Source organism: Sinohyriopsis cumingii, chromosome 6 (genome assembly GCF_028554795.1).
Source record: "Sinohyriopsis cumingii isolate HCF-2022 chromosome 6, ASM2855479v2, whole genome shotgun sequence".
Taxonomy (NCBI): domain Eukaryota; kingdom Metazoa; phylum Mollusca; class Bivalvia; order Unionida; family Unionidae; genus Sinohyriopsis; species Sinohyriopsis cumingii.
In genome coordinates this window covers 166,659,553-166,731,641 of record NC_142966.1, presented here as the reverse complement: position 1 = coordinate 166,731,641, position 72,089 = coordinate 166,659,553, and the positions used below count along the sequence as shown (strand labels likewise).

General features: G+C 38.8%; 1 protein-coding gene across 1 annotated transcript; it reads right to left on the bottom strand.

Annotated features, from left to right (window-relative positions):
- Nucleotides 1-39,010: 39,010 nt before the first annotated feature.
- Nucleotides 39,011-71,796, bottom strand: LOC149798482 (aldo-keto reductase family 1 member B1-like). The gene is made up of 10 exons (XM_089963679.1): nucleotides 71,648-71,796; nucleotides 67,918-68,085; nucleotides 52,230-52,346; nucleotides 49,083-49,160; nucleotides 48,573-48,695; nucleotides 46,231-46,337; nucleotides 45,419-45,500; nucleotides 42,710-42,793; nucleotides 41,121-41,203; nucleotides 39,011-40,006 (listed from the first exon to the last, which is right to left on the bottom strand). Exons 1-10 carry the CDS (start codon nucleotides 71,717-71,719, stop codon nucleotides 39,952-39,954), a joined length of 969 nt encoding a protein of 322 aa, XP_089819805.1. The 5' UTR covers nucleotides 71,720-71,796; the 3' UTR covers nucleotides 39,011-39,951.
- Between the last annotated feature and the right edge of the window lie 293 nt (nucleotides 71,797-72,089).

Genomic DNA, 72,089 nt, shown 5'->3' with positions numbered 1-72,089 from the left:
CAGTACAAGGTTACGTTGTTGCCGTACTTTGAATGTGAACATGTCTCCTTTCATGATTGATCAGTCGTTTTACCGAATTGATTTTTGTCGTATGGCATCATTGTTCATGCCAAATTGCAATCGAGCATTTCACTGGGTTTTGAAATATTGGCAAGATTTTGGATAAGTTAGCGTTCCTGAATGCCAAACCGAAGAAAAAATTTCACATCAAATCAACAATAATATTTGCTAAACATATTATTTTCGTTCTTGAAGAATAACAGGAAGTTCAAATAGAAATATACTTTGTTAAAAATTTTACTTTCGATCCGATTCCACTAAGCCTTTTCTCACGCATAATACTGAAACATTTTTGGTCACGAAGTCTCTGTCAAAACAAATTCGTTTCGTCAGACCGCCAAAACCTGTTCAACCGACTTATCATCAGTGTCAATCAGCTATGGTTTTTCAGTGATCACTTGAGCGGCTGACCGATCAGATTACTATCTGCTTGTGCCGCCAAGGGTAATTTTCTGTTTACTGATTGTTTTACCCATGAGAACTTTCAAAGAGAGTATTCTGACATCTTAATACATTTTACTATGCAATATGTGAAAATTCACATCTTTATAAACTTGTTACTTTTTCGTTCGATTTCGGGCGAAGTTTAACTATATACCAATATATGTAAATTATGTATTATGTATACATTTTGGAAAATAGAATTAAACATACAGGCTCCAAATATTTTCAGTTTGAATTTATAAAGGCATGTGGAGTATTAGTCGATAGGTAATTACTGATGACTTACTAGACATGCAGACGTCCGTTAGTTTGTGGGACAGAGTTGGGCTGGAAAAATAATGCCGTCCCATTGATCCCGCCGATTGCACTCTCTGTTGCTGATAATCGTCATCTCGGCTACCACCAGTTTAGTCGGCAAGGGCTGCTTGCTCTGGTCTACTGATGCTGAATAAGGAACATGTGTACGTTGAAATATGAAACAGAGATAATTTATTGACATCATGTCAAGAAACTGTCTCATACATGATAATGGATTGCTCCTGGCCAGTCCTATTTTACTCCTATGTGTGAATGATCAAGTAGTCATACAAGGACTGGAAGTGTTTCAACGGTGGTACATCTACAGGTTATTTTATACTAAGGAATACATACTATTGTTGAGATCTATTTGAGATTTCTTCTCTTATTTTATTATTGCATCTTCAGCATGTCGTTAAAGTTGCACGTTGTTCACCTGGCATATTTTCTTCCAAGAATAAAACGCCAGTTTTGCATTTTTAGCTACGCACAAGAAAGTTACTAAAAAATTTCATGAGGTCAGCTGAGGAGGAAAGTAAAACGCCCAGTGAACCAATATTTAGCATTCCTAGCATTCCATAGACTAATTTTTATTGCTGCAATTAAGTAGATGATGCAAAAATTTGTATTTTATATTACATAGAAACAAATTATACGAAATTATGTCTTTTGGCACATACAAATTTGACTACATTAACTTTACATTGTCGGATCCGTGCGATATGAAAAGGAAAAAACTTTTGTATTAAAAAGAAATGGAATTTTTCTGAGCAATACTGCACGACGGTAGAAGTAAACTATCGCTAGCACCATACTGGCTCATGTCTTCCCATTCGAATTCCCATACTCGTTTTAATATCTAGGATTACTTCAAAAATGAAACGATGTCTCTTTCCTATAGAACGTAGGTAGAAAAGATGGAATTTATCATTCCCAACAAATGCCTCTTTATTATGCCAGCGCGTATCACCAGCGATTCTCATTATGAATTAATATTCTGACATCATCACTGACGCGCAGAGGAATTATATAAAATTGCACCTTTGAAAACAATAATTATTTTATCATATATTTGATAATGAATATTTAAAAATATTAGTGGAAGAAAGATAATAACCACTGTCATTACGACATTAGTGATATCACTTTTGGAACTAATTTCGTTTTCATTTTGGAAGTTTATATGTTCTTATGGCTGTTCTTAAGACCAGTATATCAATATTTAGGCCTATTTCATTCGCCTTTGTTTGTTACCTGCCTCCCCCCACCCATCTCTCTCTCTCTCTCTCTCTCTCTCTCTCTCTCTCTCTCTCAGGATGACTAGATATTAAAATGAGTAAGAATGTTGATCCTTTAGTATTTATGTAATTAATGAAAATTCACTTTTAAGAATGCATAACAATGAATCCATGACAATAAAAAGAACGTTTCGAGTATTAATGCTTTATAATTACTTTTCCACGTGAATCATACAAATTGTCAGTGACTGAATTGCTAGTCAATCTTTTGTTTCACCTGCACAGTCTCGAATACTTGTTACACTCAATGACAAACGGTATACATTTTAATAAAAGCTGTCGCTTACATGTCGTAATAAATTATTTAAGTCCTGATTTAACTGTCCTTATAATCATGATTATATCTGAAAATGAGGCTTTGATTAGTGTTGATTTCAAACTGAAACTTAATTGACAATTGAAATCTGGGTACAGCGTCTGTCAACAAAATAGACCGAAAGCCTGTCAAAACAAACAACTGACGTCTGAATGCAACAAAAAGTATTTTTAAAAAAATAAAAAAATAAAAAATTTAAATAAACAAAATAAACAAAACGTAAACAAAACAAGCAGTAAAAATAACTGCCAATGCCCTTACAGGCGAAGTCACAATCATTAAAATATGTTGCTTAATGATGTTACGCCCTGAAGTCTGCTGGGGACCTTCATGTTGCTGAAGACCTCCACCCCAGTAACGTTAATTTTATCAGTCCGCGAAACGAAATGTATTGAAGAAAGCAATAACGCTTTCATTTTCGTGTGGAAATATGTATTAATTTGACAAAATACACAGTCTGAAGCATTGTATAAACAATCTGAATTTGAAAATGTCCCTGTTCTTAATTTAGTATAAAATATCGGAACATCTTTTTATCGATGTAGTAAAGCAGCCGTTAATCGGTATTCGCACAGAATAATGACACAAATCCATGCAAATCAAAGATTTTTTCCTTCACAATATCAAATAAGAAATCTACTTTTATTGAGTAAATATAAGGACATGTTTCAACAATGAAGTGAAAACACTGTATTGTAAGAAGTGACTTGGCCAAACACACAACTTAGATATCCTCTTTGTATGTGGAACAAATTTTCTTCTAAACAAATAAAAGACGACATTGTAGAAGACGCTGACGCTATTGATTTAGCATAGCTGTCTTTGTATCAACTAAATCTGAGTAAGATAGAGATGATACGTTTGATGACGTGTATGAGTTTATTGAGTCTCAAAAGCATCTTTCAGGCATGCATAACGATAACAGACTGAGACACACTGTGTTGGAAAGTTCATTGCTGATCATATAAACACTTATTTGGCAGAATGTTCATAACCTTTCGCAAATAGATTGTTCAGACTATGAACCGTGCTATCCGAGTCTTGAGAGAAGAGCCTAGCCTCATGCCGTAAAACTCCAAAAAGGGGAAAGCAACCTCTTTCATATGTTGCCATATAAATGAAGTAACATAAATATGGCCCGTTTTCCGCCAAAACCACGTGTCGGTTAGGACAGTTTTTATTTTGAATTTTCATCAGGGCAGGAAATATACAAATATTTAATAAAAAGCAATCATCGTTGTTGTCGCCCCGTTGGACCTCCGCCTGTGTTTTTCACTTGCTAGATGCTTTGCATGGAAATATATAATATGAAATAATAGTATGTCGTATAAAAATTACCGTGCAACTTATTTCACAGCTTTCTGCTTGTGCATATTGTGCCGCAGTATATACAAAGAAATATTGCTGACATAATCGTCAAGGTCAAAAAGTGATGCTTTAGTTTCACTATCAACAACATTAAATTACTCACCCACATCAGAAACACTCCATCCAGTCATAAAACAGCGGTGGGAAACTTTAGCATGGGCTACATCGTTTGTCACCCTGCGAATGGGTTTCACGTGCTCGGTTACCAGGACGCTTTCATTCAGGTGGGCGATTACGATGTCATTTCCATGTAAGAGTGGAGAGTTACCGACGTAAATCGAATGCTGAATAATAATAATAATAATAATAATAATAATGAAACATTTGTTGATTTATCTTTTAGTCTGGATTAGATTACACACACACACACACACACACACACACACACATATATATATATATATATATATATATATATATATATATATATATATATATATATATATATATATATATATATATATATATATATATATATATATATATATATGTATGTATATATATATATATATTCAAAGGATAGAAACAGTTCAGTTTGGCAGCTTAGACTTTTGTGTATATATGATAAGTATTTGTAAGATAATAAACTGTGTTGTTTTTCCACATAAATTATACTATTGATGCTGTTAGCAAGAAACTCGTTCTACAAATGAAGTCACCACCCTGTAGAAAAATGAATGGTGGACTCGAGGCTACTTTCATTCAATATTGCAAAAACAGTATTGTAGCATGAATTATGTTTGACCCTTTGTTTCAAATGAGAATAAAAAAGTACCCCTAAGCTGATAGAATTCTTATTATGAAAGGAAAAATGGAAGATGTGCATTTTATATTTGTAAATGCCTCTGGACATAGTATTGATGATCCTATCTTAATCGGCGAGGTGGAAGAATATATAAATGATAATAATCCAGAACTGCTTATAATAGACGGCTATTTTAATTCTGTACCTGTCTCACATTAGATAAATAAAACATGGAAATATTAACCCCAAAACCAAATACTAAAGGAAGTTTTTCCAAGTTGGCAGAGAAGTTCGGTCTCGTCTAATTGTAATTTTCATTCTGGGGTCTAAGATTATATACATGGCATTCTAACACTTCTCCGCCAATATTTTGCAGGCTAGATTATTATTTAGTCTCAGATATATTGATGAATATTATTTTAAAAGTGAAAGTATCTCCTGTAATTGGTCAGATCACTCTTTAAATATACGTGATCTAAAGCTTAACAGTGAGGAAAGGTTTCCAGAATGTTTCAAACAGTATTTTATTTAATAAGAATATCAACAGGTAAATAGGACAATTTTATGAGAGAAATAAATATGGCTGCTGTTTTAGGTGTGCAGTGGGAACAGATATAAAATGTCTTTAGAAAACATACTAACTTTTTGCATCTCGAAAGAAGAAAACTAACATGGAAAATTCAAAGCTTTGAAAAGAGACAATAGTTGTAAAGGCAGAGAACGAGAATGACTCAAACGATATAGAAATTAAGAAAACGTTAGTAAAGGTCATTGGAAATTTAGAAAACATATATAATAAAACAATTAAAGGTGCTAACCTAAGACCAAAGGCGAGATGGGTGCACTGGGTGGGGAAAGCAAATCGCTACAAATATTTTGCCAACCTTGTAAAATGAAAATTTGAGAGTGAAGCAATTACAAAAATAAATATAGGATTAAAATAAGCGCAAAATTTAGTTTAAGAAAAGAAAAAAGTTTCACCAAAGTTTATGCAAAACATGATTAACATCCATAGATAATCATGATTTCATCCTAGATTTTTACGACAATAAAATTGTCAGAGGAAGAAAAATACGCTTTTGAGGTTTTTTCTACTGATTGAAGAATGTGGAACAGTATTTTAAAATGTCACCAAAAAGTCATTCGCAAAATTCAAACTCTTTTTATACAGATAAAAAAAGCAAACACAGATATAGGTCAAAAGATTTTGGGCTTTTAGTGGATACTTTTGAACATGCAGAAAATTCAGATTCCATGGGTCTGCCTTTCTTTGTCTTTAAAGATTCTTCCGATATTCAAGATTGATCTTTTCCGTAGGAAACTCTAGATATTCTAAATTTTGGCCCGAATCTCGTAAACTGGATCCGTTTCCTCTACGCCAATGCCAAAATATGTATCAAACAATGGATATTTGTCAACAAATTCCACTTAAAACGCGGATTAAAACAAGGTTGCTCATCGTCTCCTTGTTAATATATACTTGCAATATAACTTTTATATTACGCTGTTAGAAACGATATTGTTATTAAATTATAGAACTTGATGAAAATGATACCAAGCTAACTTTCTTTTGCGGATGATGTTACTATAAATCTAGAAATTTCATGAAAGAAGTTTTATTTTCACTGATAGCCTTTTAGATGATTTTATTAAAACATTTTCATTCAATTATAAAATATAAAAATGGCAACATAAAATAAATGTCATTTTGGTATACTATCCTAGTAATCCCTTCAAATGAACTTTGAAAGTGATAAAGCATTAGGAATAACGTTCCACGCCGTCTTTGATATTCTAAATATATCGAACCTCATCAATAAATATAAATATTTTTATATATGCCTTCAAAACCGGAAGGTACAGAAACTTATTGACTGGTAAAATGGTAGCATTTAAAACTTTTACCCAGTACCAAGACTAATATTCCTAATGAGGGTCATTTCAAATCATTTGTATGCAATTATGCTAGAATAAAAAAATAGAGAATCATTGCAAATCATTATGAAGTTATATAATTATCTAAAATATTATTATCGTACAGGTTGAAGAAATTTTTAATTCGTACTCTACGGAGAATCGAAAAGATGTTCGCAGGTAAACGGCACCCATAACCTTGCCTGCACGCACCAGTCCATATTCCATCATGACTATACACACCAAACAACTATGCTTCTGGGTCGGTGCTATGTGCACTCAAGCGTAGGAGACAAATTATAGCAATTAATCCTCATCAATTTACACACACACACACACACACACACACACACACATCTATGCATGCATGCATACATACATACATACATACATACATACATACATACATACATACATATAGTTTAAAACATATCATGTATTATCATGTTGCCTGCATTAACATTTGTAGCTTTCATCGTCATGTAGCGATTAAGCTGTTTGCATATATGTAGCCTTTTCAAAGTAAATAAATAAAGAATAGTATTGAAATATGGCCACTTACAAAACAACAAAACTAACCACAACCTTACCAAAGTGATGTTAATAACGCACCATCTCTATTCAGTGACCTCTTCTATCGTACCGTCATACTCCCTTGCTACTAACAGCAATTGCTCGGGTCTGTAAAATTTAACTACAAATTCTTTATTACACATAGGTTGTAATACGCATTACATCAGGTCAAATATCAGTGTCTCACTTTGCATGCAGGAACATCAGCCATGAACGATACAATGTTTTTCACAGTAATTACAATTTAATTCACATTGGCAGCAATATCACAGTAAATACTCCAAAAAAGGAATACGAACGAGTTCAAACGTAAAACGTAAATACTTGGATGCTGACATAATTGGAAAGACAGTATTATACATTGTGTATAATAGAACACAAATCAATATGTAGTAAACTCATTACACTACAGTGATCAATCTATTGTACTTTTTTCCTTCCTGAAACAAATGGAAAGGATAATTTGGTAGAATGGTTTAAAATGAAATTAGATTAACACAGATTGAAATGTGCAATTTCCTTTGTTTTTAGTTAACTATAAGAACTTTATTAAATTCGTTCAGAATGAATTGATAACGAAACCATCTTTATCATACTAAGTAGATTTTGATCATGCCTTGCTGCCAGCATCAGAAATTCCGGACTATCATTGTTGCTATTATATATATATATATATATATACCTATATATATATATATATATATATATATATATATATATATATATATATATATATATATATATATATATAGATAGATAGATAGATAGATAGATAGATAGATAGATTTGTATAGTCATTAAAAAGGAAACGAGGCTTGCCGACTTTCCTTTTATTGAAAAATGTATACTACGAGTAGTATAACATTGTTATAGCGTACATAATATACATTGATTATAATTATATCTCATACAAATGCACATATTTGGACTTAGAATTGAACTACGATATGCTCCGGACAACTCTGTATTGACAGAGTGAATGAACCCCTCACATCCTTGCGAGTGTGTCCGCTACAAAATATAGTTCCAAGATTTTTCTTGTTATTCACAATCACATATGCAAATTGATACGTTGATTGTTTTCTTTCTGAGTTTCTATTTTTGTTCACATTTTTTAAATCAATATAAGACACACTCAGGATTTAAACATGAAATATGTTATTTTGTGTGAAGAAAGTAGTGCACTACAAACACGATTAGCTTCTTCTACACTGAACCTGAACTGTCAGGCATTAACGTACTGGCGTTTGAAATTAGCGTGGAGTAGGGACTAAGCGAAATGACCAACCAACAAGAAGTAATTAAAATATTTTAATATATTGAAAGTTCATCTTAGTCATTATTCTACTTTAATTAACATGTCTAAAGACTACAAAACACACACACTCTCTCTCTCTCTCTCTCTCTCTCTCTCTCTCTCTCTCGTTTGGACGGTTTGACTAAACTTTACATTCATTCATAGGTCCAGAGACATCGTCGTATAATACAAGCGAAAATCCCCAACAATCGTATTTTCATGGACTTTCGCCCGTATCTAGCTACGATAATCCAAAAGAGGGCGGGGGCGACCATGTTTTTAAGAAACAACAACAACAAGGCATTAAATACGCTATATTATATGCCTAGTAACCGACAAATTTAACAGATAAGCATAGTTTCGACTGGTTATTGCAGCTATGTAGTATTGTTATTATGAACACTGTAAATATATCCCAAGGAAAGCGTAAACATACCGTTACGACGAACCAGATTACTGTAGGTTGCTTAGCACAAGTTCGGTTATGATGTTTTCGTCCAGCGCAATATGTTTTTCTCTCTCACTCCAGATTTTTGTTTATTTTGTCCTTTACGCACGAGAGGGGAGAGGAGAATGCAAAAAAGAAAGGATTCCGATGATATTATATACTATTTTAATTTCATTTAGAAAACAGGGCCTATTAATACTTTTAATTGTTATTTTCACGTGTCATTTATGATTAATGAACGAGTATACATTCATAATTGATCTATTGGCCTGCAGTTGAAAGAATGTTTATATAGTCGTATTATTGCGCCATGGGCGGATCACAATTTGATATACCATAGTATTGGTACATCAAATTGCTTTATACCAACACTTTAAATCTTGAAATATATATATATATATATATATATATATATATATATATATATATATATATATATATATATATATATATATATATATATATATATATTATGCGCAAAGTTAATACTGGCTTTGATCAAAGAATGATATTTAACGAATTTGATATCATTTTCTGAAAAGCATATTTTGAAAATAATCGTCATTATTGCGAAGATGATTTGTATTTATATACATACTTCACACTTGACGACGCGAAGCAATGAGCCGCAGTCAGTATGACGTCAGTCTGGATAAGCGTTTCTCCACATAGAAAGACGGAGTTCATGAAATCACTCTGATGCACAAATATAGCCACCTGCCACGGCCAATCCGCTTTCGACGAAACGATGCCGCCGATTGTCTTAGGACTTCTTTCTGTTTCTCCATATGACTTCTGTATTATCAAACCTTAAAACAAAAATGTCTCAGAGTATAAAATAACATGATGGTACTAGGAGAGTACAAAATAATATTTATTCCAAACGGTGAAATGGAACATGTTGCCGCACCTGCTAACAGCGCAATCGTATATGCTACATGATATGAACTTAAAATACTTAGCACAAAACTTTTCATTGCTGACGTAGCCACAACTTGAATATAAGACCTACGTTACGTTATCTCCCGACAAATAGTACATCCATAGTCCTCGGTTTCTGTCGATTTTAAATGTGTCAATGTACTTAAAGTTCATTACCGCACGGTTTGGAATTCGATATCCTCCAATTAACTGCTCTCATTTTTTATCCGTATTTTAAACATTCTTTTTAACCGATACCAAATTGTAATACTAATATATAACTTTTGATCTGTGATAGGTTGAGCCCAGTCAGATGTAATGCGGTTTGGAAACGGCTGTATGCAAACAATTTTAAAACTTTGCTTTAAAAGACATTAAAATGGCGTTAAATTATCAAATTATCAGCTTATTAAAATGGCAAGCAAATTGTCACGGTACCTTAATTCTTGTAAGTTGGTATAATAGTTGATCTGTCTTGAAAGAGGCATAAATGTCTTTGTGTATATGTCATTTATAAACTTGCGCTTCTTAGATCATCTTTAGCAGATGGACTATTACTGTGTTTCTCTTTGAGTTTGGCTAAATATAACTTTGGTTCAAGGGAAGTAATAGTAATTGTTATTTGTTCACACTTCGTCTTTATTGTTGTTGTTGTTATAGGGTTTAACGCCATTTTTCAGCACAAGATAGGCTATACATGGCGGCCAGTATTAATGGTGGAGGAAGAACCGGGAAAACCCTGGAAAGAACCACCGACCCACGAGAAGCTACCGGCAAGCTTTCTCACATATCCACATTTGCCGAGCCTTGGACTCGAACCCACGCAGACAGAGGTGAGATGGCAGTGATCCGTGACGGATAGCGCTTTAGACCACTCGGCCACTCGGGGCCCCTCGTCTTTATTGGAATCAGCTTTGGCTGTGTAACAACCACATGTTTGCTAGGAATCGTTAGGTACGACCATCGACTCCCACAGGTAGTTTTGGTAACAATCGAAATTTAATATTTTTATGTCAAAGATTTAATAGTTCCAAATAAGTGAGAAACGGGAAACAACATGTAATTGTGCGCACTCTCTAGCTGTGGTCGGGGGGTGGAGGGGAGAATGTAGAGTTCTATCAGGGTTAGTTAGCTATAGTGGAAGCATTGCCTCTTTTTATTAGTTCCTCGATTCAGCTTATATGGTATTACACCATAATTATCGTTGACACTTTCATGGCTGGGACTTCTTTGCAATGAGCAATCACACAAGGATAAATGCTTTTTAAGTCTAACGTGACACATCGAATAAGTTACCGAATGAATATAGTCTCTCTTTTGAAAATGTAAATAATGCCTGTATGAATGTCACTGGTAAAGCAACCTCTATCGTAGTTATAATATCACTCGACATTTACGTGTACATATCTAAATGTTCAAACATGTTTGTAGATGGCTCTGTATTATAAAGCACTTGCCCATATGGTATAACGGTACCAATTGCGCAAAGCCAGGTGGGTGGAGCTTAAGGTGTATGGAACATCGTATTCAGAATTAAAGAACAACACTAGCTGTGATTGGTGCATTATGTAAGAGTTGTACTTTCTGTTTGGCCTAAAAAAAATGTTGAGCCTCTTGGCAACATGTGAGTTTGTGTTAATTTCTATCTAGATCATATTTTGTATTTTTTATGATTTTTTTAAGATATGGTACACATGGCTGAAAATGTGCTTGTTGTGACTAGATAACTCTTACCCTTGTCTAGTTCCAGTAGAGTTATCTCTCTTAAATGCAATGGACTATCTCGTTATGTCATTGTCAAATTGACAACCAAGCATTTTTCTATATGACAGTGTGTGACATGCATGCCCAAGTAGGACAGAAAGTATATTTATTTCACAAAACATTAGCATTGAGGTATATGGAAAAACAATTGGTACCGTGATACCATATTGTACGCATCAAAATTATAATTATAAACCTCAGTTTCAAATTTGAAACGTACCATATTATAGACGCACGTACGAAGCAAAGCTCTTGTTTTTATCCTTAAAAAGCAGCAATATCGAATATATTATTATTGTCAATACATTTTATACCAAATAGGAAAATCTTATCGGAAATATTACACAAAGGAAGGAATTTTAACAAAACATAAAATCATGTGAATAAATTTTCGAAATGTGTATTTGGAAGACTGTGTCTTTTGAAAAATTATATTTTCCCCTTTTACACCTCATGGAAGTTTCGAACTTAATTTAAAAAAACTACATTTCATGACCTTCAAACAAACTGGGCAAAATTATTAATGCATGGACAGTGAAACAAATTTGCATGATTGAACTGCATCCAGGAAACAGAGAATGAGAGAACCCACCATCAGCTATAGTAGTAAAATGAAAATGACGTGTGAAATGAGTGTAGTCTTATTTTGAGGATGAAATTAGAAGTGCTATGGCTTTAAATGTTTGGCATCATTGTCAACTTTACGTCAAGACTAAAGTAGACCATGCAAGGAATAGGAATGAATCCCTTTTGAAGTGGGATGAGGCTTGTTAACCTTTTTCCAGCAGTGCTACTCTGGTTATTTGTACAACTTTGCCACCAAATACTCGTTGATTGATGTTTCTAATTCCAGCGAGTGTAAATGTCAAAAACAGTACGTCATCACGTGGTATTATTTAGGAGATGAGTCACAATCGTATTGCTCCTTACTTAATTAGCCTCAGGCCGGATTATTTTCATCCCGTTAAAATAATTATTTGTGCATTCGGCTGAGAGTGAAACATAACCCGAATCATTCAATCTATGGGGTCAAGAGAATTTTTTTATATAAATTAGTTGGCCCCAATTTTGGTCCATTGATATTTGTCATAACTGTGTAGAAATTGGAGGTGTTGGTGGCATGGAATTTATCAACTGTATGTGTACACTTTCATCTCTTTATGATATCTTGACATTTATTCCTCCGTCCATATCTTTATTTATTAGATGATTTTGTGTATCTGACATAATATATATTGATCAATTTAAATATGTGTACAAAATATGACTACAATTTTTACATAAGACTGGACTCGAAATGGATGGATACTGATTAGTCATTGGCTTAGTTTAAAAGTAATTTAGTGATGCAAATCAGATTACAAACGCAATTACCTTTCCGTGGTAGCTTTAATCTCAGTCTTTATATCGAGCTAATACTTGTCTTTGTCTGAAATATGAAATATTAATTATATAATACCAAAATCGGTCAAACGAGCTACTATAATATAATTTAATGTGTTATTTTTAGCACATGTGATATTTTGAGAACGTACATATCGATCATCTGTCAAAAGAGAATGGGTCTTAAAGTTGGGAAGTATTTATCGATTATGTAAGAAGAAATAATACTGAAGGCATAGTAATGTTCAATGATTCAATAATAGCACACGAATGATGTCTACTAATAACTAATTGAACCACAACTAACATAATTACGGCTTTCAAGGCAACGGTGTCATGTCCGAGACATTGGAATGTAATTTAAAATCATTTAACTAAACTATATTACGGCTTTATTTAATAACGCATTATTTTTCTTCATGTTAACAAATGTGTTGGTATTAACAGGATATCAACACATGGAAAACTATATTGTGTCGAGAAAATGCAAGTAAAGCATTTTACTCAAAGAATGCCACGGCAGCCATCCTGGTCTGATCAAGACAGTTTTCGAAACCCTTCATTTATTTTGAGAGTTCGATACAGTTAAGTCTTGCATTATTGATCGTTTCAAATGAACTTTTTAAAACTCGTAGAATAATTTTAACCTTTCCCTCCACAAGGTTTCCAAAAGATAGTAAGCATGGGTTCTGGACACAGTAAAGTTATGTACATGAAGTAGCTTATACGTAATGAAGTGGGACGATATAGCGACAATGGGAATTAGCGTTACAAGACCACCCTGGTACGATATCGCAACAAGATTTATAGCGGCAGTGGGAATTAGCATTACAAGACGCCCTGGGACAATATAGAGACAAGCTGGATAGTTGGGTCTCTCAAAGTCCTCTTTTTTCTTTATGTTCTCTTTTTCCTTTCTCTCTTTAGTCCATTTTTCTTTTATTTTCTTTACTTCTACTTCCATCACCTTTCTCATCAGTTCTTCAGCCTTTTTTAGTTGGTCCAGACCACTTTTGACAAATTGCCACTCTGACCAATACACTATATCTTTCAAAAGACACCTGACTTTGAAAACGTTTTCAAGAGCCTGTTTCAACGTACCCACTCTTACATATTCATGATGGATAACACCTCTCAACTGCTTTAAATCTTCTTCTATCATCCCTTCGATTTTCTTCCTGGCTACTTTCAGGTTGTTAGCAAAGTCCAGGCTGTTTCGTAACCTCCATTCTCTTTGAATTCTTTCAACTACATATTCAGTATCTATCATCCTATAGCAACTCTCCTTCAAAGCATTAAACAAAGCTGACACTTCTACTATCTTCTTTTTATTTATTATTCTGTAGAATGGCGCGAACGACGAACGTTTGAGTATTTTATATGTCAAACACGGACGTAAAGGAAAACCGCCCTTACATTCACTTCTCAAATTATCTATTATCCACACAAGGGAAGTAGCAAAACAAAACACAATTATATCACAGAATTAGGCCACAAAAACCAACTTGCCTCAGAACTGTTTGACTATTACTAACATGTACCCCACCGAAAATTACTTGCCACGAGGGACATTAAAAGCGTGATATGCACGGATATTTTACCCTGACTATTACTCACACTCCAACGGATTTAACGAAGATCAATTTCTAACCGACACACTGTTCGTTTTGGATCTCGTCAAGGAGTGTACGCTCTCCATTGTTCTCCAGCCATAGGGGTAAGTGCTAAATGTATATTTCATTTGATATGCGAAACTTATTCAGTTTGGAATGTCATATCGTATAATGAGGCATTTTGTACAACGCATATTTGAAACGTTGTGAACTTTGAATTACAAGTTGCTATTAGAGTTGAATGTATTAGCATATATCTAGAGATTTTTCAGAACCCATTATTATAACCAGTCTGGTTTTATTATAGCTGACTAGACTGTCTGAAACTGTTTAGAGCTGTATGGAGTTTCCAGAGTATTTAGGGCTGCGTGCTGTCGATATGTATGTACGTATGTCTGTACACGTGGTGGAGCCACGGACGTAGACGTAGCTAATTCAAGGGTGATGTATGCTGTCTGCACGTGTGGATACGTATGACTGTACATGTGGTGGATCTGTGAAGGGTGTGAACGGCCGATAAAAGTGTGGGCCAACCCATGGACTAGGTGAAACTGTGGGTTCATCAGTTCATGAATCGTACGACTGACTGTACAAGGGTCAAGAAGCATATGTGTGTTCCAATTGTTGTTTCAATTGGGTACATTTTTATTTACAAAAGATTATTTGAATCTTATTAGCTGTATTCCTTGAGATTATATGAATCTCTCTCACAGTGCATAATATTATTTGAAACACATTTGAATACCTTGACATTATTTGAATCCTATTCGTAGTACCATACGTGAGATTATTTGAATCTCTCTCATAGTGCATATTATTTAAAACGTATCTGCAGTCCATGAGGTTTCTTGAATCTGCATTTAATACTGAATTCATATTTATTTTGTTTATTTTCAATGTGTGAATGTTTGTGTAGAGTGATTGGGTCAATCGTATGACGAGAGCGTGAGAGAATCATTGTATTTATACACCATATATTTTTCTTTATTAATTCATTTCATAAATTTCCATCTTTCACACATTGTGTTTGTATTATTCATTTGGTCCAAAACCCACTCGGTTTTCTATTCTGAGACAATGATGTCAGAAGTGGGATCTTTGGATTCAGTGAATCGTCATCATCTTGTTTGTGAAAGTCTACACTTATTGTTTATATTTGAGTGTGACCTTCTTGACAAGATAATTTTTAAGTAGGTGTTTATTTCGCTTAGTTGTTCTAGGTCTTTGGGTCTAGTATAAACACATTCAAAGCATTGTTCTGGTTGCCTTTATCAGGAATATAAAGTTAGTCTGTTCTGTAGAATTATATTTGCTATATTACTATTAGTCATGTCATCCCTTAAGGACTTGGTCGCCTTAGGCAAAGAACTTGGTTATGAGGGAGAAAGTTTAGGAAATTTATTCAGGAAGAACAAGTCCGGGAGAGGGACCAAAGGTTAAAGGAGAGGGATGAAAAAAGGGAATTAGAAAGGGAAGAAAGGGAAACGAAGGAAAGGCGGGTAGAGCTAGAAAAGCGGACAAGATTAGAAATCATATAATTAGAGAAGGAAAAGATAGAACTAGAAAAGCAGGCCAAAAAGGAAAGGATAGAATAGGAAAGGGGAGCTGAGAGGGAGAAGATAGAGTTAGAAAAACAAGCAAGGTTAGGCGCTTTGGAGACAGAAAGATTAAGGCAACGAGATCATGAACGTAAGGTAGAGTTAGCAACAGCTAGAAATGGAGAACACGATTCAAGTCCTAGTAAATTAAAGGGTCCCAAATTAACCCCTTTGATGATGAAAAAGATAACATGGATAGTTATCTTCATCGGTTTGAGCGGCATGCCGAGAACCACAAGTGGAGTCGAAATGACTTGGCACTAGATCTCAGTGCTTTATAAAAATTATAGCGCTGGATGTGTACTCGCGACTTCCTAGAGACGATGTGTTCAGATACGACGTTCTGAAGGAAGCACTTCTTAAAAGGTACGAGCTCACTGAACAGGGTTTCCATAAAATGTTCAGGTATAGCAAGCCCGAGAAGGGAGAAACCTTTGATCAGTTCATCGTTGGAATAGCGAACTATTTTCAGCGGTGGATTGAATGCGGCAAAGTGGTGAAAACGTTTGAAGGGTTGTCTGATTTCTCGCTCGGAGATCAATTGTTGAACACAGTTGGGCGGGAACTAAGTCAGTTTCTGGATTAGAAAGTCTTCTCAAACGTACAGGATATGGCTAAGCAGTCCGTTTTCTTTGCCGAGGCTCATGGGGGAACCAAGAACGTGGTTTCAAAAGATTTTAAGTCTGGAAACCAGTCAACGAGACCGATGCCTAGGGAGCATGTGAAATCAGCTGAGCGAAGTATGTCAGTTAGGGATACAGGTATACAATGTTACTTGTGTAAGAAATGGGGTCATGTTCAAGCAAAATGTCCTAAAAGAAAGGGACTTGTACATAAGGTAGCCGTGGCTATACAGAGTAAAGGTATATCTGATAATCTTGTTCAGGTAGAATCAGGTATTCATACACTTGGCACGTGTCTTTTCCCAGAAGCGCGAGTATCAACCGCGATTGGTTTCGTGAACAGTCAGAGAAGTCGTAGCATTACGTGACACTGGTTGCACGGGTGTAGTGATCAAACGTAGTCTCGTGCAGGATAACCAAATGCTCGGGTTTGGGTCCCCATGTCTGCTACTCGATCAAAAGATCGGTCGCATTCCGGTAGCAAGGATCACGGTACAAACACATTTCCTAACGGGAATTGTAGATACCTTTTGTATGGAAAACCCTATTTACGATCTGACGATCGGTAATGTTAACGGTTCCCGTCTTCCAACCATGGCAGATTTCAGAATACCTTTGGCTTGTGTAAGAAATGGGGTCATGTTCAAGCAAAATGTCCTAAAAGAAAGTGAAACGCAGTCGAAACGCGAGCGCAAACCCGACGAGAGAAAAACGCGTTTCAGAAATTAATAGTCCCTGAATCGATCTCAAGAATTTCGCGTGACGAATTCACACGAGAATAAGATCGTGACGAATCCATCAAAACTATTATTCAGAAAATCGCGTCTGGCGCAATTAAACACTGCTAAGGTGGGATCACCTAGAGATTCGTTTGGATGAACGGGCTAATTCATAGGGAGTTTATCACTCCGGAGGATAAGAGGTATTGGCAAGTGGCCCATGAGTCTACATGACAAGACACCTAGGTAAGGTGAAGACCACCTGCAGAGTAGTCGCTGAATTCTACTGGCCTGGTGTTAATGTCGATGTCACACTGTTATGTAGGTCTTGCCACATATGCCAGAAAGCCGTATGTAAGGGAAGCGTCACAAGGGTGCCCTTAGGACAGATGCCATTAATTGATACACCGTCTAAAAGAGTGGCGGTGGATATTGTAGGCCCAATACAACCAGTTATCGAAAGGAAGAACCAGTATATTCTTACTCTTGTGGATTACACACTCTTGTGGATTACGCAACCAAATATCCCGAAGCTGTAGCGTTACCAACTATTGAAACGGAACGGGTGGCCGAAGCTTTGGTTCACATCTTCATTAGGGTAGGGGTGCCAGAAGAAATCCTTACCGATTGTGGTCCCAATTCACCTCTGACCTCATGGGTGAAATAAGTAGGCTGTTGTCCATCAAACAGCTAAACACTACCCCATACGATCCGATGTGCAATGGACTGGTAGAAAAATATTATGCTACCCTAAAACATATGCTACGAAAAATGTGCACGGAACGTCCGTAAGACTGGGACCGCTATTTGAACGCGGTTGTGTTTGCGTACCGTGAAGTACCGCAAGAACGTTAAAGGTTTTCACCCTTCGAATTGCTGTACGGAAGAACAGTTGGAGGCCCGATGCGGATACTAGGCGAACTATGGACAGGTGACGTCTCGAACGAGAAAATAAAAACTACCTACCAGAACGTGTTAGATCTGAGAGTTAAACTAGAAAGTACATAGGAAATTTCTTGTAGGAGATCAGGTTATATTACTTCTTCCTACTAGCACAAATAAGTTACTAGTCCAGTGGAAAGGTCCCTACGAACTTAAAGAGGTCAAGGGTGACATGGACTATACAATTGACACAGACGGTAATTTAAAGACATTCCATGCTAACATGCTTAAGTTGTACATCAAGAGACAGAGTGACAAAGTAGGAAAAGGAATCTTAAATGTCGTTTGTACGGCAGTCATCGACGACGACGTAGTAGATTGGGGACCGCCACAAGATAGAGCTTTTTGCGCGCTGAAAAAGAGAAACTAGTCAGTGCACCTGTGTTAAAATTGCCAGATGTTAGAAAACCCTTTATTTTAAGAGAATAGTTGCATTTATACACCCTATATTTTTCTTTATTAATTCATTTCATAAATTTCCATCTTTCATACATTGTGTTTGTATTATTCATTTGGTCCAAAACCCACTCGGTTTCTATTCTGCGACAATTATACTATGCACACACGCGAAGAAGCAAAAATCAATCACAAATATACTATCCACACACGCAAAGACGCAAAAGCCAAACCACAAATTTACTATCCACTCAAGCGATGAATCAACCACAAATATATTATCCACACACGCGAAGAAGCAAAAAACTAACCACTAGTCTACTATCGACACAGAGGTGAGGAGACAAAAAACTAACCAAAATATAATATCCACATACGCGAAGAAGCAAACCAACCCAGTTTTACCATCCACACAGAAGGGAAGGTAAAAACCACACACTCTGCTATTCACAAAAACGTACTTGGGCACATACAAACCTCAAAAATCTACTATCCACATAAACATACGTGGGTTCATGCAAACAAGCAAACACACACACACAAACAAACAATCATAGTATTAAAAGAGTGAGTGTTTATATTCACACTACTATTCAAACAGACTTGCGTGATTGCTTACAAACCCCAATAATCTACTATCCACATAAACGTACGTGAGCTCATACAAACACCCACACACACACACACACACACACACACACATACACACACAATCATATTAGTAAAAGAGTGAGTGTTTATATTCACACTACTCCACAATCACACAAATTGGCAAATTGAATAATGTCTCTTTTCTATAGCTTTGGTTAGCCCTGAAAAGGGCCTTTTTTTAAAACTCCAAATGCATCTGGATAATGGTTGCATCTTCCCAGTCTTGCACCACAGACACATCTCCGACTCCAATCCCGTTCCCAACTGATTTGTGTTTTTGGGAGTGCTGGGGGAGGATGACTGGCTTCACTATCCCAGTCTTCACTTTGAGGGATATTGAATACGTCTCTCTCTCTTCTTCTATGCCACACGCGTGGATGCTGTGGCCTCCTTGTTTCTGTATCAGTCTGGCGAACCACTGGTCTTTATACTGGTGGAAGAGGTTGTGTCTATGGCTGGCTCTGCTGAGGTGCTGTTACTGTCTGCGGAGGTGTCCTCACCAGAGGTTTCACTTCACAACTTTGCCTCAGCATGAGGTGAGGTAGGATTCTTCTTATTTTCCTACCTCTTCTTTCTTCTTCTTTTCTTACTCATCTTCTTCTATTCAAGATTCTTCGGCTATGACCTTAATAGCCAGCTCATTTAAGAGTCGCCTGGCGTATTCCAGATGCATCTGGAGTTCCATTAACTTAGAGATTCTGCTTCTCATTTTCGTTCTTCACAATTCAACGATAGCCAACTGACGAGCGTTCCTTATATATAGGTCAAGCACGGACATGAAGGAAAACATCCCTGACACCAGAAATTACATAGCCCATATTATCACAAAAAATACGCGGACTTAAAAAGAACACTCACGCTTTTACTATCAAACGTTGATTACTGAAAATGAAGTGCTTACAGACGCACTTCAAAACAAAGTTAAAGAAACAATGTTCTTATAGACGAACTTCTATTTCTTCTAACTGACTAACATACATTGGCAATTGAATTATAATCTCTTTTCTAGAGTATTGGGTAGCCTTTTTGTGAACGAGGAGCTATGGCAATCTTTTATGATCTAGGATTGCGGCCTCGTCTGGCGGCAGGCTTTCCCACGGGATAGAGTCTGCTTCTTCGGAAACAGAAGGATAACACTTTGGTGTCGACACGGCAGTCGACAAAACCTCTGTCAGGTTCCTGCTGCTGTTGTTCCTGCTGCTACTTTCTCTGTTCACTCTACTGCTTCTGAAGTCTGTACATTCTTCTTTCTCCTAGTTTATTTCCTCTCTGAAGAGCTCTTCTATCAGGTCTTCAGTGACTTTCAACATTCTGACATTCTCTATCTCCTCAAACTTCGGTATCAGGCTTTGTATGACACGATGAAAATTCAAGTAAGCTTCGTTCCGCTTGGTTAATCTTGAGCACATCTTTATAGAATGTTGAGTCAACGATGGACTGGAGACTACCCCGCTAGTACATGGTTCAAGCGTGGACGCGATAGAAAACACCCTACACTCGTTAGAGTCGGAATGCTAGAATAGTTTAATTTGAGGGATAGAGAGAAGTCAAAGAGCATGGTGTTGTTGTTGAGTTAAAGTATAGTGGCGTGCACACAATTGTGCATGTGCCACTTTTTTCTGACTGCACCGCAGCCTGATAGTAATTCCTGGGAAAGGGGATGGTGCCACATCCCCCAGGCTTTTATGGATTCAAGGAACCCTAATAGTTTGGCCTCAATCTGTGGGTCCATAAAGGTCCCTTACAGTTGAATGGTTGGCTGCCATTAGTGGGAAGGAGAGTTCGGGAACGGTCCTGCTTGCTTTACATCGCTGGTTTCTTTTTTCTTTCTTCAAAACGTTCTAAAAGGAGGGGGATGTTCTATGCTGTTTATAGAGGTTCTTAGTAATTATCATGTATGAAGAGAGATATTCAAGGTTATTATGGTATTACTAGTCGAGGTGTTTAGTATGTGTTTCCTACGTTATGCTATTTATAAGTTTTTAGATATTACCTCTTTAAGTTATTTGTTAATTAATGTTTTAGAGATTAAATGTTATTTATACTTTATTTAGCAAGAGACCGGAGTCCTAGCCGATTACACGGTTCGTTAAGGACATCTAGGACCGGAATCCTAGCTGATAACTCGGTTCGTTAAGGACATCTAGGACATCCGATTTTGCGGTTTCCTTAGTTTTTTATATGTGTTTCGTAAGTGAATTATTTATTAATACTTCTATAACATTGAATGATATGTTATGTGTTTTTATGTGGTGGCTTCTAAATTTATTTAGCTAGTTACTGGGTCTTTTGGTTTTGTGGGGATAGTAATTATATTTTTTCCTAGGTCCTGCTGAATCTATGAATTGATTTATATTTTGATATGCTGATTGTTTATTTTTATTAGAGTCCATAAGTAACTCTGGGTATGTGTATGGTGATCCAATCTCTTTTTGGTTTTTGATAAATATTTTCCGAGCTGGTTGATATTTTGAGCATATATTGAATACGTGGTGTAGATCTTCGCTGGTGTGGCAGTTAAAGCAGGTAATTGTTGCTGGTTTGGGTCCTATAAACTTTCCGAAACTGCTTGCTAGTTTAGTTTTTCCAGTTATTATCCTGTTTATGGTTTTCTGTTCTAAATAGGTACGCTTAGGTAGCTGTATGTTCCTATCTACGGTTTTTGGGGGGGGTTTCATGGTGCTTTTTACCTTTTGTGGAGGAGTTCCACAAATCTTGCCATGTTTGGTCTATATATATTTGTGCGAAGCTTATTGCTTCTGTAGAGCTATAGTTAAACCTGATAGAGTTTTGATATCCTAGTTGGGTTTTTGCAACGTTGTCTGCTGTTTCGTTGCCAAAGCATGATTCATGATACAAATGGCAAACAAACGAGATACGCATTTGTTTTTCAAAACAAAACATGTTTATTCAAATAACTAACAACCATCAATTATTTTTTTAAATTAACAATTTAATCAATAACAAACATTTTTTCTAGTAATTATTTATTTTTGACAAGGTTGACAACGTTGTGAACTGAAGTTAGACTTCCGCTGCTGGAAGTGATTGGGCCATTGATGTACAAGACGTTTACTAGCTAAAGACAAAAGATAACCATAATGGTCGCTAAACCATCGGTCTATTTTCTCATCATTTCTAGTCGAGTGACGATCCAAATAAGTCACTAAATGTTCTAAAGAATATCCCAGACTGCGCTGATGACGAAAATACACACAATATTGTCCACACACAATAGAATATGTGCTTTGTAATTTCACATTATTGAATCGTGTTGTCTGAGCATTTCTTGTCATATTGTCAATGATATCGTCTTCGAAAGGGGTCAATCCATACCAATCGAAATTCTTCACATAATCATTACGGGGAAAGTAGACGGGTACCCAGTGGGTTATTGGGAGATGACGTCCGTATAGATAACATAAGCTTGATGGTCTTCAGGTTTGCGATGAGGTAGTTCATCTTTGGCACACACGACAAGATTGCATGAAGCAGTGTACGAACTGTGGTTCAAAAGGTAATAGAGTTCCCAGGCATCCATTTGTGTTTTTTTTCTTCTTTTTCTTCACAGGTAATGATAAGTGATCAATCCAATTCTGACTTTCCCTTTAAATTTGTTTGACAAGTAACCGTTTCTTCGTTTTGTATCTGCACTCTGATCCAAGAGAGCTTCGATGCGACAGATCTACAGAGTCGTTAATGATTGAGGACAAGAATGTTCACGCAAGCCTTTATACCACTTATGCATCACGGCTTTTTCCGAGATGAGACTCCAAGTTTATTCCAGATACTCGTCCAATTTTTCCACTTGACTCTGCATCAGACGTTGATCGTGTTGAATTTGACTGGAATGATCATTTTGACATCCATAGCAATCTTTCTTGATCAATTCCGTATTTTGTTCTGCCAAGTGTTTGGGAAAACAGGAGACTAAATGCTATTGTTGTTCTGGCCATCTGGTCTTTATTCCTATGTCCTTTTCGTCTTTGTCTTTGGGTTCTACTTCCACGGTCTCTTCACATTCCATGTCCAAAGAGTCTCCACTATTCAAAGAAGGATAACAGTCTTCCATATTTTCTAATAGTTGGGAATGACTTCTCTCAAACTGTTGATTTCTATGGTATTGTCAAATTCGGCATACAGGATGACGTTCACCGTTTCATCAGTTTCTCGGTCTGCAAACTGAATTTCCACACGAATCTGACCAGATTTTATAGGGTGGAAATGTCTCTCGCGCTGCCTTGGTCAAGGGAGAAATCAAAAGCCCACAAGGGGTAGCCTCCTGCATAATCATCGTACGTAATGCCGTGACTGGTGTTGGTTCCTAACTGTCCGGTGGCATCGTACAGGGACAAGTACGACCGCAAGTAATTCTTCTTTTAAAGTTAGGTTCGAAGGGTCTGGTACACAATATCTTGCCATCGCGACTTACTTCAATTTTGGACACGCCAAAGCGTTGAAGGTTGAAAGGATTTATTAGTTTCACTTCAACGCGTCGTATTGGATACTTTGCGGTCGTTCTGCTCAAAGTGTGACTGATGTCGTTTCCCACTTTAGGTAACACTTCCACGCGGCGCACGTAGAGTCTGGCTTCTTGGATGATGGTTTTGACAGCGGTATCAGTTGCATTCTACAAATGAAAAGCGATACTGCTACGCTTCAGTCTCAGGCGGAAATCCACTTCGTTCAACAAATACTTCTCTTGCAACCACATGTCCAAATGCAAGCGATCCATCAGTTTTAAACTCTGTCCATTTTTTATTTTGTCTCGTCGTTCTACAAATCTATCATTGTGTTTTTCTGGCTGGATCCGTTTCGGTTTCATTAAATTCGCCCGCATCATCAGGTTCCCATAGAACGCAGGCATTGAGATGAGTGTTCTTGGCGTCTATTCAATACGTCAATAGATTTTCCAGGTAGGTACGGTACGGGTAAGAAACCATGCTGCTACTGACTAGTTCGTTATTCAAGTACAAGTCCACTCCGCTAAACAAGGAATGCATGAAATTGTTGACTGAAGCTACTTTCTCATTCCCGTCTACACTATGTTTATCCTTGTCTTCAACTTTAACGTTCAGGTACAAGTATCTGCTATTCAGATCTTTCCTGATTCAGGCTCTCCTTTGAGAGGGGTCATTGGAAGTCAGAGGAGTGTCTCCGCCCAAAATGGGGTTGTTGGTATTGGAGTGCTGACTGACACTGGACACAAGATTACCTTTGTTCCCGTTCGAGGAGAATTTCAGGGAAGGATTGGGAAGAAGGTAAGCGATGCTCAATTAAATGGTCCACAATTGTTTGTCTCATTGCTACAAACTCAAATTGGCAATGGCCGCACCGATGACACAATACACCACAAAGATTTGGCAGAAAAAGACTACTTGCGTTTTAGGCACACGTTCTCCACACCACACGCACAAGGGTTGCTTTTGTATATCTTGCAGAGAAGAACTCGGTGAAGGAGTGGTCGCTGCATTGGTTGCGGTAGCTGAGGCTGTGTGAAAGGGCATGATGGCTACTTCTTTTTATAGTTGATGACTTGAGAAGCGTCGATCCAAGAATAAAAACTGGGAGGATATCCTTTCCAACGCACTTTGACATCTTTGACACGTCGTTTTCCCACTTCACGAGTTCTTCGTTAGAGAATGCTTTCGATGTCGTACATGTCGTCTTCTTTCTTGGTGACAGGTTGTATCTCGTGCAAGAAAAACGTTCCTTTTAACACTTCCACGTTCAGGTCTTCCAATTTATAGACGGCAGGATGACGATCATACACTCGCCCAGGGACACGAAACAATTCGGTGGTCCAGTTGGGTAAGTAACCTTTGTCGAAAGTACGTTTCGTTTTGCCAATACGCACCCAATCTCCTAAGGCCAACACTTCACTTTTCTTGGGGTCAGCCATCGTCGGGGACGTACGAAACAGGCGATCAGAAACGAGCACTTCGCTGTCGGGAGTCACTTCTTTGGGGAGGGAGGGCACGTCCAATGCTTATATGGTAAGACTGATTGTACTTTTCAACCAGATGCTGTATGATGTCGATGTATTTGAAAGTGTGGAGATGTGTAAAATATTTCTACATACGTCCTTTCAAGGTACTTTGAAAACGTTCCAATATGATGGCTTTGGTTTCGGGATTCTCTGTGGTGAAAAAATGAATGTCACATTTATTTAATTCCTTTTGGAAAGCTTGGTTAAGAAATTAGGTGACTTTGTCAGTTTTCCATCGAAGAGGGTGACGACCGTTTTGTTTCAACACCAGCTGGAGGGCTCGCACTAACTCACTGCTCGATTGGGAAGTCAATGGTACCACCCAGTTAAATTTGGAAAAGACATCGATGAAACAAAACCAATATTTATAGCCATGATTGTAGGTGGACAAATGGAAGACATCGGCTAAATCGGCTTAACATTAATGATCGATGCCCTCCACTTGGGTGCGACTTCTTCAAAACTTTTGTCGAATGGGTTTGCATAAAGTGAAGGTAGCTTGTTCTTGTAACTATCATTGCATTTGAGGCAAACGGACACTTTTCAGTCTGGTTTTTTAAGCACGATACAATTTCTGAACTCCTCCGTATCCTGCAGGTTGGGATGGATCGTAGTAAATGCTGGCTAACACATTTTCCATTTTTTAATAAGTCACCCACTCTTCGCTGATGCTACTTTGGACGGGGCGATAGGGTGGCTTGGAAACGGATTTACGTGTCCGATGGGCCACGAGTAGAAGTCGAATGTAGTGGAGGAGGTAATGTAATGGTTTTGGGCTTCGTTTCTTTTTTTACTTCTGTCGAAGGAGGAGTGGAATTCATCTTTTTAACCCAAACTTTCATTTATTTCCTTTGGGCTGTGGGGGAAGGGGTCAACAAAGACGCTGAAGTATTACTAGAAATGGGAGCTGCTGACTGTGTTTGAAAGATTTATCGTGCCTCTTCTTCCTCTAGCTTTCGTGGGGTCCGTCTCTCATGACCACTGGGGGATGTGGTGGTGGCGTGGGTGATGGACTTTTAATCAAGGTTTAGAAATTTTTTAGAGTGGGTAGAGCTGTTTCGTCTAAAGCTTTCGGGTGAAAGAATTCGTTGCAAGAGTTGTCCGTACTGTTGCGATTTTTTTGTTTCCGACAAATTGTAGTGATCCATCAAAGACTACAATTCGTGTTGAAACTGAGACAGCTCGGTCAAATTTGGATTATGAGGTAAATGCGGGGTGCGTTGTTCTTGTCAACGTTGGTATTCCAGCCATCGTTTGTAAGGCACTAAAACCAGATTTTGTCCTTCCATTCGATTTCAAGGGTCAGGTCTGAAATGTTTGGACTTCAGGGGCCCCTATTATCTTGCTCCCACGAGTCCTCACAGCATGGTTCCCAATACTCCTTTCAGCAAGGGCCCTAACAATGGAGGCTAAATTCCTCCGCGTTGGACCAACATCTTATTTTGACGAATGGGGATTTTCTTTTAAACCATTTGACAAAGAACGTGACCATGTTTGCCTAGGCATTGTTTCTGGTGTTTAGACAAAGGTATCGTGCCTTTCAAGACGTTCAAACAACATTCGCACACGGTATCGATCATATCCTTGTAGGCAGTTTGAATGAGTTTTTTTCGCATGGGTGTAGAAGCTTTGGTCAGGACGGACAACATGTCCCCATGTTTGACTAAACGAGCGGGCAGCCTTTCCTTTTCTTTCCTTTGGGTTTAGAAGAGGGATGTTTCCTGGAGGGTGATATCTTCGCTTGCTGGTTCCATGACACACACTAAAAATACACTGACGTCTATGACTAAGCACACGCCCATTAATCTTTTTTTTTTGACTATCGCTTCGTCAAAAAGATGACAATTTGTTTTCCAAAATCGCCAAAGAATCATCCCCTTTGGTTACTTCTCTTTTTCTTTGGACTACTGTGTCTTTTCTTAGGGTAACGTCGTTGCTTGGCTAAGCGCTTTGTCGGACGTCGACACTGTCCTTATCTCTTTCCTTTTTGGACAGAGAAACTACGATAGTGACTGTGTGCACTTTCTCGAGGTGACATTTTTGGGTGTTTAGGAGCACACAAACACTGATCCCCATGCTTTCTCTCAGGCCTTTTTTTATACTGAAAAACGTCGCCACTGATTATCTTTACGTCGTATCAACTTGATGACAGACATCACGCGTCAGGGAGGGGTTCGCAACGGACTAAATCGGGACAGTTCTTGCTAGGACAAATCCAGTATACTTACTGGAGACGTAGGTTTTCATTGTTTCGTCAAGTGAGGAAGAACGGGCGTCAAATTGGGTTTGGCTGGCATCTTCAGCAACAGAGAAGTGGAAGAACCTGAGGCTACCGGAGACGGAATCACCTTCTTTTGCGGATGTAAGGTTGCATCCTGTACGAAGTGTTTCTCTTGTGGTTAAAGCTGATTTCGGTGGACATTTCTTTTTCTGGGAACTTTTCATTTTCTTTCTCTGCGGACTTTTTTCTGGGGTTGTGACATGGTCTTGACACAGTTGCTCTTTTTCTTCTTTGGACTTCGTTTGACTTTTTTGGGGAGTGACGTTTTCTTGGGGAGAACTTCGGGGTCATTAGGATACCATTTTAAGAGGGAGCGAATGATGACACCTCCTAGAGTACAGCTCCTTCTAAGTTTTAAAGATGATTTGCTTTTTGATTTGAGTGCCAATTCGGGGATCTGCCAGTTGTGTCAAGGCTACTTTGTTTCTATCAAAAAAGCGTGTGGTTTGATCAGGAATCGGAATGATACCTTGCAATAACTGATGTGCTCCTTTGAGACTGGCTTCGAAGACACGAGCACGTATTTGTGGATGTTTTTTTCGTGACTGATGTCGAACAAGTCACAAATCAATTGGACGGGAAGATGAGAATGTCAAGACATCATGTTGACGATGTGTGAGACATGTCCAAAGTGACCGAGGTTTTTATAGATTTTTTACAACAGTGGAGAAACAAATGTGTACGAGAACGCAAATAATCGGGAGTGGTAGGTTTCAAATCCACGAGTACATAGGCGTGAGGTGTTTTAGTGGCATCGTCGTACGCATAGGTTTACCATGGCGGTCTAAACTGTTTGGCTAAGACTTGCACTTGCGATTTATATTTAGGACTTTTAAAGAAGACCACGTAATGATCATACAGACTGATGGTGCGATGGGCTTTACTTTGTTGAAACATATTTTGAGTAATGTAAATGACACTGGCATTACGATGATGCCCTTTGTGCATAAACCAGTTTAATTTCTTCTTGGTCTTCTCCTAACATGTCGTCGAAAATGACCAGATGGGTTTTACTGGGGTCAGACACGATTCCATCGTCTTCGTTAGGAATGCCTTACACAAACACGATAAAATCACCTTGACGTTCTCACAAGAGGCTGTACACTGATTGCCACTCTTTGTAACTCCACAATATTCGTTGAGGTGGACGACCGATCAAATGATTTTATGTTCGAGCAAATGTTTGACGAACCGCTAGGTTCAGTAATTAACATGTTAAAGGGATGGCGAGGATACAAGGCCTCCCGACTGGTACGATCTAAGTGTTCGTCGATGACTTTGAAAGTGGAGGAAGAGGGAGCAGAGACAGCAGAGGTATCCATAGTGTCAGGAATGTCACTTTTGACACGAAAACAGACAAGACAAGAGTTTTTATACTTTTTTCAGGACAAGTTTATTTATTTATTCAAAATAACCACGAAAGACAAAAATGCATAAAAGCCAAAGGGTATTGTACAGCAATAAAAACACATCAAAACGATCAAAGTGGAATATAATCAAGTCTCTGTACAACATGTTTTTGATAACCAAGATGTCCTAGGGACAGTGTGTAATGTTCTTAGTCTCTACATGTGGTATTGTCACACAAGCGTCCTCCCTGAATGGTCTTTCAGGAAAGTCCATGACAGTCCTGTCCTGAAGGGAGTGGTTGTCTTGGGTGACGGGTTCTTCTGGTACTGTCACTAACACAGGTTTAAAAGTGACTTTTTCTTTGAACGTTGGAATGAAGGATCACAACTCTTGAGCATAATGAGCCACTTCTTAGGTCCAAGTCTCAAAGCCCCAATTTTGTCCAATCACATACATGTCCAATGAGGGTGAAAGTCACAAGCTACACACACAACGTCATACACCTCTTCGGTACCAAAAGATGACGAATATTTTTATTGTTTAAATGGGATTTGAATACCGGTCTCGGCGGTGTCCAACGTTTGACTCCTAACCAATCTGGTTTCTTAACCGACATGGTAGGTCAATTCAATGACTCCGTGCAACTAAAGGTAGGAAGTGACATTTCGGGGACCATCGAGCATGTTCCAGGTATGCTGCATCTTGTTGTTCCCAGTGGTGTAGTGACACACCGCAATTGAAGCACTTGACTTTATCCCGTTCGACCAAGTAGAAAAATCCGGTAAATCTTCAGGGGTCGGTCCTCCCAGATATTTTAATTGTCGCAGTATTCAGGCAAACGCATAGGGAACAAATATTCGTCTTTCATGGGTTCGTTTCGATGAGGGCATGGTGACATCGACAGGAGTTTGCTCAGTGCTGGATTACATCCGTAGGGTGGTAGACGTGAACGTTGTCATCCACAAGTAAAAGCCAGTAAAGAATCCACGATAACGAGTGGCATCTCTTTCGCATCCGTCAGGTTTGACACGCACAGCATCACTTTTTATGGTAGGTGTAATAGTAGTAGTAGTAGTAGTAGTAGTGAGAACAAAGTTCCAATGATGTTTTACTGCATCACTCTCATTGCAAGGCACAGCACCGTACTCGACTGCAAACTCCGCTACGCAATTATAATGGTAACCGCATGCACACTTACAGTTTCCTTCCGGACAATTTCCGTCCCAATGCATGGGTCTTATCCATCCACTACTACTCACACTGTGGGGAGACAAATATATTTTCAATCCTCGAACTTGAATGAAGTTTGTTTCAAAGAATTCAACTTTCTCGCTTGGTCTTGGTAGTGACAATAATCTATCGGTCTTGCATATTGTGCCCTTTTATATGCTTACCATTATCGACGTGAAGTGAAGCGGTTGGGAAGACTCACTCTCTTCTGGTACACGATTTGATACAGCTTATCCAAGGGTAGACTGACAATTTGGTGAGTGGGTAAACGTACAATCTTGTTCGGTTGATAGGTGGTCATTTTAAAGTTTCCATCCTCTCCAGACTGTAAGGCTTCTTTCAATACCCCAAAGTTCACCACTTGACTGGTGCGATAATTGAGAGTCAATCCTTTCACTTTACAGTCGGTGTGCACTTCTCCTTGTTTGTCCCGGTATTCGTAGCCGTACTTTGTAGGGTCACAGCTAGCGAAACTTAAAATCTCATCATCAGGGAGTTCGTCTGTCCAGGCTCCTAAACGATCTCCGTCGATGTCATGGTGACTTTGACCCGGGCGATCGATGTAGATGCAACTGTTCTTGTCAAAGTAGAGGATGCGATCACCTAACAGTTCTAAAAATTCGTACAATTTTAAGCGAGCATGGGCTGTCAAGTAAGCCGCAATGATGACATTTCCAAATTCGTCGCCTTTTACAAAGTCTAGATCTTCTTCGTAATTGACTAAGATCAAAACCTGACGAAAGACGTCCACGTGTTTCATGTATTTGGTTTTGTCGTGAATCATCTGGAAGTACCGGGAAGGTACTGTCAAATGATCCGTCTTAAATAAAAACGGTCTTTGTGTCATTTGTCCCCACAAGCAATTTAACATCACTTTGGCAAACGATCGCCTGCCTTCGTTTTTCTCGATGTGGTCTAAAGTGATGCCTTCCTGCTCCCAGTATTTCTCTTTTTTTCAAACGGTGTTCGTATATGTGTTAACACATTTCACATTTCCACCACTTAGTATCCGTGCTGTTCTAACTTCAAGCGTTACTGACATGTGGCCTGGTACAAGTCTTCCATGGGTCTTTGTAAAAACTGATTTTTAGTGCCACGTTGAGGGTAACAGACGGGACATCCGTGAAATAAGCAACCATAAAACTCGTACACGATCTTGGGGTTTTCTAAGCCCCAGCCATCCACTGAATACGTTCCGATGGTCTGTTTTCGCCTCCTCCGTTGCGGGCGTGATTAATACATTTGTCTTCCTTGTCGCACAAGTAATGTAGCCAGCTTAGGGTCTAAACCGAGTATTGACGTTTGACAAAGTTGTTTGTTTGAGGACTGATGACAGCCAGGGTGTTCTCGGGTATGAATCGTTGGCGGCACACTAAGGAACACGCTTTGGCAATGGTGCAGGCTTTCTTTCAAAGGATAGACCCCTCCGTGTTCCATAAACAGTTCTAGAAATTTTCCACAACGACGCCGTACAATGTCCACGTCGGAACGACAATACATTTCTTCCTGAAAGTCGAAGGGGTCCGAGGCGTGAACCTGGTACCAAGCATAGAAAGCTTCTCGTTGTTCGGTACGCATGTTGTCGGGGTCGTAATCGTGAGTCTCAGGCAAATGGAGTAGAACTGCGTGTTGACTGGCTTCGGTACTGAAAAAGTGTGGAAAGTAGCCATTGGTCATTTCTGTCATTCCAACCGTTTTAGGCATTCGACTCAAAGGCATGACCAAGTAGTTCATCGAACCTTTAAACTGTACATGTCCCACATGCATGGAAATGATTTTGGCTCCATTCAAAGTGACTTTCGGACGTGCGGTAACATGTTCCGTATAATATCTGAAAAGAAACTGCACATCGTATCTCGAGAAATTGTGAGCCATCACTGTGGCATGGCGAAGACAATCTCCGTAACGTTCGGTGTCCTCTTGGCTCCACGTCTCGCTGATGGGGTCTAAGATCCATGGGGCGAAATTGGGCAGCGTGTTAGGCCCCCGAAAGGTTGTTTCACGTCCACCAGGAATCTTGCTGCAGTTAGGGCAATGAATAAAGATATAGGTTCTTCGATGCACTTTTCGCACGCTCGACGAGCCACGCGGAAATTAGGAATGTGAATGCCAGTCTCTTGCATGCATTCAAAATCGAAAAAGATTAAATTCTCTTTCTTCTGGTCATCCTCCTCTTGTTGTGGTTGGCTTTTTGAATGTAGCATTGATGTTTTAAGTCCACGATTTGGTGACAAATGTGACATCTTTCGTTCCTGAACATACGTGTGACTTGGTATTATTAGTAAGTATGCCTTGTCCACAAGTCAGGCACAATCATGGGAGTGGACAAGCATTTTTCTGCTGTGAACCTTGTTTCTTCAGATGTTGTTGGTAACATGCTGGACTGACAAAAGTGCGCTGACAAGTAGAGCAATGCACTCATTCTTGTCCTTCGTCCAGAGAGGGTTGAGAGGCCAAACATCCTGAGCATTTCGATCCACAATGCTTGTGTTTATCTCGATTGTTATATCCATAGTCACATTTGTCACAGTAATAACCGTATCCCAAGAATGCGGTGATACTGGTAATGGCATAGCTCATTGTGATAATAGACGTGAATGTATCTTCCGTCTTGGAAATCTTTGCCTCGAAACAACAGATGTCAACGCACTTCATGAGGGTGAACTTTTAAGGCGTAGCGTAGAGCCAAGACGTATTGCAAGTTTTGCATTTCACGAATGCCGCAAGGTGTGTCTTTTGATAGCCCTGCTTGCTGTAACAGGGGTTCTGCTTCGCTTCGTTGTTTGGTTCGGTCAGATCGTTGAATTGTTTTTCAGGCTCTTTTCCATTCTACCGTATCGTCCTACGACAATGGCACGGGCGAAACATTCTGGTTTTGAGAGTTGTTAATTTGGACGAGGCTACGCTTGAGTCTACGAAGGTCGCCCACCAATAACACTTTTCTGCGTTATCCGGTCCCCTTGGGGAGAGAAACGTGAGTCATGAACAGTGTGGCATTTCCATCGGTGATGTGAAACTTGTCACTGGATTGTTGCACGTGTTGAATCTTGTCGATGACTTTGGAAGGTGTCAATTCTGTTGGATTGCTAAACTCGTGAAGAATGGAAAGTCTCAAGCGATCGTCTTCTTTGGCTTGACATTGGCGTTTCAGAGTGGTTAACAAAGAATCCCACATCTCGGTGATGAAGTCCTCTGCTTTCCCCAGTGGTACGTTAGGCTTAAAATCTTTAAACTTCACCGTGTAGGTGTAAGCCGTAGTTGTAAATTTTCTAGAGAAGCGCTTTTCCGTCTCTGGAATGTGGTAATAATTTTCAGGATATACTAAAGGGGGTGAACTTTGGATGGGTGTGGACTCTCTGGTCCTGGATTCTGGCTCACTCATGTCATCTTCAAAATCACTGGCATGAATTTATGCCAAGACATCAGCTACTGTTCGAGGCGATACATCACGTTTCTGCCTCTTACTTTCTTTTTCTTTCTTCACTAATTTATGCGATCGTTTCATCTTGACTGCAAAAAGTCAAGTGACTACATTCTAAACACCATGGGTCACTTTATATCCATTGCAGACCATGGTGTGTGTCTTGCCTTCCCATATTCATTTCACTCTCAAACCAAGCGGAACGATGGAAGAGCCTACACAGATCGAACTTTTGATCAGAGCTTTGCGAGGTGTTTTAATTAAAATTTTCTTCAGAAGAGTCGACGGACTACTCACCCTCCTTTCGAGATAAAAGTCAAGATACTTGCTATATCTGTAAAAAGAAAGGGCATTGGACTTCAGAGTGTCCAGATTGTCACAAAAGCAAAACAGGTGCTAGAAGAAACAAAAGTCAAGATACCTGTCATCATTGTCGAGAAAAAGGACATTGGTATTCCGATTGCCTTATGAAACAATTAGAGCAAGACGACGAGAGGGTTCAGAACGCTTGAAGAAGACATACCCTCCCCAACGGAAGAACCCATCACGTGCAGAAAGAGAAACATAAGAAGAAAACAAGCCGAGGAGAAAGTGAGAAAGAAGTGGAGGAAAAAGTTGTGAAAGTGAAGAAATTTAAAAAAAACAGAGAGGGTGAACACAGATACAGAAGAAGCTTATGAACTTTTTAAAGTATTGTGAATTGGATTGTAAAATTTGTACCAGAATACACCAGGCGTAAAACGTAAGTGTCTCTTAGTTTTGATTTTTAGAATAAGAACCAACGTTCACGCACTCACATACGTACATGATGGGTTAAAAGGGCTTTTTGAGTTTTTAGTTGATGTTGGCAATTGAAACACTATCTCTTTTCGATAGAAGTGAGTGGCCCTCAAAAGGGCCTTTGGGTTTATATTTGTTTAAAAAACAAACTCAGGAATGGGGAGCAATCAATTTTAACTGCCTTAAGCCTTTGCCACGGCCATGAACTACATCTAGACTGGCTCCTGTCGATGATGATTTGGTAGAAATCACTAGGGGTGGTGAGGCAGGTGTTGTAATAGGGTTGGGTTGTTTAACTTGGGAAGGTCTTTTTCTCTTCGTTCGTAATAAAAAATGTCTGACACATTTGTTTCAGACTCCTTAACTCTGCTAAAATGTCCTAGAGTACCTTGACCATTTGACTTTCATTATTCTCCTTCTCTTTTAGACCTTCTTCATTTTCTGCTTCTTCTTCCCGTCGTCTCCTTCTTGCCTCTTCCTCTTCTCGCTATTGTTGAAGGAGAAATGCGTGATCTGCTTCCGTTTGCTGCTACAAAAATTTCTCCAATTCTTCTTTATGCCTCTGCTTAAAATTCTCCACGTGTGGTAAAGAAGGAGAAGGTGGCAAAAATACTGCTAAAGGAAAAAATTCTTGCGAAGAAGAAAGAAAATCGACAAAATCACAATTAAAATCAGCCTCTTCTGGAAGTAGGCCTGTGTTGACATGGGTAGTCACTGCTATTCCATCGCTTCTCGTCTCCACAGCCGGAGCACCCCAATTCATCGTCTTCTTTGTTTCCGTCATGGCTGAAAACTGTGTCGCATGAATTGACTGCGCACAGACGCTATCGCCTCTATATAGGGAATGTGACGTCACATACTGCTCTCTTCGGGTTGGAAGACTGACACCGTGTTGTGACTGAATTTTGTAATGCCTGTTTGGATTGGTGAATAAATTCAATCCATTTCAATCCTCGCTTCCCTTATAAATAATCGCAGTTCACTGCATTCCCTTCACCTGTTCTCGTCACAAGATGTGGACTAACATAGAATCCTCTACCCTTGTTTCGTCAATACTGTTCAGTACGAACTTACCCATGTATGTCAGATCATCATGCACAATTGTCAGGATCATGAATACAGGCGTTTGGAAATGAAGAATGTATGTGGAGAGACAATGCTGTTTGAAGACTGTTCTGATTTACGGACCAGAACTCAAAGTTTGAGGAAAAGAAGAAGACCTATGCGATGCTTAATATGTTAACGGAATAATGTTAACATAAACCCAAAGGCCCATGTCAGGGCCACTCATATGTCTCTAAAAGAATTGATATCTTGCTTCCAAAATCTTTTTTGTCTGTTTTATGTCGTATGTTGTCTATTGTCTGTTATATCTGTACACTCGCTCTTTGCTCAGTACTGTGAGGTTACCTCCATGGTTGCAACATTGTAACCACTCTCCCATACCGTGACGTCAGACGCTATACAGACCCAACTATCCATCTTGTCTCTATATTGTCACAGGGGGTCTTGTAATTCTTATTCCCATTGTCGCTATAAATCTTTTCTCCATATCGTCCCGGGGGGGGGGGGGGGAGGGGGTGTCTTGTAATGCTAATTCCCATTGTCGCTATATCATCCTACTTCACTACTCTTATATTGATCAAGGACAGACAACAATATTTCATCAAACTTTCATCGGTGTTCGCATGGATACCACACCGGTAACTGTTGAGAATGTTAGAATACTGTAATAATAAGGGATCTAACTACTAAAAGATGAAGTCTTTCTTGTCGAACAAAGAACCAACAATTAAGTACCTGTTCACAGTGCATGTTCAGACATAGTCCTGTAGTCAGTGAAGTTCCACGTGTGACATTCCTTTGTCTCCCTCATTTTTATTTCTAAAAGTGATCTGTCAAAATGCGTTTCATCCACGACTAGACTGTATTCTGATGATTGCATCATTTACAAGGAAACTCGTACCACCCTCGACTGCAAGCCTATTCAAAACGGTCTGTTTAAAGTTGCAATTTGGCAGTTTTCATTGGGCATGTCTTTCATCGCGAGAAGTGTATCATCCACATATTTACTGGGAAACGGACTCTAGTACAATTCATTTACAGTCCTAAAGAAAAAAACCGGAAGACGCCAGGTCTGTTAGAAAATTTGAGTGTGAACAAATCATCAAATGCCTCATGCCCAAACTATATTGCCAGAACAATTAACAAGGTAAACAATCAAGCTGGGACTTCTGCAAAGGAAATTACGCATTAGCAAACCACAAAACAATGTCTAAATCCAGAAGAAGAAGAAAAACAAATATGTGCCAACCGATGATCGTGAATTGCAAGTTTCAGGGCAGTCCGTGAATAATCGAGAGCAAAGTACCCGTGATAAAATTTGAGGAAGTCGGAAACAATCTATATTATAACCTTGAACTGCTACGCCTATGGGAGATCCTTTTCCTAACTACCCCTGCTAAAGTCTCAGGTCATACAAACCTGAATCGTTGAGGAAATCTTAACAATATCTGGTTAGATATATTATCCAGATCCTCGGGACATTTATTATTATATTCTGACCAACCAAGAAATGCGATCAGCGTCAATAGCGAATGTGGTGATTCATTCAAAACCACATAAACTGGTAGGTGCTAGTCTTCATTTACAAACATTTTAAAGCTTTGAAAGTCACCAACGAAATACCTGGTTGCAATGTTGTGCTTCCGTCTGACAAAAATATAAAGCAGTTTTCACAGAAAGACCCCCGAACGGATTCAATCGAATATTACGCAAAATGTAATACATGCACAGTGCCGCTAGTGTGACCAAGCCCCGCCGTGATTGATATAGAAAAAATGAACTTTTGACTTGGATAACTGAGATCGTGATTGTGGAGGTAACGCTCGGGGCTGTTTTCAAGGACACACCGCATTGCAGCACTGATTTCGCATTAATCAGGAAGAGTATCAGAATTCATCACTGGTGTTGTATAAAAAGAATATCGACGTCTTCAATAAGTTCATGCATCTACGCGCGAAACGTCTCCGAGTCCATAATGAACAAAGATAAATAATCAAAAGCGGTATGAAACCTCAGATTTCAAAGATCGCTAAGTCGTGAACAAAGTTCATTTATTGGGGGTAAAGCGTATTTGTATAATAAACAAACAGACAAGCGAAATGGATAAGAAGAGCTTAGTTTCTAAGCGGAGTTTATCCAAACATATACCAAAGGTCCTCTTTTATTGCAAAGGCGAATTTGTTGGTAAAAAGCTACCGCGGAAACAGTCACCCAAGTTATTGCTCGAGCATGATTCGGTAAGAGCAGCAGCTGCAATTAAATACATTTATAGATGTTTATTACTAACATGGCCGGAGTTTTTACAGGTCGATCCAGGTAATGAATTGGATGTGTTTGCTCACATGATGATCACGCTATTGTGGAAAAATTTAACAGAACACTTGCGGAACGTTTATTTGGATATCAGTAGGCACAATAATTATTAATGAGGTCTCCTCGAGTGCTCGATCTCGAGAGTGGATAACACGATTTTCATCAGTCATACACTAAATAATTAAACTATCATAGTTACATGCCCAATGGCTAAAGCACGGCACGCCGTACAGCCAACTAACCAACAAGCCTAGCATTTGTACATGGCAATTTGGTCATTCCGCAAATACAGAATCACCATTGGTGCCCGTGTGCCAAAGTGGTGATTTCCTTGGAGAATATAAAATTTCTTGGTGCTAAGCGTCGACAAACTCACCTTGGTGCATCAGTATACACCAGGCGATGTTTCTTTAACAGAATCAGGTTTGATGTGTGCGAAGTCGCGTCATTGCCGTAAACATTCCGTATATATGTCATGTTTGAGATCATTTTCAACAACAACCCATGGTAGTTTTTTCGTTTCTTGATATTTGTGCCGAATCCAACTAAATCGAATACATTTCTGGACGCAGTCATTGGTTGTGATGGGCATCAAAAGTAAGTCTGTATTCTTGTACATCTTGATGTTGTCGCCGTACTTCCCCTTTTAATCTTGCTTTAGTAAAACTAGTACATAAGCTGCTTCTACAAGTTCATCACAGATGCGGCATGATAAGATGGGTTTTGAGCGATTTAAATTTCTGGTCCACAAATAATCGGTTAGATTTGTCTTGTTCACTATCATGGATATAATCAAGACGGATTCGTGCTCGAAGATTCTCAATACTTTTGCCACACACAGCATTGTTCATCACTTTGAAGAAGACTTTCGCTTAATTAAAGGGAAACAAACTGTTTGTGACAAACCGATTGCTATTAAATAAAAAATGTACGGAATATGGTACTCTGCGACGTTCTGTTATCAATTCCTTTCTCTTTAGAATATGTTTTCGCAATAAAAAAATTTAAACAAAAAAATATAAAAAACATAAAATTGAAAGTTCATATAAGAAAAAAACATAACAACAGCAGCAGCAACAACAACAATAATAATAATAATAATAACAGAAAAATAACCACCAAGTATTTACACTTCTATGACGGGTTAACATCTTTCTTGCATACCATAGTGACTGTATATGATGAATAACAGCAATGACTACTCAGCAAAATAAGTAATTTGTTTTTTATTTGTAAGGTTGACATGCTGATAAAAAGCATTCAAAGTCATGAAGTAAATAAATATTGTAAATTTGACACAAAAACTTGTGAATACTGTAGAAAAACTAATTTAAAGACAACAAAGGCCAGCTTCTCTCCAGTGTTGTTAGTGTGTTCGACATTATAAAACTTGCATTTGGAGTTGGAAATGGCCTGGCATTCTTATTCATAAGACGACAATCCTTTTAGTAATGTGTGTAATAACACCAATGTACAAGTTCAGGGTGTTGATAATCAGTGTCCTTGTTACATTATTTAACTTCTTTTGGGCGGCAAAGACATTAGGTTGGTTAGTGACGGTAGCATAAGGTGAATTACATTATGATTACATTTACATTGATTTCTTTAGAGTAGTCATTCGAAAACCATGCCCAGCAGATAAAGACTACAGCGTCCTTAGAATAGTGCGTTGGATTCGAACGCTTCAACATCCGGAGTTACTACATCACGTATTCGAATCTGGTTATGAATCTTTCTCGACACGGCTTCGAATGTCGTCTGCTACCGTAACATCCTATAAGTCGTTCAGTGCTCGATTTCTAAGCAATTATTTAAATTACATATGTAAAGACAAATGAGAGCTTTGCATTCAAGATCAAGCAATCTAACCTACGTATGGCTATCGTACTACCATACAGAATTCCTTATATATGTACACAAAGGTCAACCACACCTACTTGTTTATGGATAATTGCATAGGTTCACATTAATTGCGCCTATTACAATTAAAGCGAAAAAACTGTCATAAAAATCCCGCCATATTGTTGCACACAGGGACTCATCAATTCAACGTTTCAGCTTTGTACGAAATCCTGACTTTCCAAATTGTGTTCTCTGTAGATGCAGAATGCTTGAGAATGTGGAATATAACTGTATTCATGGCTGATCAGGTTTAAAGGTTGGTTGATTCCGTGTCGTTGAAAGGATACTCTGGATGGTTTATGGATCTAAAATGAAAGAAAAAAATCGTACTTGTAATCTGACCCCCAAGGAAATGTATTCATTCGTTTATTTTCTCAGTTAAGTCAATGATTTTTAAAGATAACATTGCAAAGTGTTCGAAAAGATACGGCATACACCTTTTGAAATTATTAATACTAAAGTCATTCTCATGAAAAAGCATGCTTCACTTCCAGTCAGGGGGTTACTGGTTCGAAACTTGCTCAGGCCAGCCCGTGTCATCTGTCACGATGTGTCTTTCGGCAAGACACGTTGTTTCAATTTATTCTGAATTTAATAGTCTATACTGTGCTGATGTACACCACTCAATCGGTCTGCCCATTTTAGGATATGAGGTAATTCGTGTTACGATTAGTTTCTTCTCCATAAACGTGGTACAAACGGCAATATAAGAAGACGTTTCAATGACAATTTTGTTCTCCACTGCGATCTTTAAACTGCGCATGTCCTAAACTAAGTTTTGAAGTCAAGAGAAGCAACCAAAGAAGATAACGAATATTGTTGAGAATCACTTATAATGGTCTGTGGGGAAAATTAGAGGCCGCATGATGGTCACAGGGGTTCTCTTGTATAATTGTACTGATCATGGCGGTCCAGAACTCTCTAGATAGGATCGATTACATGCAAAAACAATCGTCTCCCTTACAGTTAAAATTGTTTGATGTGCAAGCATAATTATGGTGGCTAAATACCATATAGCTTGAAGACTATCCGTCTTTTATCGATACGGCAAAATACAAATGTCCATCCCTATCCAGTCCTTCCGTGTAAAGCCCACTGTTACTCATGACACCGGTAGCAGCCAGATAGTGTCGTACTATGAGAACTGATTTCATTGCACTCTTAATTCACGACTGCTTACAACATATTATAACACACACCGCATCATTACACATCCCTCTGTTTATATTTATGTTATTATTTTGCACGATTATGACATGTCTCTGCTATGGCTGCCATTAATAGTGTTCTAAAGAGAGGAATATTGTTCTAATGTTTGGAGAGACAAATTAGCAAGTAAAGTCGGTATCTTTCGTTAAATTAATAGCGACGCAGACACGAAATAGATGATAAAGAGATGATACAGAAATAAAGACATACTCGAGAGAAGGAAAACCACGATGTCCTCTATTAAGTGACGATATGGCCTTCATCTCACTTTCTGACAGCTGGAAATCAAAGATCTGAAGAAAAAATGATAAAGATATTATGCTTTTTATGGTAATAATTCTAAATTCCTATCATATAACAACAAAAGCTTTATCCTCTTCGACTTTGTAAATATTTTATTAGATTCAAAATAACACAATTAAACTTTCATTGGTATTGTTAGTAGTAGTAGTAGTAGTAGTCCATCGTCAAGGGAGTTGTAATTCTATTTAGTATCCATTTTCTTTTATGCCCACTTTGTTTTGGGCCCAGTTTCATAAAAATTGGTATGTGGATGAATATCAGTGTGTGACTCAACATCAGATGGTCAGTGTAAAGTCATTTTCCCTCGTGACTGACATTTGTTGTTTCATAATCAGTTATTCGTTTGATACAACCACTATCTTGAACCTTGTTTTACCTTCAACTTTGAAAACTGATATATGGATGTGTGGCGGTGGGTTTGAAAGGTATGTCGCTATGACTGCTGTTGCCGATATCTTGTTGTACATTCCATTGTGAATCTACCATTATATGTCGCGATTGTATATGCAATAGTGTCAGGGAAACAGCTAAATGAGAAAATGTAACAGAATCACTTGAGCGTGAAGAACAGCCAGTGTCATTTTCATATGTACACGTACGAACATTTCTAGTTTCATCTATACCTTCGCATACTCTAGAACTCTTCTGTGGTTTTCTGTCGCTAAGACAAAAGTGTGGCTTCTGTAATAATGTACAGTGTCTAATTTACTTTTTGCTTACTTGTACAAAAAGGGTCTGTTTTATACGAATTTCGTATATCAATCATATTGTTCCGGGAATAGCTACTGGCCTGTCTCTTGTTCTACGTTAGAGGGATATCAAACAGCATCACAATATTTCGTAGCAAAGTCACGAGGAATTCCGATTGCGAACTGAATTACATATCAGATGGGATTGTCCGAACTTCTATATATACAAGTCGCCGCTTTGACACATAGATTGTCACCGCTATTTCTCTCGTGAAGGTAAACTGGTTACCACACATTACAAGAATGGGATTCATCATTCGAATGTTTGGCAAACCATTCTATCATGATGCAGCAAATACATACTGTGTTGAAGTCACGCCATGAAGTTTCTTTGTTTGGCTTTCTAATATTGTTCCCATTTTAGGTTTTAGCTTTTTGATATCAATTAATGTATATTAAACATGATTAATTATTTTTTATGAACTTTTGACATGAATTAACTATGTTTAGTTTAATTATTATATCCAGACTTCAGAAGTTATAAAGTAGCTGCATTAGGTGGTTCAAGTCGCTGCAAAAAAACTCATCAAATATATTCCGACTGAATTTCCATACCTATTTTGGTCTTGTGCGTACCAGATGCACCATTTTAGTTCACGTTCTTATATTAGGCTGAGAAAACAAAGACTGTCCAATACCGGCGTGTTCTTCACTTCCAGAAATAAAAACGGCCCCAAAATACCAGTATGTAATAAATTAATCTAACAAAAGTGAAACTGGCGACCTCTAACAAATTTATATACGTACCTGAATATTAGCCCGAATTCTCTCTGGTGAAGCACTCTTTGGAATCACGGCATAACCTCTCTGTACACCCCAGCGCAGGAGGACCTGCCATAAGAAATTTATAAAAATACAACAAAAATCGATACAAGTCTACCCGGGGGTGGGGGGGGGGGGGCATTTAGCCGTTTCCGGTATGAACAGTTTTCGTCCAACTGAAAAGAAAGCAAGTTTGCTTTCTTACTGAAAACTGTTCTGATTTCGAATCTAAAAAAATGTTAGAGCACCGTCGGATTACACTTTTGTAACACATGGTTAGAGAGCGACGTCCCATGAACACACAAAAATCGCCAGAACGACCACTCACTGATTAAAATTAAACGTGTTCATAGTTAGAGCTTCGCCCAAACACAACCCTGAATAAAGAGTCTGTATACGAACAACCGAGTAGACCCAGTATTTTCATTATATAACTTCGTAGCAGTAGTTTGGCATTCTTCCTTCTTCAATCCATTACGAACGGAGAGAAAATATCACGGTACCAGACTACAGATTTATTATGAATTCCGTACAATATGGCTACGCATCTGTAGTAGTATCATCTAGTCTAAGAGAACGAAATATGGATTGTCTATTGATAAACATCAACAACAAAAAATTGAAGTCAACAAATTTTGTAATAGTCAGATAAAACGTTGACAGCATTCTGCCCACTTACAAAATATCATTCACGGGTTATGCACTTTCAAAGGTATACCCAACAGAGTCGTGTCGTTGTTGCAGGAACAAGACAGCATTTATTTCCGCGTGCTTATGATTATACTTACTGAGGATGTAACGCAGTTAAACTTTTTTTTTTTAATTTTAAGAGTAGCAAATTATTGTTTACATTCTGTTGTCTATCGAATTCCCCTGCCGACTAAAAAGTTACTTAACCACGTTTTTGAACAGTGGATGACCAGGGCTGTGCTTTGATCGTGCCTTCAACATCGATGCATTTCTTTTTGCAAATAAAGTTGTGAATCACAGAAGTAAAATATAAAAATCCACAGTCGATTCGTTTCGAATCATGAAGTATATGCTGTTCATTCTATTCAGACGTTTTCGATTCTTAACAATAAAATACAAATTATTCATCACCCGCTTCTGCACCAATTCGTTTTACCATTTATTCTACCAAATGTAAAGTACTTTAAAAATATATTTACATTTATCGCGTATATACAAATGATGCTCTTGTTTGTTTTGCGCTATAAATGATGTAGTGTTTGCGCCGAAATGAAAAAAAAGAATGACACCTGACATTCTCTAAATGCTCAAACCTTTACTAAAGTCTCAGTCAACATATATCTATGAGTCACGCTAGAGTCTGATTGAACGAGACAACAGATAATCAAAATAACAGATACAGCGGCCGCCATAGTTATCCTTTCTTTATGCCCTGAATCAAGACGGTGGACATGAGGTCGCCTTCTTTGTTCCTTCTCTAAAAGTTTTCGCACACAAACAAGACCATGTTTCAAGTTCACTTACAATCTATCAGAGTAGACACGTTTGGTCAGACGGTTAAAACATAGCCAAGAGATAAGTAGATTTACATGTCCTACTTTTATGCCGACTATCACGTGTGTTTTTGACAATAATAGTTAATAAGCAAATGCATCAATGTGTGTTAAATAATTTTACTTGTCGGGTGATTTTTATTTTTAAAAGATATGTAGATATTGTTTAAAAATCAATGTGAGAGGGATAGAATCCAAGTCATGGTTATGTACTCTGTATTTTCGCGGACAAAGCTGATGCCACTAATGGATCTTCTAGAAGAATTGGGTCGTCTGTGCTAGTTATCCTTAACTAGTACGCTGTATATTCAACTACAACATAAATGTTTGTCAATTATGGTAGTTGAGTTAAAGCGGTGTGCATCCATTCGAATATGTACGACTACAATCTATGTGTAGTAAATGCAAGGCATTATATAGATGGATTGTTAACCGAGGGCCTGACTATTATGACTAGCATGTCTGTCAAGTAAATCAGATGTACATATGTTAACCTAGTTAGATTAGAATATTTCATTAGATCGCTTTTACAGGCTGCATTAGAACATAAATGGCTGAACAGAATTTGAAATACTGTTTTGTTATTTTATGTATATAACACTCATGTTCGGTTCCTTCTATTCCACAGCTAGAGATACAATCATCCTTACCCCGTCTCCCTCTCTCTCTCTCTCTCTCTCTCTCTCACACACACACACACACACACACACAAACAGTGCTTAATTAACAGCTAGGGTTCAGTCTATAAAACAGAATATGTACACGTACATTTAACTGAATATTTTATATTCATCATATCAACCCATCTCAACCTGTAAGTAGCATTCAACTTTACTGTCAAGTACAGGTCGAAGTCTGTGTGCATCTGTGTGTAATGTGTATGTGTGTGCAAAATTATAAGCATTGTTTAAAGATACCGTTGCGTACAATTTGCCAATACAATTTGAATAAGCATTAAAGAGAAATAATATGAAAATATCCCATGCTCATACTAAATTAATGTATCATTCCACTGTCTCCGTTTTTATCAGTTAATTGTATCCATTGTAATAATTATTTCTTCACGATTTTTATATTAAATGCTAAAAAAGCGGTATTTTTTTGACGTTACAATTTGACACAGTTACATACGTCAGACACATAGACAGACATAAACGAACAGCATTAATACCTGAGCTGGAGACTTTTTGTACTTTTCAGCTGTTTTTACCACTAATGGATCTTCTAGAAGAACTGGGTCATCTGGGCTAGCCCTGTAATTACAAAAAGGACATAAATATTGTTTTAAATGATGCTGCAGTGTCGTTTGTATATGCATTCGTGCCTTGCAAGCACACATGCAGACCGACCCATTAGTTAATTCTCATCTAAGTATAGCCGCTTCGGATTCCTACAACAGATACCACGGTTTATTATCGAGAATTACAAACTTAAACTAAACAGAGCGGAAGGTGATCGGTGCCGTAACCCGCGGACCTGAGTTCAAATCTCCATAGAATAAGGATTAAATAGTATCTAGCCAGTATGATAATGTTAAGTCTTCATATGTAAAATTCACACACACACACAACATATATATATATATATAGAGAGAGAGAGAGAGAAAGAGAGAGAGAAAGGATCTACCAAATAAATAAAATTTAGAATTTCTTAAGATAATTAGCCTCTGAGTGTTTAGATTTTGATGTTTTAGGAGCAAAATCGATTGAATCAGTCTTCTTCACTGCTACGATATTGTGCTCTTTTTTGTAAATTTAGTCCACATTGCCCAGAATACCGTTTTTTATCAGTTTAAAGATTACTGCCTCATTAACATTACAAATTTTAATGCGTATACTAATAAGCAAGCACGCTATTTGAGTAATCAGAGATGAACATTTGCAATATCAAAATGCACAATAGATAACTGTTTCCTCATTCTGAAAATATTTTTAGACAATCTTAATTATTTTCACGTAGCATTTTTGTTTTGCCTGTGCATACCAAGGTCGGGTTTGGGATCCAAGAGGTGCGTAACCCACCACCGCAATATCTTTACTCTTGCAGAACTGAAGAAGCTTTTCATTGGTGCAGTAAGGGGTGATTTCAACCTAAAACATAAAGGCTTCAAAATTAACACAAGAAGTAAACTCAGCTGCTGAAGAAAGTGTACAGTAGTTTAGCAGTTAATTTTTTTAAAAATCGTCCCGTATAAGAGTTTAATTTACTTCAAAAAGAAATTAAAATAATCGTTGGACAGCTACTATCATGCTCGCATTTAAATGGATATATTATTGCATTCTCTTGTGATAAACCTTTTTACTTTTTGATATGAAGGTTTCGAATATATCTGAATTTATAAGAATATATTCTCTAGACGCACTTACTGCAGTGCAATAATGTCTGGTACTAATCTCAAATTTTTTCGGTCATGAATAGCGTATTTACTTTTCTCTGAAGTTCTGTCTTTTATTCTGGATGCCGATCATTGAGTACAGTCTGATCCGCTAAACAGTATGATCCACTGTACTGCATTCCGTCATGCCCCACTCACCAGCGATGGTTCATTTATTATGTTGCCACAGTATGAACATGGCCAATCTGATTAAAATCAGAGCTCCACTGTCCTACGTGAACATCTGACAGCGACCACTTATGGGGTATTGTTCTGGCGATATTTGAATTAGCCAATAGAAATGCAGCTTTCAAAATTCGGCGAGTGAATCAAATCGTTCGGCACGCATTGCAGCTCTTCAGCCACACCCTACGTCTCCCAGATGCGAAGTTATAAGACTTCATCTGATTGGCTGATAACATTAGCGATTATGTTAATAAAAATAGGTCACCAGAACAAGACGCTAAGCGGTCGCTCTCAGATCTTCAAGTAGGAAAGTGGATATATGATTTTTAGATATTCATATTGGAATGTGGCGCTCAGCTACAGAAACTCGTCGCTCTGCAGATGGCATATCAGTGGAGCAAATAAAGCTGGGTGCCTGACTGAAGTGGGTGTCCATCTATGTTTGACGTTTAGCTCCAGATCGGAAATTCCGTTCCGCCAGCTTGTGTTCACAACCTATTTCCAGATGGCATGTCGTGAAATGTGTTAGCACATTTGTACGGAAACCAATATTGGACATCCCCCGAAAATTAGGTGTCGTTTGAATGAGTTTATAACTCGTTTCGACAAGTTTTGAAATCGTTTTAATATCTCTTTCATAAGAGCCTTTACACTTGTCTAAACGAGATTATAACTCGTTTAACACAGTTTATAAGTCGTATCAGCGAGTTTAGAACTCGTTTGAATAACTTTGTGAGTAGTTTGAACGAGCTAAGAACTTTGAAAAGCTTAAAATCCCGTTTAAACTAGTTTAAATGTCATTTGAACGATTTTTAAAACTAATTCGAACCATTCTGAATTCAGTGGCATGACTTAAATCTCGTTTGACACGAAATTATGCTTAATTTGAATGAATTTGAAACTGGTTTAAATAATTTGCAAATTATTTGAGCAGGTTTTTCACTAGATTGTACTATTTCAAATCTCATTCGGATAAAATTCTTACTTGTCTGAGAGACTCCAAAACTAGTTTGAACGAGTTCGCTTAAAGTGATTTAAACTTGTTCAAGTGAATTATTAACTCGTTCAAATAAGATCTGAACTTGCTCAAAAATGTGTTGAAACAAGTTAAAATCTCATTCAAACGATTTATAATCTCCCGCAAACAAATTTATAATTTACTTAAATCTTGTTAAAACGAGTTATACAGTTTTCTGAACGAGTTATATTATCGTGCCAACGTCTATAAGCAATCACTGAAATGTAAGTTTAATGTTTTCAAAACAATTTTAAACTTACTGAACCGATTCAAACTCGTTAAAAGGATATTTTAAATCGTATGACTAATTGTATTCCTAGTTCCAATAAGTTTTAAAAATCGGTCAAACAAAATTTAAACTCAGTTAAACGACTACGAAGCTCGTTTGAATGACTGTATACCTTGCTCAGATGACTTTTAATGTTTTTCGGATTCCAAAAATAGACTTCGATAATTTTGTACTGCGGATGTGCAAAAACAGGGTTTGGATCTCGTAAAGTTTCAAATATTTGTTATTAGACGTTGACGAGGAGTTTAATCTGAAGAAAAAAATAACCCACACACATTCAGAACCACCTTGTAACAAATTCGTGCCAAAGTTCATTTCTGAATTCACGTTTAGCGTAAACGCCTGATTTAAAGATCGTCAGTTTTTATCTGTGACTATTGTCTTTAATTTCTACATAAGCCAAAGATAATCAAGAAATTACCTCTCTTTGTTTTATTGGTACAGATAAGTCTAGCTACCTGATTGTATACGGGTTTGTGTTTCAGGCCCTTCATGCTAAGAATATCCTGGAGTTGTTTAATACTGAAGTTGGACACTCCGATGGCCTTTACCAGTCCCTTATCAACCAGAGTTTCCATTGCCTGTAGATAAACAAGAATGCATAGAATAAGAAAGAAGGAACAAAAACTAATTTAAAACGAGATCCTCCTCGACTGATTGTAAAATGTATGTTGTAGGTCGGGCGAATATAAGTAATTTAATATATGTACCGTAATGATTATGTTTACTTTCTTTTTTAATCTGGGGTCTGAGAGTTCAAAAAAAATTAGAATGAATTCAATATACTTATCGTAATCGCATAATCGTAAGAAAACATAATTTATTTTCAAAATATTGAGGGAAAATGTAATTATTTGCATTGGAAGAAAAGCAGCTTGATAAAAAATATAAAAATAAGTTAAATAAAATAGAACTAATACGTTTACTAATTGAACTAAATGATTAATCATTTCATTGAACATCCTCACCTTCCATGTCTCAGTAAAACGGTGTTTGGAGGGAATAATGTTTCCAGTCCTGTCAGATGGAAAGGGGTCTTTTCCTTCCTGTAATGAGAAAGAATTGGAATCAAGTTTCTATAGGGAAAAATACAAAACGTTATAATAATATTCATGACACGTACATTGTTTTATCTTTTGTTTTCTTTTTCTTTCACATTACATTGAACAGGTGTGGAAAATCTTTAGGATGGGATCGTTTGTCGTGTCCTTCTTTATTTCATTCCTACTGTAACCACTACATCGTAAAATATCAGTGCCACACTGTGAACTTCCTTTCAAAGTAAAAGTTTAGCAAAGTTGCGACCATGTTCTTTTTATATGACACAACGAATGCAGTACAGTTTTCCTGGTTTAACTGTCAAAACATAGCTGAAAGAAAATAATACCTTTTCGCTTCTTTGTTTCTTTTTACTTTATCGTTCTGCAGAGCCTACAAGTTTTTGAATGCTTCCAGGCTTGGCAGATATTTATAGTACTGTACCCTGGTAATGACACCAAGCAGGTTATCAGATTGTAACTTTTCTTTTCATTGTGTACAAAATGGTACTTCACGTACCATGCTTGCGTCCATTTTTTTTGGTGGACCATTGCAAGAGGCTATAATTTCATCCAAGCATAGCACAACACGTGTTTTATCTTTATAAAGATTTCGTTGCCATATCGTATATTGTAATAATCTGAAATAACTTTTTTGATGACACGGAATAGATTTAAATATTTAGGTCAGACGTGTAATTGGACAGATATAGCTCCTATCGCAAGTTGCCTCTCTTTCACATGTACTCGATGTCACATGTCTAAAGACTATAGATGAGTTATCGCTAACATGTCCGATCCGGATCCTGTGGAGTTCGTTGAGTTTATAGTCAAGCCACAGACGACATTTTGAAATTCTCCAATGCAACGTAGACTGATATCACGTGGTCTCGCAAATATGCATGCCTGTACGTGAGCCTGTTTTGGCTGACACATAAAATATCCACGTAGGTATTTGACATCGTGCCTTTCTTGGCCACATAAAACTGCAGTAAGATGAAAACTAAATCCCCGCCTACACAGACTAAAGTGCAGCACTTTACATTAACGACCTCAAGGCCAATATATTAGATCATATCTCGAATGTATGCAGATAGCTGCCTTCATACCATCTTAGCTATATATGAAGCAAGGATTGACCGAGAAGTTGCCAATTCATCGAACTATTTATCATTTCGTTATCTTCTCGTTCAATCCTACAATTAACCGAAGGGGGGCGGGGGGGGCGGTCAGTTACTTCCCTTGATGTTGTAGGTGGAGCTTTTGTCACGTAGGTTCCTTGCATTTCCGGTTTACTTCGTCTATGTTCAACCGATTTTCATGAGTTTCTGAAAAGTGATTGTCGTGCCTCAATAAAAAGCGAGTTACCTATATTATAGACATATTCATTAAAAGGATAGTCCAATTGATCAGTCACAAAGTAGATGTGGTCTTTAAATTTGTTCAACTTACTATATATGTCGGTATAACAACTTGCCCAGAGTCAGTGTTTTTATGTTTTCTAGACTTCGATCACGAAAAAAGATTTCTTCCATCGTGTATTTTTTATTTTGGAATTTCAATGCTCTTTTTGTGCAAGTGTTGTAAATAACAGAACTTTCGATTTATCTTCTGCTCCGCCGTGCATTATGCTGTGTATCTACGCATTCCGGCGTTCTTTATTTTTAGGAAAGAGATGCCCACCCTTCTGCGAATAGCCTGATATGAAACATGTCATTTCAGATATGAATTAATACCTTTTGTTATTCAAATGTCAAACAAATACTGCACAATAATAGACCCGTGATGTGAAATAAAATCAAAAGCGTTCCGAACGAGCGAACTACTTGCCTTCGCCACCATCTAAAAAATATCGATTGGGAAGACAACCGGTCGATGTCCTTCATTGTACAAATAGCCAACGTAGTCCGAACATATAGTGGCTTCTCCTTCTTGTGGAGAATTTTTTTCTGCAAATTTCTGCGACAACATACAAGCGAATAACGTATGTGTCTAGAATGTTCCCACTATATAATTTAGCTTTCACAAATTATAGGTCAATCCCCAATAGGTGTTACGAATGCATCGAACAATGTTTTCATTCGTATCTTTCTTGGTCAATCCGATAGTCATTCACTTATAGAAATAGCTGAGGTGGTCCAAATTGATTGTGGTTATTTTTCTTTTGCGAAGGTATTTGTAGCGAGGAAAATGTATGATTTTTTTTTCTAAATTACATCAGAGATATATTTTGTCTCGAAGAAAAATGCTCCGAATTAGTAATTTAGTTCCGCACATGTCATTTGAAATACTGCTGCTATTTCTGCTAGACAAAAATATGCAGCGGATGTATATCTACGCAGTAATTTACAGAACCATCCTAAATTTTGTTCGCTGGAAATTTCATTCGAAAAAGAGAACTCGGAATTTACTCAGACTATCTCGGCTACTTCTGGTCTGACCATAGCATTGACCAAGAACTTTGAAATCAAAATATAGTTCGATGCATTCACAATTTCTACGTCAATCCTTATTTCGTATTACAAACATTATGTGATCCAACGGCAGAGATCGGCATGCATACGAAGTATGAACTGTTGGAATGGCCTCGAATGTTTTGAATGTGCGAAGCTATACCAGTGCATCAATTCGACTAGTCAGGTATTCTTGCTTATACGGGTGGATTTGCATCATAAAAACTGAACACCTTCCAAAACTAATATACTCCCTGCCCCTTGACGAGGAACAATTAGCCACATTTTTTGTACGTCGCAAATTGATTTACCCTAAAAACGCATTATATATATATATATATATATATATATATATATATATATATATATATATATATATAATGTCATCACCTGTACATTAACAGAGCATTTTTATTGATGTTGTACAACCTGCTGTAGACAAATAGGAACTTTCTTTTTCTGCCTCAAAGATTACATTTGCATGCCCTAAAACACTAAGGCGTTACGACTGCATCGAACAATGTTTTCATTCGTATATTTTTGATCAATCCAAAAACAGTGTCCCGCTGAATTATTGTTAAAAAAAGAATTACCAAGGAGAGAAGGTGGTTGAGGGATGTCATACCTTGAATCCCATTGGCCAATGAATGAGGTAGAGGTCTAAGTACTTTAGTTGAAGTGCCTTCAAACTGCCTCGGCATGCTCCCTCAACTAATGCCGGATCGTGAAATGTATTCCAAAGCTGGAATTGAGAGGGTTACACGTAGGTAAAATCTAAAATTCCTAGCTTTCTAAGTAATGTACATATAAATTACCGTCCATGTTTCAAAGCGTCATTTACAGGAAATACATTTTTTTAAAAATAAGGACATAATACATGTATTACGTGCCTTTTGTCATTTTATGTGGAACATTTTTCAAGTCTGAAATGTCTGAGGTATTTTCTCCTTGTGATCTTCAACCTTTATGAGCCATTTTATGACTTTAAATTGTGTAAGTTTTGTGGCTGTTGAAAACAAAGGGACACGAATGTCGATAGTAGTTAAGTGGGCCACTATACGTACAATGGAAATTAGCATTACGGAGACCCCTGGGCGAATATACGTACAATGGAAATTTAACATGGCGAAAAATCGTGGGTTAATATACGTACAAAGGGAATTAACATGGGAAAAAATTGTGGGCCGATATACGTACAAGGGGAATTTAACATGGGGAATAGAGTTTGGGGGTTGTTTAGGGACAAAGGGGAATTGAATATGGGATTTTTTTTTTTTAAAAAAAAATTTTTAAAAAGGGGTAGGCAATGGAAAGGCTATCTCTTTTCGAGAAATATGGCTGGCCCTGAAAAGGGCCTTTGGGTTTATGTTAATGTATTCATTAACATAAATGGTACCGCATTGGTCTTCTTCTTGTCCTTAGGCTACGTCTCACTGTTGGTCCGTAAATCAGCACTCTTTTCAGGCATCCTTGTCTTTCAACGTAGATCCTACGTAACCACAGGCTGGTGTTTGTCCTGTGGACAACGGTCCACTTGGATCGGACATACATGAGCATGTCCGTCCGGAACATCATGGAAGACACAAGCGTAGAAGATTGCACTTCGGTCCACATCTTGAAGCGACGAGAACAAGTGAATCAATGCAGTGAACTGCGCTTATTTATAGGTACAGGAAGGATTGAAACGGATTGAATTCATTCACCAATCCGAACACGCGTTACAAAATTCAGTCAGCTCGCATCCAATCCGAAGAGAGCAGTCTGTGACGTCACGTGGTCTATATAGATTCGTCAGCGCTTGTGTGCAGTCAATCTATGCGACAGTGATTCAACATGACGGAAACTCAGAAAACGATCCATTGGGGTGCACCAGCAGGGGAGACTGCCCAAGGGAACCCGGACTTACTTTCAGAAGAGGTACATTGGGATTTTGTGGATTTTCTTACCTCGCAAGAATTTGTTCCGGAACCTTCGTTACCTTCTTCATTACCGCAAGTGGAGAATTTTAGACAGAGACAGAAAGAAGAATTGGAGAAATTTATGCAACGACAAAAGGAAGCGGAACAAGCTTTTCTCCTACAGCAACAGCAACAGCAACAAGAAGAGGTAAGAAAAAAACAACAGCAACAACAGCAAGAAGAAGTAGCAGCAAAGAAACAAGAGGGTGAAAATCAAACGGCTACGGTACTGTTGGACATTTTAGCGGAGTTAAGAAGTCTGAAACAAATGTATCAGACTTCTTTATCACGACCGAAGAGAATACGACCTTCCCGAGCTAAACACGCCAACCCTGTGACTAAGCCTGTCGTACCACCCTTAGTGATTGCAACCCAATCATCAGAAGTAGGCCTTGGCCGTGGCAAAGGCTTAAGGCAGTTAAAGTTGATTGGTTAAACTCACCCCTACACCAAAATAAAAAGGCCCTTTTCAGGGCCACCCACATTTCTCGAAAAGAAATACAATTTCAATTTGTCAATAACTCAAAAATAAACCCCCACCCATTTTACCCTTATAGTACGTGTCTGTGTATGAGTGCGTGAGTGTAGCTTCTTATTTTAAAATCAAAACTCAAAGACACTTACCTTATATCATTCATGTATTCTTTTATCCATTTTTTTTACAATCCAATTCACAATTCACCACAGAACACTTTAATTAAAAGTTCATTGACTTCTTCTTTCTCCTTGTTTAGTCTCTCTGTTTTTTTAATTTCTTCACCGTTTTTTCGTCATTTTCTTCCCTTCTTCTTTTCTTCTCCTGTTTCTTTGCTTCTTTTAAATAGAATTGTCTTCTTTCTTCCTCTTCTTCCTCTGAAGAATCCCTCTCTTCTTCCGAAGAATCCCTCTCTTCTTCTGAAGAATCCTTCTTTTCTTCTGACTCCTCTTGTTTCTTTTTGGGGCAATCTGGAGACCAACGTCCTTTTTCTTTACAATAATAACAGGTATCTTGACTTTTGTCTCTTTTAGTCCCTGTTTTTGTTCTTTTTTGACGGTCTGGACACTCTGAAGACCAATGCCCTTTCTTCTGACAGATATAGCAAGTATCTTGACTTTTATCTCGAAAGGAAGGAGAGTAGTCCGTCGGCTGGTCTGAAGAGAATTTTCTAATGACCCCTCGCAAAGCTCTGACGAAACGTTCCATCTGGGTAGTCTCTTCCATCGTTGTGCTCGGCTTGAGAGTGAAATGAATAGTGAAAGGACAAGACACACACCCTTTTTATATACGCTGGTTTGCCAAGACTATAAATTAGTCTATGGTGTTTAAACTTGAGTCATTTGACGTTTTGCACTCAAGATGAAACGATCCCATTCATTCGAGAAGAAAGAAGAAGAAGAAAGTAAGAGGCAGAAACGTGATCTATCGCCTCGTACCAGGGCTGAAATCTTGGCACAAATTCATGCCAGTGATTTTGAAGAGGACATGAGTGAACCAGAATTTGAAACCTCTAAACCAAGTTCGTCACCCTTAGTCAACCCTGAAAAATACTATTCCATTCGAGAGACGGAAAAGCGCTCCTCTAGAAAATTTAGAACCACGGCTTACACCTACACGGTGAAGTTTAAAGATTTCAAGGCCGACGTACCCTTGGAGAAAGCAGAAAGGTTCATCACCGAGATGTGGGATTCTTTGCTCACCGCACTCAAGCGACAATGTCAACCCAAAGAAGACGATCGCTTGACACTATCCATAGATCACGACGGTTTGAAATCCCCTGTTTGGATCGAGTTTAGCAGACCTGCAGAACTAACCCCTTCCAAAATCATGGACAAGATTCAACACGTACAACAATCTAATGACCAGTTTGACATCACCGATGGTAAAGCCACACTGAAAATGGCCCACGTCTCTCTTCCTCAAGGGACAGGACGCAAAAAGATGTTATTGGTGAACGAGCTTCGCAGCATTAAGCGTAGTCTTGTCCAAATTCACAATCCTCATGACCAGATGTGTTTAGCCCGTGCCATCGTGGTGGGACGAACCTATGCCAACAAGAACGACACGACAGAATGGAAAAGAACCTGGAACACTATTCAACCATCCGATCGAGCCAAACAACGAAACGAAGCAGAACTCCTGTTGCAACAAGCTGGCCTGTCCAAAGACACACCCTGTGGCATTCCTAAGATGCAAAAATTGCAAGATGCCCTAGCTCCACGCTACACCTTGAAAGTGCACCCTCAAGAAATGCGCGGGTCTCTGTTGTTTCGAGGCCAAGACTTTAAGGACGGAAAATACATTCATGTTTATCATCACGATGACCATTTCGATACCATTACGAGTATCACCGGATTCCTGGGATACAGATATTACTGTGAGAAATGTGACTATGGTTATAATAATCGAGAGCAACACAAGCATTGTGGATGGAAATGCCCAGGATGTTTGGCCTCTCCACCCTGTCTGAGCGAAGAACCAGTGCCTTGTTCGACTTGTCTGCGCACGTTTGTCAGCCCTACCTGTTACCAACAACATTTGAAAACACAAGGTTCACAGAAGAAATGTGCTTGTCAGCTCCTGAGATTGTGCCCTACGTGTAGACAGGGCATACGTACCAACAATGCCAAGGCACACGTATGTCGAGGAAACAAAAAATGTCACATTTGTCACCACATCGTGGACTTGGAACACGAATGTTACGTGCAAAAATACCAACCCCCACCAGAGAAAGAGGACGATCACAAGAAGAAAGGCAATTTCATCTTTTTCGATTTCGAATGCATGCAAGAGACCGGCATTCACATTCCTAATTCTGCGTGGCTCATCGAGCGTGCGAGAAGTGCATTCAAGAACCTATCTTCAGTCATTGCCCTCACTGCAGCAAGATTCCTGGAGGACGTGAAAAAATCTTTCGGGGACCGAACACGTTAGCCGATTTTGCCCGATGGGTCTTAGACCCCATCGACAAGACGTGGAGCCAAGAGGACATCGAACGTTACGGAGATTGTCATCGTCATGCCACGGTGATGGCTCACAATTTCTCCGGATACGATGGACAGTTTCTTTTGAGGTACTATACAGAACATGGCACCGAACGTCCTAAAGTGATTTTGAACGGAGCCAAAATCATTTTCATGCAAGTGGGACAAGTGCAGTTTAAAGATTCGATGAGTTACTTGGCCATGCCTTTGAGTCGAATGCCTAAAACGTTTGGAATGACAGAAATGGCTAAAGGGTACTTTCCACACTTTTTCAATACGGAAGCCAATCAACATGCCGTTCTACCCCATTTGCCTGAGGCTCACTATTACGATCCCGACAACATGCGTACCGAACAACGAGAAGCTTTCTACGCTTGGTACCAGGCTCATGCCTCTGACCCATTCGACTTTCAGGAAGAAATGTTAAAGTATTGTCGTTCCGACGTGGACATTTTACGGTGTTGCTGTGGAAAATTTCGAGAACTGTTCATGGAACACGGAGGGGTCGATCCTTTGAAAGAAGCTTGCACCATTGCCAAAGCGTGTTCCTTAGTGTACCGCCAACGATTCATGCCTGAAAACACCGTGGCTGTCATCAGTCCTCAAACAACCCACTTTGTCAAACGTCAATACTCGGTCAAAGCCCTACGCTGGTTACATTACTTGTGCGACAAGGAAGACAAATGGATTCAGCATGCCCGCAACGGAGGAGGCGAAAAGACCATCGGAACGTATTCGGTCGATGGCTGGGACTTAGAAAACCCCAAGATCGTGTACGAGTTTAACGGTTGCTTATTTCACGGATGTCTCGTCTGCTACCCTGACCGTGACACTAAAAATCAGTTTGTGCAACGAACCATGGAAGACTTGTACCAGGACACTTGTCAGCGACGCCTAAAGTTAGAACAGCAAGGATACCAAGTGGTGGAAATGTGGGAACACGAGTACGATCACCGTTTGAAAACCGATCCCGAGTTTAAACGCCTCGTGGAAAGTTACCAGTACATGGACCCGCTGAACCCGAGGGATAGTTTGTACGGAGGAAGGACCAATGCCACCTGTTTGCTGTACCAAGCCGACGAAGAGAAAGGAGAAGAAATCAAATACTTGGACGTGTGTTCGCTGTATCCCTACGTGTGCAAATATTGTCGCTTTCTTGTAGGGCACCCGCAATTGTTGACGGAACACATCGACCTGAAAAACATTCGACAATAAGAAGGCTTGATCAAGTGTAAAGTTTTGCCTCCCACGAACCTATACCATCCCGTCTTACCTCACCATTGTCAAGGCAAACTGATGTTTCCCTTGTGCCGTACTTGTGCCGAAACGTGCAACCAGGACCAACCTTGCCATCACAGCCAGGAAGAACGGGCCTTGACGGGAACCTGGGTCAGCGTGGAATTGTTCAAAGCTCTGGACATGGGATACCAACTGTTAGAAGTGTACGAAATTTGCCACTTTCCCAAGACACAACAGTACCACAAGGGTGACCCTACTCAGAAAGGCATTTTCGCCGACTACGTGGATGCCTTTTTGAAACTGAAACAAGAAGCCAGCGGCTATCCTTCCTGGTGTCACACTCCCGAAGACCAAATACAATTCAAAGAGAAATACTATGCACAAGAAGGCATCTCTTTAGACCACATCGAAAAAAACGAAGGCAGGCGATCGTTTGCCAAAGTGATGTTAAATTGCTTGTGGGGTAAAATGGCACAACGACCGTGTTTACCCAAGACGGAATATTTGACAGAACCTTTCCGCTACTTCCAGATGATTCACGACAAAACCAAATACATGAAACACGTGGACGTCGTTCGAGAGGATTTGATCTTGGTCAATTACGAAGAAGATCTGGACTTTGTACAAGACGACCCTTTTGGAAATGTCATCATTGCGGCTTACGTGACAGCTCATGCTCGCTTAAAATTGTACAAAGCTTTAGAACTGTTAGAAGAACGCGTCCTGTACTTTGACACGGACAATTGCATTTACATCCATCACCCGATTCAACAGCACCCTGACATCGAAGGAGACCGTTTAGGAGCCTGGACAGACGAGCATCCCGACGACAAGATTCTAAGTTTCGTCAGTGGTGGTCCCAAAAATTACGGCTACGAATACCGGGACCCACAAGGAGAAGTGCACACGACGTGCAAAGTGAAAGGACTGACTCTGAATCATCGTACCAGTCGAGTGGTCAACTTTGGGGTATTGAAAGAAGCCTTGCAATCGGGAGAGGATGGAAACTTTAAAGTGACCACCTATCAACCGAACAAGATTGTACGTTTACCCACTCACCACATCGTCAGTCGACCCTTGGAAAAAGTCTATCAAATTGTATACCAGAAGCGAGTGCGACTTCCCAATCACTTCACCTTACCGTACGGTCACGTCGGTATTGGTCTGTATATAAAAAGGAACCCTAGGCAAGATCGATAGTTCATCGTTCATTGAAATAACTTACCATGTCGTTGACGAAGAAGAAACCAGATTGGTTAGGAGTCAAATGTTGGACATCACCGAGACCAGGGTTTTGAGGCTTGGACACAAGAGGTGGCCCAGTATGCACGAGAGTTATTCAAGGAAAAAAGTTACTTTTCAACCTGTGTTAGTGACGGTGCCAGAAGAACCCGTCACCCAGGACAGAACTGTCGTGGACAGGCCTGAAAGACCCTTTCGGGAGGACACTTGTGTGACCTTACCCTACTATAGAACTGGTTAGAACTTTACCCAAAACATGTTGTACAGACACTTGTGTTTATTCCACGTTCATGGTTATCATGTGCCTTTTATTCTTGTACTTAAGCCTTTGGCTTTTATGTATTTTTGTCTTTCGTATTCATGTTTGAAAAAAACATTCAATAAACGTGTTCTGAAAAAGTATATAAACTCTTGTCTTGTTTGTTTTTCGTGTCACAAGTGACATTTCTCACACCATGGCTACCTCTGCTGTCTCTGCTCCCTCTTCCTCTACTGTCAAAGTCATCGACGAACACTTAGATCGTGCCATTTGGGAGGCTTTGTATCTTCGCCATCCCTTTAACATGCTCATTGCTGGACCTAGCGGTTCAGGCAAAACCGAATTCGTCAAACGTTTGATCGAACATAAACATCATTTGATCGATAATCCCCCTCAACGAATCGTGTGGTGTTACAAAGAGTGGCAATCGGCGTACAGCCTCTTGCGAGAAAGTTAAGGCGATTCCATCGTGTTTGTGGAAGGCATTCCTAAAGAAGACGACGGCATCGTCTCTGACTCCCGTCAAACCCATTTGGTCATTTTTGACGACATGTTAGGAGAAGACGAAGAAGAAATTAAACTGTGGTTCACGCGCAAAGGGCATCACCGTAATGCCAGTGTCGTTTACATCACCCAAAATTTGTTTCAACAAAGTAAAGCCCATCGCACCATCAGTCTCAATGCGCATTACGTGGTCTTGTTTAAAAGCCCTCGAGATAAATCGCAAGTGCAAGTCTTAGCCAAACAGTTAGGAACGCCTTGGCTGACTCAGGCGTACGACGATGCCACTCAAACTCCACACGCCTATTTACTCGTCGATTTGAAACCTACGACTCCCGAGGATTTGCGATTTCGTACCCACTTGTTTCACCACTGGTGCCAAGACGGAGGACCTGTCCTGTACACGTCTCCGTCCTCGACTTCATTTCATTCCCCATAAAAAAATCTATAAAAACCTCAGACCCTTTTTCGTCTGTCTCACTCTCAGTGCGAACATGACGTCCCTTCAGTCGCATCTTCCCGTCAAATTGATTCGTGCCTTGTATGGCATCAGTCGAAAAAAAAATCCACAAACACGAGCTCGTGTCTTAGAAGCTAGTCTCAAAGAAGTCTTACGATGGTTCAAGGTGACGGCACGTCAATTACTCCAAGGAATCATTCAGATTCCTCATCAAACCAAACGCTTTTTCGATCGAAACAAAGTCGCTTTGGTCCAACTGGCCGATCCCCGCATCGACACTCAAACCAAAAAACAAATCATTTTGAAACCTGGAGGGAGCGGTACTCTAGGAGGGGTCATCATTCGCTCTCTCTTAAGATGGGATCCTAATGCCCCCAAAGTTATACCCAAGACAAAAGTCCAACGAAGCCCCAAGAAGAAAAAGACCAGGTCCCCAAGGAGAACTTCTCCAGTGGCAGGACCCTCCTCTGACCAGACACCACCACCACCCCGGAAAAAGAAAAGAAGCCCCCAGAAAAAGAAAAGTCCACAGAAAACTAGTCGCAAGAGAGGCACTTCGGCCAGGACGCAACCTTACACTCGCAAACCACGACCTGCCACGGCGGTGACTGCGTCTCCGGCAGCTTCACGTTTGTCCACTTCTCCGTTAATGACACCCAGAACTGAAGAGTACTTGGAGACGTTGATCACACCAAGAACTTCTCCGTTGATGACCCCCAAAAGAACTTCCCCAGTGGCAGGACCTTCCAATTTAGTGGCAGTGGCTGCTGCTCACAAAGTACCTTCTCCCAAAATCAAAGTTCAAGAAAGATCGGGCATGTTATAAAGTTTACTGGATTTGTCCAAGCAAGAACTGGCTCGATTTAGTCCGTTACGTACCCCTGCACGACGTGTCATGCCTGTCCTCAAACTAATACGACGTAAAGACAATCAGTGGCGACGCGTTCCAGTATAAAAAAGGCCTGTGACCAAGTCGGGTATCAGTGTTTTTTGGTGCTCCTGAAGACTCAAAGATGTCACCGATATCCCCTGTTCCGACATCCTCCTCCTCTTCAACACCTATTGCCGGTCGCACACGCAAAGCATTGCAATCCAAGAAAATACCCCAAGAGAAAAAGAGTAGCATCCTCCAAGAGTGGGTGCCTTATTAACACACCAACCAACACAAAAAAATGGAAAAAGTCTTAGCCAGCATTTACTACGATCCCTCCCATCCTGCAGGTTACGCAGGAGTTCAAAAATTGTATCGTGCTGCCAAAACGCGACTGAAAAGTCTCCGTTTACCTCAAGTGCAACGATGGTTACAAGAACAAGCTACCTACACTTTACACAAACCCATTCGACGCAAGTTTGCCAGAAGTCGCACCCGAGTGGAAGGCATCGATCATCAATGGCAAGCCGATTTAGCCGATGTCTCTCATTTGGCCAGCTACAATCGTGGCTCAAGCCATCCCTTTAGATCACGAAGCCCATTGGGAAGTGGCTTTAGTAGAAATGATTCACCCGACCCAAGTCCTCAATGTCCTTCCCAATCAAAATTTTTTTGATGTGGAAGTTCATGACGAACAATTGCAACAGTGGATGGATAGCAATGTCAAATATGACAAGAAAACCCGTACACAAAAGTACACCACCTATCACTTGTTCATTTCCCCAGGCTATTATTTTAGTGGTCAACATTTGGTGAGCACCATAGCCTCCAGGTTTAATGCCGTGTTTCTGAAAGCTTTGGAGCATGTTAACAAAAGTGTCACCATGGAGTACCACAAAACAGCTCGTCGCTTCTTAATAAAATTTGAACGGAGTAAAATCCTGTCCATTTTATTTTGTCCTGAATTGTATGACATGTTGGGCGGAGACATGAACCTGAGAATGAGCATGATGAAGAAAAGCGAATTACCCATCGTTTACGACAACGAGTCTTTTAGCAAGTTATTTCGTGCCCCGGTAGAACTGAACCAAGGACTGAATTTGATGTTTGTGTACTTCGATGTGGTGGAGTATAACGTGGTGGGACACACCTCCGTACCGTTACTGCGTGTCATTCCTTTCAAAGTGGATTCTGCCACGAACACTGACGAGGAAGGTGGAAACACTTACCACGTCCACCGCGAATTTGTCCATCCTCACTATTTGCCTGTCAGTAAGTCGTATTTGGACACGGTCAACATTACTATAAAAGGAGATTTGGGACAAAATATTCCATTCACCAAAGGAAAAGTCACGGTGAAACTCCATTTTCGAAAACGGTTTTCTCACGATTCGTAAGTCATGTTTCCAGTGTACCGAGGGGTTGCTCGACAGCGAGGACACGGCTTAGGAGATATGTTAAAATCGGCCTTTCGTTCGGTGGCCCCGGTGTTGAAACCGATGGTGACACGCGGATTGCACACCTTGAAAGATGCGGCACTGACGCAAGGCAAAGAATTTCTCCAAAATGTCATCATCGACAAACAAAACCCTAAAGAAGCCTTCATGAGGGCAGGCAAAAATGTCTTGCTGCAAACGGGCAAAGACATTTTAGGCCAACGAGAAACACCTATAAATGCCCTGCACGCTACCGAGTCAGGCATTCAGCAAGGACAAGGCAGAAAGAGACGACGAAGAAAACACCCTTTCACCAGACTTCAAGCGAGAAAGGCCAAGAAAAGAAGAACCGTTCAAGACTTAGACGTTTTCGATTATTGAGAAAAGAGACAAAAAAATGATGCACCGAGAATCTTGCGCTTGTTCCAAGACGGAACTGGATCTGTTTGCCATGCCCCCCACGATGATGACGATGCAAGAATCCCAGTGGGTGGAATTTCACCCCGTCTCCTCACTGACCGATTCCGCTCCCATCGAGTTTGAAATCAAAGGACAGCCCGAAGATTACATCGATCTGAATAGCAGTTACTTGTACCTGAAAGTCAAAATTCTAGATAAGACTGGAGGTGCTATAGACGATGAAGCAGTAGCTCCCGTCAACAATTTCATGCATTCCTTGTTCAGTGGAGTGGACTTGTACTTGAATAACAAACTGGTCAGTAGCAGCATGGATACTTACCCTTATCGTGCCTACCTGGAAAATCTCTTGACGTACAGAATAGATGCCAAGAACACTCATCTCAATGCCTGTGTGGTATGGGAAGCTGACGAACCTACCAAGTTTGAAATATTGGAAACTGATGAAAAGAAAGACAACAATGATGGATTTGTAGAACGAAGAAAGAGAATCACGGGAGCCGACACAAGTTTAGAACTAATGGATCGTTTGCATTTGGACATGTGGTTGCAAGAAAAGTATTTGCTGAACGGGATGGATGTCCGTCTGAGACTGAATCGTAGCAGTGCCGCTTTCCATTTGATGGCTGATAGTGACGGCTACAAAACCAAAATCCTAGAAGCCAGACTCTACGTACGCCGTGTGGAAGTGTTACCTAAAGTGGGAAACGACATCAGTCAGACGTTGAGCAGAACGACTGCCAAGTATCCCATACGACGCGTGGAAGTGAAAACCTTCACCATTCCCAAGGGACAGCGATCCATGATCGAAGATCATCTGTTCCAAGGACAGTTATCCAAACGTTTGATCGTTGGTATCGTCGAGAATACAGCCTTCAACGGAGCTGCCGAAAAAAATCCTTTCTACTTTCAACACTTTGGCGTGTCCAAAATCGAAGTCAGTCGCGATGGCAAGACCTTGTGTACCCGACCTTTCGAACCTGACTTTACCAAGAAGAATTACTTGAGATCGTACTTGTCCCTGTACGAAGCCACCAGACAGTTAGGAACCAATACCAGTCACGGTATTACGTACGAGGATTATGCAGGAGGCTACGCTTTGTGGGCTTTCGATTTCACTCCAGACCAAGGCAGCGACGAGGGACATTTCCACCCTATAAAATCCGGCCAGATTCGTGTGGAAATTCAGTTTAAAGACCGAGACCCTGATGAAACGGTGAACGTCATCCTGTATGCAGAATTCGATAATACCATAGAAATCAACAGTTTGAGAGAAGTCATCCTAGATTACTAGAAACCATGAAAGACTGTTATCCCTCTTTACCTAGTGGAGAAACTTTAAAGATGGAATGTGAGGAGACTGTGGAAAAAATGTTGTGTTTTGAAAAAAAAAATTGTTTGATGTTGTGATGTTGGATTATTGTTAAAAATGTTAGAGGTGTTGTTTAGTGTTAAGTGATTTTTGAATAAAAAATGTTGTGTTTTGAAAAAATTGTTTGATGTTATCATGTTTGATTATTGTTAAAAATGTTAGAGTTGTTGTTTAGTGTTAAGTGATTTTTGAATAAAAAATGTTGTGTTTTGAAAAAAAATGCCTTTGTGGTTTGTTTAGCTATAAGAATGTTGGATTGATGCTCTTTCATTTCTTACTATCCCTCGCATGACACTCACTGAACGTTCCGGCTCGAAAACCGTGTGGGGGATGTTTTCCTTCACGTGCGCGCTTTGACTTTAAGAACCGGGGTTGTTTCCAGTCTAACCATCCATTGTCGACTCATCCTCCTAAGAAGATGTGTTCCAAACTAGCTAAACTCAACGAAGCCTACGTGAATTTGCATAGGGTCAGACACAGTCTGATACCGAAGCCAGAAGAAATAGAGAATGTGAGAATGTTAAAAATCACTGAAGACCTGATAGAAGAGCTCTTCAGAGAAGAAATGAACAGGGAGAAAGAAGAATGGACGGAGAAGTACAGACTTCAGAGACAGCAGCAACAGCAGCAACAAACAACAACAGCAGCAGCAACCTGAAGCTGACAGAGGCTTTGTCGATTGTCGTATCGACACCAAAGAGTTCTTCTTCTCTTTTCGAAGCAGACCTATCGCCAGAAAGTCTATCCTCAGAGGACATCGCATTCTTAGAAACTAAAAAAGAATGCCATAGCAAACAAAAAAACAGCCCTTTTCATGGCTACCCAATACTCTAGAAAAGAAATAACAATCGATTTGCCAATGTGTGTAGGTAGAGTAGTGTGAAAATAAACACTAACTCTTTTTTAAAAAAAATGTGAGGGTATGTGTTTGTGTGTTTGTGTTTGTAAGTGGTCAAGTAAGTTGGTATGGATAGTAGATTAAAATGATGTCTTTTTTTTTGGTGTTTGAGGTGTAAATTTGGGGTTAGATTGGATTGCTTTGAGTATGTGGATAGTCTATTGAAGTGATTTATAAAAAAATTTTAAAATAGTGATGGGTAGCATAAAAAGTGAGTGAGTGTTTCTTTTAGGTCCGCGCGTTGTTGTTTTTTGGTCATGATGTAGGTAAGATCAATTTTATGTTTTTAGGGGGATGTTTTCCATCACGTCCGCGCTTTCACTATAAATTGAAACTCGCTGGGCAGTCTAGCTACCCTTGTTGATTGTTCAACACAAGAATGAATAGCAGAATAAGCAAACTTCTTGAACTCCAGATACATCTGGAATATGTCAGGCGCCTGTTAAATGAACTGGCCACGGAGGCTATAGTAGAAGAGGAAAGAATGAAAAACGAAGAGGAGGAGAGAAGACAGAGGGAAGAGGAGGAAAAGAAACTAGAAGAGAGGATGTCGTACAATATTCCCGAGACAGAGGATTGGGGTGTTGAAGCGAATCATCCTCCCTCTGCGCTCCCCAGAAGAAAGGTGAAAGGAGACTGGGGAGGAAGATGCGTGTGTGGCGCCAGGCCAGGAAGGTGCAACCATTAGATAGGTGCATCTGGAGTTCAAAAAAAAAAAACAGCCCTTTTAAGGGCTACCCAATACTCTAGAAAAGAAATAACTATCGATTTGCCAATGTGTGTGTGTGTGTGTGTGTGTGTGTGTGTGTGTGTGTGTGTGTGTGTGTGTGTGTGTGTAGGTAGAGTAGTGTGATTATAAACACTAACTCTTTTTTCATAGTGCGAGGGTATGTGTTTGTGTGTTTGTGTTTGTAACTGCTCACGTACGATTGTGTGGATAGTAGATTATGGATTTTATTTATTGTTTCTTAGCGTATGTGGAGAGTATAGTTTGGGTTTTGTAACCGCTCACGTAAGATTGTGTGGATAGTAGATTATGGATTTTGTTTATTGTTTCTAAGCGTATGTGGAGAGTATAGTTTGGGTTTTGTAACCGCTCACGTACGATTGTGTGGATAGTAGATTATGGATTTTGTTTATTGTTTCTTAGCGAATGTGGAGAGTATAGTTAGGGTTTTATTATATGAAATGAAAAAGTAGGGGGATGTTTTCCTTCACGTCCGCGCTTTTCGTATAAGAACCCACAGTATTCGTCGTTCAAACCATTCTGCAAAGAATAAAAAAAGAAGATGGCTTCTAACCAAATGGACAAAATGGAAAAATTGCAAAACGTCCTCGACAATTTAGGAATGATAGAGCAAATGTTGGTTAACCTAAACGAGGATCACTATTCTTATAGTCCCCATCGAGTGAAGATGGAGATAAACAATTTACGAAAAATGAAGGTAATCATCAGTGATCTGTTGAAAGAAATAAAGGAGGAGAAGGAGGATGAAGAGGAAAGGATAAGGATGAGAGCATGGAATGAAAAAATTGAAAAAGAAGAAGAAAATGAAAAGAGGAAGAAAGAAGAGGAGGAAGAGAAGAAGAAAGAAGAGCAGGAGAAAAAAAAGAAAGAAAAGAAGAGAAAGAGTGTTGGAGATAAAATAAGAACTTGGTGGAGAAAAAGAAGAAACTAGAAGCAGAAGAAGAAGAAGAAAACCCAAAGGTCCTTTTCAGGGCCAGCCATATTTCTCGAAAAGAGATAGCCTTTCCATTGCCTACCCCTTTTTTTAAAAAAAATTTTTTTATAAAAAAAATCCCATATTCAATTCCCCTTTGTCCCTAAACAACCCCCAAACTCTATTCCCCATGTTAAATTCCCCTTGTACGTATATCGGCCCACAATTTTTTCCCATGTTAATTCCCCTTATACGTATATTAACCCACGATTTTTCGCCATGTTAAATTTCCATTGTACGTATATTCGCCCAGGGGTCTCCGTAATGCTAATTTCCATTGTACGTATAGTGGCCCACTTAACTACTGTCGATGATACTGATTAAAATGGTTGAGATTATATGATCTTCCATTCTACTCTTTTTCTGGACCAATCGACTCTATGTATGTATGTATGTATGTATGTATGTATGTATGTATGTATGTATGTATGAATGTGTATGTATGCATTCATTGTATGTATGTATGTATGTATGTATGTATGTATGTATGTATGTATTTATGTATGTGTGTGTGTGTCTGTATGTATGCATGTATGTGTGTATGAATGCATGCATTGTATGTATGTATGTATGTATGTATGTATGCATGCATGTATATATGGGTCTTTTTGTCTGTATGTATGTATGTATGTATGCATGTATGTATGTATGTATGTATGTATGTATGTATGTATGTATGTATGTATGTATGTATGTATGCTAATCACATTTACTATGTCTTGTTTATTTATTAAGAGAGTATCTGACGTTTAATAAAAGAATACAATAGGTGTCGATCCCCTTCTTCATGATTACCATTACGTAGTTTAGTGCCATGAAATATTGATTGAACTATCTGGTGCTTCAGGTCAATCAACCAATCGATCAGTCAAACTTGATAATATTTTCGTTTACATACATACATACATACATACATACATACATACATACATACATACATACATACATACATACATACATACATATGTTACTCATTACCTTGGTAACAATAAAGAGATCCTCTCTTTTGACTTTGCCTCCAGTAATATTAGCATGGATTGCCTGCCCTATCTCAGCCTCATTACCATATATATAGGCACAGTCAATATGCTTGTAACCAGCTTCGATGGCAGCGTCTACTGCGACCTTTACCTCACCTGGCTTGGACTTTAATAAAAAAGAAAATTTAAAAAATACATCGCCTTCATCCCTTTCCACCTTTGGGTCCTTCATCATTATTTTTCATTTTATCGTCATGGGTGAAATGTATATGAAGCCTAAGGGTCTTAAAATTCATTCGCAAATGCTATAAAACATAGTCACGTTTTACAGCATGACTTTGTGTACACATATGCAATAGTGATACATAATTGTATGTTTTCTTGATTAAGTTTCTACTGATGGTTATATGTTCAGATTGAAACAAAAATATAAAAAAATACTTATTGACATCAGTTCTTCTTAACTACATATTTCCATTTTATGATCATATCGATCTGCCTGTATGATTCAACATGCTGAGTGGTTTTTCCGGAAACTTTCTGAATACATTTCCCACAAGTTATGGGCGCAGCCTGTTTTTATTGTAGTAGCAACGCTAGATTGGTTTAAGTACATCCGGGTTCACTGCTATAAATAACAATACTCAGAAATTGCGGAGGTTATAGTTCACTCAGGCACGCTCCAACCAAATATTATTCTTGATCTGTTTCTTAACAAAATGCATGCTAGACCCGTTAATATTAGACAGGCCTGAGTTGCCATACTATTTCATCAATATATACTATATGTGTTGCTCTACCTATGATAACTGCAATACAAAACCGTGGGCTATATTTTAAGGACATTGTACATGTAATACCACCGCAATGTTTTGAAAGTTAATTTAGGAGTCGTTTGCCATACGTTTGACTCGTACAGCGACAGCAAACACACCAATCACCGTGGTACGTAGCGATCAATAGGGACGAGGAAGTATAAGTACAGTCAACGGTGGACTGATCGATACTTAAGCGCTCATACAATACGTTAGTTTCAACGCATCTTGTATATCATAAAACTGTTGGTGGCAAAATGGTCAAGTAAACAAAAATATCGTTCGATGTTTGAGAGAAAGAGAGAGACTCTAATTTTTAAATTAGTACATAAAACGACAAAAAACAAGAGTCCCAAGTGAAACTGATATCACTCACTTACCTGACATCAGCCTAGCAGCAAAAGACAAGTGGTTGGCCAAGACATCCGGGTTAGTTGGTTGTTTTCTGTAGCAATTTTTTCCAGTGCTATTTGACAATGTATTATCCTCATTGGTAAAGACGTGAAATGAGGCTTTCTGTCATATTTATTCAAGTTCTATTCCATGAATTTTAAAGAGAAGTGTTTTTATTCTCAAGTTTTATTTTGTGAAACAGCAACCATATTTTTACATCATATAAAACCAGGCATTTCAACGAATTATATGCTCTCCTTCTTGATACAAATATGTTTGACTTTCCAATGACCTTTACTTTGCATGAGGTTCACAGAAACGATAGGGTTACATTACTATATAAATTCTGAGCTTCTTAATTCCACAGTTCAAGTATAATAGCTGTCCATCTAAAGGTTTGGGACCTATTATCCTACAGAATAAGGAACAATGATTACTGACTCTACTTTCCAGGATTGTCAGCAATCCATCTAAAAGTTCGGGACGTATGACCATAGAGCAATCAATCTAAAAGTTCGGGACTTATGGCCATAGAGCAATCAATCTAAAAGTTCGGGATATTGGCCATACAGCTATCCATCTAAAAGTTCGGGACTTATGGCCATACAGATAAACTTTAACCGAAACATTAACCAAACCTGATTGAGGGTATGTGTACAATGAATGGTGACCGTCTCGCTAATTCTATAACCCAGGTATAATACATAACCATTCCTTGATCCTAAAAGAAAAACTTAAAAGCAAATCTTAACCAAGATTTTCAAAGGAACCTAACCTTCTTAACGGGATATACTGGGAGGGGAGAGGGTGCATGAAGTTAAAAGTGCAGTGAGTACTCATTGTACCATGAAGGTATGACAACAATCTCTCTAAGTGTTTGGGACAGTGTGCTATACGAAAACAAAAATTGAACAGAAAACTTGACCAAGATTTTCAATTGGACGTATAACAAAACATAAAAACTGTAAATAACTTTAATTAACTTCCACCAAAAATGATCCAATGTTAATGCCAAGCAGCATAAATGGATGACTCCTATGCTAAAGCAGGCGAAGCATAAATTGAAATGCCTTTGATTCAGTTTTTTCTGGTCAAATTTGGTCAGAATATGTTCAGAGGTTTATGAAAAATCATTTTAAGTTGTTTTCTTCTCCTCCCCCAGTTTATTTACGGCTTACAAATTCTATGATGGCTTGACATAATTTATAGTAATCTGAAAGATCTTCGTACCGGAATGCTCTTGAACTTTAGGCCACATTGATAGCAGATCTTCATACCGGAATGCTTTTGAACTTTAGGCCACATTGATAGCAGATCTTCATACCGGAATGCTTTTGAACTTTAGGCCATACTGATAGCAGATCTTCATACCAGAATGCTTTTGAACTTTAGGCCATACTGATAGCATATCTTCATCATTTGTAAAAATTTTAAAGGCCTTTACTCCAGAATTCTTTCTTTTAAATGTGGTGAAATTCTGCTCAAAGATTGTTGATAAGTTTGAAGGTATTTCTAAATTTAGTACCGACATCCATATTGGGTATCTGGTCGACGTCATTTTAGTACCAGATTGCTTTCTTCAAAATTTGGTTATATTCTGTTCAGCGGTTGTTCAGAAGCAGTCGTTTCAATGTTTGTCTGTTTGTAGCAGCGTTAGCCATATTTGAGGACGAATCTGGATCTATTGTAGAGATGTGAAAGGTTTGATACAGGTCGGAAACATTAGCAAATATTTAAAAACTCTTCATGTCAGGATACTTTGTTCAAATTTGGTCATTCCTACACAATCGAAATACCTTCATGCCCAAAGGCTCCCTACAAGGTTGGTTGAAATTGATTCAGAGCTTGATTTTTTATCAGTTGAAAATAGCAATTGTTGACGGACACGAGGATGACAGACGACTCAAAGTACACGACCGACGCGGGGCCTAACTTAGAATAGGCATGAGAGCACATGCCTCAGAATACTGCTCATTTAATGATGGAAATGAAGTAAAATCAACTTATTCAGATAAAAAGGGAAGGAAAAAAAAAAACAACAGCGCGCTATTGTGCTTTAACTTTAAATTTGTCGCATGCACCCATTTTTAATCTAACTATAGTCCCCACCCCTCCTCCTTAACCGTTGGCTGGAAACTCAAGAAAATTAGTGCTTACCTTGAAACCACTGAAATACAGCTAAAATTATTTACTTTCATCCCTATGAAGTGGTGAAAGATGAAAATGTACACAATGAAAACTTAGATTAATATTTAACTTATTTACAAACTGTAAATCGTATATATAACTGATTTTTGAAATTTATTTTGACATCTGTATCGCTCTTCGAGGGTGGGGGTTTTGCCGCGGAATATAATATGAATAAAAAAAAAGAAGAAGCCTGGCATAAAATTAAAACGACTCGCCACTTAAGTATTCGCATTTGAAAATCAATAAGTTTATCAAGGCCAGGGAAAATATTAAGCGTTCTCTTTCGTCAAGATTAAAATGTAAAATCATGGGAAAGTAAAGCACAATTACCTGCCATGTACCCAGTCCAACAACTGGCATTTGCTGTCCCGTTTGAAGTTTGATATTGTTGACAGGATACATTCTGATATTTCTTCTTCAGTGTCCTCAGTCTTTCTGTTTTCAATTCCTGCGGCGTTTTCTTAGTAGTGACTCCCTCGCTTTAAATATAGCCCATTTGGTGCACTGTATTATAAACCCGGACTTCCCTGTTATCGTATACGTCATTACTTAACATACAAGGACAAACACTCGACTTACCTAAGCGTATCAGGAATGTAGTCGATATTTGTCTCTTCTAATCGATTGGAATATCGCTCGGACATTTCCGTCAGGTCGTGTTATTTCAGTGCCTGACGAAAATGGCCGAGTTACGTTTCGATTGTCTTCGATTATGAATTCTGATTGTCTTAGAAAATGACAGCGGAAATACAGCAATCTTCAATCCTTCTTT

What these genes read in the sequence shown, in the direction of transcription:
- LOC149798482 (XM_089963679.1), bottom strand. Translation starts at nt 71,719, where the DNA reads ATGTATCCTGTCAACAATATCAAACTTCAAACGGGACAGCAAATGCCA. An exon ending in TTGGACTGGGTACATGGCAG is followed by an intron (nt 68,086 to 71,647) that starts GTAATTGTGCTT and finishes TTTTTATTAAAG; the next exon opens with TCCAAGCCAGGTGAGGTAAA. An exon ending in CGTGGTTTTCCTTCTCTCGA is followed by an intron (nt 40,007 to 41,120) that starts GTATGTCTTTAT and finishes CTTTCATTTTAG; the next exon opens with ATCCATAAACCATCCAGAGT.